The 60,223-nt window shown below is 31.0% G+C and overlaps 5 protein-coding genes across 5 annotated transcripts; 2 read left to right on the top strand and 3 right to left on the bottom strand.

Annotated features, from left to right (window-relative positions):
- The first annotated feature begins 4,329 nt into the window (after positions 1 to 4,329).
- LOC118046906 (exopolygalacturonase clone GBGE184) lies at positions 4,330 to 6,124 on the top strand. The gene is made up of 5 exons (XM_073407703.1): positions 4,330 to 4,518; positions 4,702 to 5,016; positions 5,116 to 5,405; positions 5,538 to 5,751; positions 5,897 to 6,124. Exons 1-5 carry the CDS (start codon positions 4,330 to 4,332, stop codon positions 6,122 to 6,124), a joined length of 1,236 nt encoding a protein of 411 aa, XP_073263804.1.
- A 7,742-nt stretch (positions 6,125 to 13,866) lies between these two features.
- On the bottom strand, positions 13,867 to 15,753 carry LOC118046819 (uncharacterized). Its single transcript, XM_035055862.2, has 3 exons — positions 15,351 to 15,753; positions 15,167 to 15,251; positions 13,867 to 15,020 (listed from the first exon to the last, which is right to left on the bottom strand). Exons 1-3 carry the CDS (start codon positions 15,593 to 15,595, stop codon positions 13,944 to 13,946), a joined length of 1,407 nt encoding a protein of 468 aa, XP_034911753.1. The 5' UTR covers positions 15,596 to 15,753; the 3' UTR covers positions 13,867 to 13,943.
- A 1,129-nt stretch (positions 15,754 to 16,882) lies between these two features.
- Positions 16,883 to 17,687, bottom strand: LOC118046820 (protein SEED AND ROOT HAIR PROTECTIVE PROTEIN). Its single transcript, XM_035055863.2, has 2 exons — positions 17,419 to 17,687; positions 16,883 to 17,277 (listed from the first exon to the last, which is right to left on the bottom strand). The coding sequence occupies exons 1-2, from the start codon at positions 17,624 to 17,626 to the stop codon at positions 16,946 to 16,948; spliced, it is 540 nt and encodes a 179-aa protein (XP_034911754.1). The 5' UTR covers positions 17,627 to 17,687; the 3' UTR covers positions 16,883 to 16,945.
- An 8,115-nt stretch (positions 17,688 to 25,802) lies between these two features.
- LOC118046821 (protein SEED AND ROOT HAIR PROTECTIVE PROTEIN) lies at positions 25,803 to 26,741 on the bottom strand. Its single transcript, XM_035055864.2, has 2 exons — positions 26,435 to 26,741; positions 25,803 to 26,199 (listed from the first exon to the last, which is right to left on the bottom strand). The coding sequence occupies exons 1-2, from the start codon at positions 26,739 to 26,741 to the stop codon at positions 25,865 to 25,867; spliced, it is 642 nt and encodes a 213-aa protein (XP_034911755.1). The 3' UTR covers positions 25,803 to 25,864.
- Positions 26,742 to 54,218: 27,477 nt separating this feature from the next.
- LOC118046822 (ethylene-responsive transcription factor ERF071) lies at positions 54,219 to 55,578 on the top strand. Its single transcript, XM_035055865.2, has 2 exons — positions 54,219 to 54,533; positions 54,632 to 55,578. The coding sequence occupies exons 1-2, from the start codon at positions 54,350 to 54,352 to the stop codon at positions 55,378 to 55,380; spliced, it is 933 nt and encodes a 310-aa protein (XP_034911756.1). The 5' UTR covers positions 54,219 to 54,349; the 3' UTR covers positions 55,381 to 55,578.
- Positions 55,579 to 60,223: the final 4,645 nt, after the last annotated feature.

Below are 60,223 nucleotides of genomic sequence, written 5' to 3'. Positions count from 1 at the left end.
ACTATATATATATATAGACCGAGTTTAATAACAATGTCAAGTATTTCTTTATAATTTGTATAATTTTGAGTACATTTTTTTTTTGGATTTACTATATAGTGCAGTTCTTAAAACCATTATTGATCTAAATAAGTTGGAATTTTGATCTTAAACAAATCCATGTTTTCAAAAGATGCTTTAAAGTTTTTTTTGTTTTTTTTTTTTGGCGCCATTGTTAGCCAAGAATTTTGGATAGACCCCTCCTTTGAATTTCATAAAAAAGGCACATGTACATATCCTATCCCAGACAAGGTTGTCAAAAACGCATTTTTGACACGACACGGAAAGTATAATATAAACTCGGATCGTAAAAACGGATCGTAAAATCATAAAATCATAAGAAAAGTTTTTTACATTGAGATAATAAAAAGTGGAATTATAAAACATGGTTTAACACTTGACAATATATAATAAAATGAAGCACTTGACATTATATAATAAAGTGAAGCAATTAAATATGCAAAATATACAATCCATCATGAGAGGAGCCTGCGTCCAAGTTCTTTTTATTGTCAAATCTTAAAACTAAAATTCTCAAACAAAGTGGAAGATTAAGGACAATCTCTCAGACAATATTTAAGCTTAAAAACTAAATTTTAATCACAGCTAAACCCGACTTCATCACTTGTCTAAGTTCAATTATGCTGGTCACTGCCAATTATATAAGTAAAGATTTGTTATTTGCTAGCAAAATCTCTCAATAGTTTTAAATTCCAGGATCAAGTTTCTCTTATTGAGCTTTCAAGTGAGCTTCCCTCTCTTCTAAATATGCAAGTTCTAATCAAAGTAATTCTAACTCAATGAGGGATAACTCAACCTGCAAATAAAAATACAATGTGGTGATTAGGACCATATAAACCTCAAAATAATTGATAAGCATGCTAGAAAAGGTTGTTCCATAAACCTTTTCCAGACCAATGGCACTAGAACCCATGACAGCCTCTGTAGGTTAAACAAATTCAACATGAATGCAGCACTTCTTAGTTTTCTTCCAGACCAGAAACGACCATTTAAGCTATTCTAAATCAGAAAAGAAAAAAAAATCAATACAAAATTCACCAGTCATTCTCAACAAAGGATCAAACTCAAGCAATTAAAAGTAATTATCTAATTTGTGGAAATTTTTCCTTTAATTTGCGAAATATGAACCCCTATTCATCATTCCTAATTCAAGAATCGACAGCAATATTCTAATCAATGAAGGATCAAACTCAAGTAATTAAAAGTAATTATCTATGATTGATTGAACAAACTCAACATTTCTTCAGTTGTGGTTTGGATTGATTCAGATGCACAGAACATGTGAAGAATAGGAGACATGATCTAACAACTAAAATAAAGCGGGATTGAAAACCAAAATTGAAGAAAAAAACATACTTTGGACTGAAAATCAAACCAAATGCAGTGTGTGGACTGTGGACCATGATCATGAGGTTTGCTGGAGGAAGAGAGCAGCAGATCTGGCATGATTTAATTTGCAAACCCAAAAACCCTTTCTTTCTTTCACCTGCATCCAAATTAAACCGAACCAAAGAGAATTGAAATCGAACCAGAATATCAAGGACAACAACAACAACAACAAAAAATCACAAATTAAAACAACACTTAATCTTTCCAGTAGCCGAGCACAGATTGCTGTACTGGGATTCCTATGAGCTAAGATGGTAGAGAGAAGGGCAAGATGTTGGGTCATGCTCTTGCTGTAAGTAACTATTGCTAAGGGGATGATTTTTTGAGAGAAAGAAGAGAGTGGAGGCGTTGCTGGTGTTAGCCTGCTTCTGCTATGGTTGAGTCGAGATTTGAGAATCAGAGAATGTGAGATTTGGGGAAAGGAGAATTTTTTTTAGACAGGATGAAGAGGAGAGGAAAGTATTGAGAAGAGTCAGTCAATGGGTTATTGGGTTTTGTTAATTTTGTCAAACTCGGTAAACTCGGTTCGAGTTTACGGAGTTCATCGATTTTGACCGATTTTAACCGAGTTTGACCGAGTTTACTAATTTTCGAGTTTTCTACCCGATTTCACACGGTATATCTGTGTTGACTCGTAAAATCTGACTCGTAAAATTGTATGATTTTACGAGTCAACTCGCGAGTTTAACAACCATGATCCCGAATTCTTTATCTTCTCTCCACCTATCACTGGGTTTGTCGTGGCTAAATAATTGAAACATCGGTCCAGATGGATCCTTTCTCTTTTTGCACAAATTATTATTTTTTTCTGGAAAATCATCTCTTAAAATTAACTAAAATCTAAAATGAGTGAGATTTTTATTGTACATGAATGCATTGTAAACCAAAAAACAATTCATTATGAACTTATTATATATACATGCATTGTAAACTAAGATACAATTAAATGTGGATTTGCACAATTGCTTTCCTGTATATTAAAAAGTATAGAAGAAACATTGTAAATTTACTGTCGACACATATACATTACCCTGTAGACGACATTGTAGCCATATAGTATTTGAACAGTAGATAGTGTTATAATACCCTAGGGGTGTTCCTTTCCCGTGTTTTTAGTTAAGAATTGCGGCTAATAGTGTGGACTTATCGGCCACATCTAATTTGATAAATGATTTCATTTAAAAACAAATAATAATTAAAAGAATAAAAATAAAATCTTAAGGAAAAAACAATTGAAGGTTGGTCTTGAAAATTTGAAGGACATGCATGAAAATCAAGATGAAGAGAAGATAGAGAAAAAAAAAGACCATTGATGCAAAACCCAAGACTTGCTGGCCACAAGTGCTACATAATGAAGAGGTTGTCAAAACGATTAAAACATTGTGGTGAAAGGCAATGTTAGAGCACCGAAAACCCTTGCATGCTCTGCTAGAAGAGCGAGGGGGTGTCTGAGCGCATTTCACATGCTTTTTTTTATTATTATTAAATTAAAACTTGTTAAATTATCAAGTAGCCAATAAATGAAATTCAATATTAAAAAAAAAAAACTATAATGAAGAGACAAAAACACCTTTTAACACTAGGCTTAGAATTTTTGTAAGAAAATTCAAAAGACAATTAATATCATAGATAAAAGCTGTATGTTTTTTTGCTTTTAAAGGTATTAATTATTTTATGTGCTAAAAAAATACAAATTAATTTGTTAATGACCAAATAATCACCTGAAAAAAACAATTTCATCCCATCAGATAGACCATTGGTTTTTACAAGGAATGACAAAAATATAAATATACTATTTCAATCTATAGGGTTTTGTGCCGCTCTAGAAAATAAAGATAGTTACGAACACAAGTTTATAGCATCACGCAGGAAGTGTCCACCGAAAGCAAATCTGATGAATGCATCTCTTACATTTTCCAGCAATTTGGGGGGAGAAAAAGGAGGAGAATTAATGCATGTCTCATGATAATGTGAAAAAAGAGGAACTAAGCTTATGCTATAAAAGGGTTATGCTCCAAAGGTATTGCGACGACAAGCACTAGTAACAGCAGACAGGTTTTTGATGACTAGAACAATAGAGAGGAAGACTGCTTGAGAATGGTTCCTCCGAACAAGCTTGCAGAGATTGGAATTGAAGCCTTCCAATATGTTGGAGGAGAGCACTGGCCCAGTTCCTAAGGCAAAGATGCACAAGCTTCTTGTTATACAAGGGAAACTTTTGAATGCTACACCGCAGCCCAGAAGTAGAGGGATGTGATACTTGTTGAATATTTCGTTAATAAACCTGCCCTCGTAAATATATATTTTTTAAGGGTTTTTGTATGTTCATGACTCTACAATAATTCCATTTGATTAATCACTATAATTAGTGATTGTAAATCATAAGGCTTTTGAATTTTTATTTTTGGGATTCATAAGGAGACTTGAACATTCCGAGGAATAAGAACAACATCATGCTTGCCAATCGAGCTGTGGCTTAGATCCGCTCTATAGCTAACCGAAGCATCCTAAATTCATATAGTAAATTCTATTTTTCTTCTGGAAACCAGTGGCTGAGAGCTACACATCCCATGAGTTCTATTCCTATAAGTAGGTATTGATCACTTGTGCATATATATTTATGGGAAAAGAATCGGTCATGCTAAGTCAACATACAGTGTTATCTTATTTCGATGGCTGCAAGCGACCTGAAATATAGCAGGGAAGACGCAGATTCATACTTAACAAAGGTTACAGTGCTATGTTTGGGGGACATCACTAAAAATAGAGATAGAGATTTTAATCTATAAAAGATAAACCCTGGCGAGGTAAAATTCACATTCCTCTGCAACAACTTTGAAGATTTAAAAAGAAACCTTTCATTCTGGGTTAAACGTCACCATGACCATTGCAGGAAGCATTCTTGTTTTAGGCTTGGCTTTGCTCTCTTGCGTGGCCGATGGTGCACCTCGCCACCATATTGGTCTCAGTCACCGTCGTAGCCTCGTTGATGGTAGTGGTGCCGCGGTTACAGTTTTTGATGTAACAAAACACGGTGCCAAGGCTGATGACAAGACCGATAACGCAGAGGTGAGTTCGCAGACAAAGCCAGTCTTATAATTGATTGCCCTGACTTGGCTTAGTTCTGTGTAACCGAATAACAGAACACGTGAAAGAGTTTGATTTTTTTCTGACAAAATGATAGTTAAACAGGATTTGCGCTCTAAAAAGGCTGGCAACTCCAATTAACGTCTAAAAATGTGTATCATGCAGGCATTTATCCAAACATGGCGGGCAGCATGCGATTCAGGTGTTCCAGCAAAGATGGTTATCCCTGGAGGGACATTTGTGACAAGCCCCGTCGTATTTCAAGGGCCGTGCAAAAGCACAGAGCCTATAGTTTTTGAAGTACAGGGAAACGTGAAAGCTACCACTGATCTCAGTGAATATAGTTCAGAACAATGGATCTTATTTGAAATAATTGATGGTTTAACATTGAACGGCGGAGGAACTTTTGATGGGCAAGGCAGTGCCGTCTGGAAGTACAACGATTGCCATGAAAACAAGCAATGCCAGCCACTTCCCAGTGTATGTATAGAGCACTTACCACAAAAGTTACTATATATATACATGTGGTCGTAAAAGTATAAACTTGGAATGATTTTGTGACTTCTTTCCATGTTGCAGTCCATCAAGTTGAGCAAAGTAAAGAATGCTTTTGTTCACGAGATCAGCTCTGTCGATAGCAAATATTTCCACATGCACGTTACAAGCTGCCACAGCATTTCGATCCACAATATCAATTTGACTGCTCCTGCTAATAGCCCAAATACAGATGGTATTCACATAAGCCATTCTGATGGTGTCCACGTAACAAGCAGCAAGATTGGAACAGGTGATGACTGTGTTTCCATTGGACAGGGATCCACAAATATTCTCATCTCTCAAGTCTTTTGCGGCCCTGGACATGGTCTTAGGTAATTTCCTCAGTGATGCCCCCCCCCCTCGCAATCCAATTTCTGATCCAGTGAACATCATTCATGAAGATCCAGGTGTAAATGTATTCGTTTTCTTACATCTTCTCTGTTTTTGGATTGGACTTGCACCAGTGTTGGAAGCCTTGGCAAGTACAAGAACGAGGAGGATGTGAGCGGAATTGTTGTGACTAACTGCACATTGTTTAACACCACCAATGGTGTGAGAATCAAATCATATGCTGCATCTGACCCTAGCCAAGCTTTCAATATCACTTTTAAAGATATCACTATGGATAGTGTGAAAAACCCCATTATCATTGATCAGAAGTATGGTTCCCGCAACGCCGCGGTAATTCATAGACAAAAACCTTATCATATTATGTATACCCTTGCAACATCAGAATATTTGATAAATCCTATATTGTATGTAATTTAATTTTTTTTTAGCTTAATTAAGGTTTGATTGCTAAGCTTGTTCATGTTCTGTGCAGCCATCACGAGTGAAAATTAGCAATGTTCATTACCAGAACATCAAAGGCACCTCAACTTCCAATGTTGCTGTCAGTTTTTTGTGCAGCTCATCGGTTCCTTGTCAAGGAGTAGAACTTGTGGACATCGATTTGGCCTATATCGGCCAGAAAGCAAACATGCCTCTCTCATCTTCATGTTTGAATGCAAATGTTAAATCGGGTGGCAAACAGAACCCAGGATGTAATTGACTAGTTTCTCTTCCATATCGAAAAGAATTTATTTGTCTGATTTATTATAAGCTCACTGCCTGCACGAGATGTGATTTGAGTGAGAGCTTCGATTTTTCCCTTTCTTTAGGTATTTTGGATTTGTTCCTTTTAGTTTGGCAAATCAAATGATTCTCGTGTCAATGAGTTCAGAGCTGGATTCACAACTTATGTTGTATGCTAGTTATGTAGCCTGTGCTGAATAAATTTTCTTTTTCAATATAATAAAATTAATATGCAAATGTTTCTATAGAGTTTTTAGACGCTAAGAAAAACATTTAGTCGAAAATAAAAAATTCCATGCATGCGCTTAATTGAATAAATAAAAAAGCAACCATGATGATAAATGCAAAAAAAAAGTAAAATTATTGATGATAACTAAAGACTAAATTAAAAAAAATTAAGAGATAAAAGTGTGTTATAAGATATACGACCTCACAATATAAACAATGAACTAAATCGTGTTCAATAATTGTATTTCTTGAAATACTTTTTTTTTTATTGAATTGGATAATAATAGTAATAATGTAAAAGAAAACGAGTTAGATTCACCTTTTTTTCTACCGCAAAAAAATAGTTCAGGCATCGTCAATGTATTCTCTAAGAAAGAAAAATTTATTCATGAATTCAAAATCTAATATACACTGGACAACATATTTTTATAAAAGCAATGAAACATCAATATATTAGATTGACTCGAGTAAACTTGAGTTAATTAACTAAATTTACGACCTTAGTCATGAGATTGTAATATTCTCATAAAAAGCAAACTGAAACAAATCATGTGGTTACCATAAAATTGAGCCTTAGGTTTGCTTTTTTTTTTTTTTTTTTTTTCTCTCTCAAAAATTCGACATTCAATGTGTTTTTTTACGTAAAATACCTATACTCTAAATACTGAGAAGCTCATATATGACCTCATAACCCAATCTTAAGAAGATGAAAATACATCAAGTTTTAAAAGTAAACAAAAAAAAAAAAAGGCCATACACTCAATCAAATAATATTATAATATAAAAAACCAAAAAAAGAATGCAAAACACTTGCCACAAGTTTATTTAAAAATGCTAAAAAAATCAATAAAAAACTAAATTCAAAGGATTAAATTAAAAATAAAAAAATAGGAAAAAAAATTCAATGGACATAAAAAGGGTGGCGCAAGCATACTAGCGAAACAAATCCAAAGGTTGTGAGGTTGGGCTATTTTCATAGAAAGCAATTTTTAAAAAATAAAAGAGCTCAATTGTAAATAAACTCAATGTTAAAGAATGTAATTGAAAATAAAAACTGGTGCAAAAAAAGAAGATTGATGTCTATTTACCCTAACCTAAACAATCAGGAGGTAGAAGAAAAAATCAGACAAAAGCCATTATTTTTTCAGCTGCCTAACCAACCACCTTTCTCCTTTTTCAGCAGTATTGTGACAGCCAATCCAGCCATCACCAAAGAAAATAGCCTTCATCATTCACAATAACTTCAGCATCACCTATCGCAGCTTAGTTTCCCTTTTAGAGAAGACTATGAGGGAACCTTATCTCCTCACCATGACCAGCCTTTTACCATCCCCTCTCTTTTGCCATAGATGACAACACCACCTAACAGCAACACCAACTTCAACTCCTCCTTCCAGCAACCAACTTTTCCAGCAATGTCAACCTCCTCTCAAGAGCAGCCCCAAAAGTAATAATATAAAACCTTCAACCCAAGTAGCACCATAAGCCTCCCTCTCGTTCCCTCGGTCATGCCAGTAGCAAAAGTCATGGCTCGTTCCGTCACTGCCACTAGTGGGGGTAGCACATTCGTCCATGTAACTTTCTCCTCTTTTTTTCTTTAGCAAGCTTTTGTTGTTTGCAAAAAGTGAATTAATTCACGTCCTGTAACTGTAATTTTTTTTTTTTTTTACTAGAAAAAGGGTAAGATGGGATTTACCCTCAACATAGCCTACCTATATATATATAAAAGAGGAAGAAATTATTGGGCCTTAAGTTGGCCCAGCCAGGCTAGCCTTGAGCCCAACTAGCATACCCTCTAGTCTAAGGATGAGTTTGTCAAACACATCCTAATGCCTTTCCCTTAGTTTTTAATTTTTCTTTACTTTAGTGCTTATCCAAACAAAGCCATAGAAAAAAAATCTAAAAAAATTTAAAACATTTCCAAGATATTTTTAAATTATTTTTGGGTCTCTCGCGTGTTTTCCTAACATTGTTTTCCTAATATTTGGTATAGACTATAAGATACAAACCTGGTATTAAAAATACATTTTTTTTCTTTGAGATTTTGAAAAAAAATCCAAAACTGTTTAAGAACAAATTGCTTATTTCAGAAAACACAAAAATATGTTTTTCCTAAAGAATTTTATTTAATATTGGGTTATAGACTTACTCTGTAAGATGCGGACTCGATATTAAACATACTTTATTTTTCTCTAAAATTTCAAAAAATCCAAAAATTTCTTATTTCAAAAAAATACAAAAATATGTTTTTTTCAAGGATTTCATTTAATATTAGGATATAGACTTATATTCTAAGATATGAACCTAAAATTAAAAATATTTAGTTTTCTCTGAAAATTAAAAAAAAAATCCAAAACATTTTTCATGCATATTTGTAGAAAAACAAAGTTGTACTTTTATCATGTTTTTTAAAATACAAAATGGATATCTTAACTAGTTTATGATTATTCATTGGGTTTGGCCAAAATACCAAAAATCCTAATTTTGTTATTTGGAGTGTTTGAACTTAGTTGTAGACTTTAATATTTATAGATATAAAATTATATTGTAAAATATATCCTCAGGGGTTAAATATACAAAATAGAAGATAAATATGATATTAAAATTAGAGCCTTAAAAAAGTTAGGATTTAACCATATGAGACAGAGATTTCTTCATGAAGGGAGATATGTCTTAAGCCTTAAATAAGACCAATGAATAGAAACACGACTTAGAATAATAATCAATCAACAATGTAATTTATCTTCGGTAGGGTGCACTAGGAGTGATATGTCTTCTCTTTGCACAACTAATCATCTTACCTAGACTCTCGCAGATCATATATTTTCTAGTGACTATGATACGAGATGGTGACTCCCTATAATCGTATATTTATGATTAAACCCAAAACCCCCTTCAATTCTAGGAGGTAGCTCTATCATTCAATGTCGTGCACATCACGACACCCTTATTGGTCATATTACATACATGTTGTATGAAACACAAGCTACGGTATCATCTCCTTTCCTTTAAAGTATATGTCTTTATCTATAATATCGTACATATGATAGTTCAGACATATTCAATGTCTAAATTTAAGTTCATTTATCTATTCATTCACTTTTGATTCAACAAAACCCATATATGGCAATAAGACAAATAAAGTGATATTTTAAATAATCATATAGGGTCAAAGTTGTAACACATATTCCAATAACCTCCTTCTCTATTGAGGATAATTTTCATATATTAAGCTTGAGTGCTCTCTTATTACTCATATAAAAAGTTTAAAATTAGTTCATCTTCATTCATCATAATATAATATAGACGATTGCATATATGAGAAGACTAATCTTTTATCTATCTCACATACTTCTCATAACTTATTTTTAACATGTGTGTTGAACATAAACATGTATGCATGTCCTACAATTTATGTAATTAGGAATAAATAACATCAATATTAATAATATAAACATTCATAAACCTTGTTGAAAAAATATTATACATTAGCACAACAATATCTATGTAATCCAAGTGACCTAACATGCCTATAAAAATTTCTCTTGAAATAGGCTTTGTGAATGGATGTATAACCATTTTTTGTGTAGATATTTACTTCATATTCCCTTTCTTATGTGCAACCATGCCTTTACAAAATTATACTTGATATCTATGTGTTTGGTTTTTCCTTGGTACTCAGAGTCTTTTGTATATACTATTGCAACTTGATTATCACAGTTCACTTCTACTAGATTAATATCATTACCAAACACTCTTAAATGAAGTAGAAAATGTTTCATCCATATAGCCTCTTATAATGTAGCTAAAAGATCAATGAATTCAGCTTTTATCATGGATAAGGCTATACAATATTGTTTATTACTACTTAATGATATGATGCTATTATTTAATAAGAAAATAAGAACAAAGGTAGATTTTCTTTCATCCAAATCTCATCACCAATTAGTATTAGTATAACCTTTTAATTGAAGATCATTCCCTTGATAACAAAATGAGTAATCTATTATGGCTTTTAAATATCTTAGTATCCTCTTAACTGCTTTCCAATATGCTTTATATGGGTTGGTAAGAGCTTTATTTTTCTAAAATGAATTCATATCTTAACAAAATGAGTAATCAAATGTCTCCTCATACTCAATTCCTTCATGTTGTGTATATCCTTTCCAAACGCAGCTAAGATTGATTCATTGATGAATCAATAAAAACATTACTCCCATTTGGACAAACAATCATAAATGGGTTCATTATAGGTAGCAATTGAGGTTCAATTACAACTAATTCATCTTCCTCTAAATTTGTCCCATTTGGATGTGTTTCTGTTTCTATTTGTGTAGTGAAAGCATTCTAGCTTTGAATTTCGTAAAGAGATAGGTCTTGACATATTTCCCTTTGTCTAAGAAATTATTCTTTATGAATATGACATGTTGTGATTCAAATTCATTTATATTTCCACCTTGCTCACTTGTGAACACATATTCTTTTAAGTGTTCAAAATATCTTAAAAAGATACATTTCTTTCTTTTTGGACCTAGTTTTTTTATTTTTATAAGAAGAATCATGAGTATAAGTAACATAACCCTAAGGTTTTAAAAAACTAAAGCCGGGTTGCCATTTTGTCCATAATTCATACGACATAGTTGTAACTGACTTAGAGGGTACACAATTAAGTACATATATGTCAATTAATAGTGTATCACCCCAATAGGTGATAGGTAAATTTGTTTGTGCCATCATTAACTAACTATTTCAAATAGGGTTATATTTTTTCTTTTCACAACACCATTTTATTATAGCATACTAGGAATAATCAATTGTCATTCTATCCCTTTGTCATCATATAATTTTCTAAACTGATCATATAAATAATCATGACCTTGATTGATTCTCAAAATTTTTATTTTCATGTTCAATTGATTTTCCACTAGGTTCATGAATTTTATGAAGCAACTTAAAGCTTCTGATTTATTAGAAATAAAAAAACACATAACCATCATCATGTCTTGCCTTCACATTCATTGGACCACAAATGTTAGAATTAATTACTTGAAATGGAAATTTGGCTTTGGTATCTTTTCCAAAAAGTTTTTTTATTGTTTTTCCAGCTAGGCAATATTCATTGAGGCTAACTTTAATGTTTATTCTTGTTTCCTCTTGCATCTTGTGAATTAGAGCCAACTATATATATATATATATATCAGTTTAAGGTTTATTTGCTTCAAGACAATTGTCTTCTAATTTAAAGTGGCGTATTGCATTTTCCATCATTTTGATATTTTCATTATAGGTCAAATGCATCTTCATACGCTCATGGTTATGAGGTAAAGAGCATATGACATCTTAGACTTGTTGCTCATCCGTTAAGGTATGACCTGTGTCTTTTAGCTCATTAATCATGTTTGATATTTGCCTTAAATATGTTTTCATTGTATGTTCTGGTCGCTTCTTGTAAGTGTCAAACTTGATAGTGAGGGACTTAAGTTTTGTCTAGGATGTAACTCCTAACTTTTCTTTAAATGCGGACCACATGTTCTTAGTTTTGTCATACCTTCTGAACTTTTGCATTATATCATCATCCATACTGCTCAATAGTGAAATGTGAGCATTAGAGTTCTTTTTCCAAGCCTCGTAAGCCTTTTAGTCTCTTTTATGTTGGGTTGTATCATCATTTTCTAGCTCTTCAATGAAAACTTTCAGTGTTTCTAGAGCCTCTTGCTTCTCAAACACATATTGGATCTTCATACTCTATTTTTTGTAATTGTCGCCATTCAACTTCCCACCTTTATTGAGGTCGGCCACAATATTCTTGGTAGTAGTTTTCATTTCTTATTTACACATGAAAAGTTATTTTATTAGTCATAGGTTCACATTTAATTAATTATGCCTGAAACATACATGCATGCATATACATCCTTAATAGCAATTAGTTATGCCAACAATGATTTCACGTCATGATTAGAATCGAAAGCTCACTATGTTCACAATCACAATATAAGATTCTAATGTGTAATTATCATCATCATAATTAATTATGTAAGCACAACTAGAAACGCGAGCCCTTAAACAAGGTCACATGCATGATCAAATATTAATTAAATTTTCAGTTTGAAAATGCAATTACATACCTTGGCTTCCTAGAAGTAAATATCAGTACGGCAGAGAGAAGTGAAGAGGATGTTCAAACAAACCTCCATGGCTTGAGGTGGTGCCACCTCCATTTTCTATATCACTAGTGGCTTTCTAGCTTCCCATGCCATAATAGTTACAATACATCCAACCAATCAACTATTAAAAAAAAAAAAAAAAGTTGAAATACACAGACATGAAAGGTATAGTTTCAAAAAAATTATATAATATTTATAACGGCCAAATTACAGTTAAATTAATCAAATTCATAATCCAATTTTCTTTCTTATTTTTTTTTCCAAAGAATATACTAAAGCTTTACAAAAAGTAAATGGATAACTTAAGAGAGGAATTCCAGCATATGCCTTCAATTGCTTACAAGCATTCAAAGAAAAAGTGAAACACTGGATCTCTTTCAACATGGTTGACAAAGCAATGGAGTGGTTGAAATTAGAGGGTGCGAGAGGGGGCATTGGAAAGGAGTTGAGATGGAATATGAATAGAGAATAGGGGAAGAAGTGAATACGAATACCGGAAGAAGGAGCAGTTTTGTTTACATTTTTATATATATATATATATAAAATCTCACCCCAGATTATACCAGCTTATTAGGATTCCAGGTTAATTTTGGTGGGTCTCCTGAACTAGTTACAACTTAGGTTTTTTTCTGTATAAAATACAGTGAAGGCCTAGGTCACCTGAGTTCTAAATCAACTTGTTAAATCGGGCTGGATTTTATAGTTCATATTAATGTTTTTCAATTTTTTAATTTTTTTTATTTTCAATTACATTATTCTATGGTCTAATAAAAATATCAAATTAAAATATAAATGATTAAAAAGTAAAAAGTGAAGAAAATATATGGCTAACTCCAAATTTGTAATAACTTTCATTTTGATATAAAATTTTCTTTTATTTGATTTTTTAGTCCTTAAATTAGAAAGAAAAAAGAAATACTCGTTGAAAAAAATAATAATAATAATTATTGGTTATTACCATTCTGACAATCAAAATAATAAAGTTTGATGGAAAAATATTTCATTTGACAAGAAAAAATTTAGTGTTTGTTTTTTGCAATTATTTTATCTGAAAAAATAAACCAAGCTCAAAAAATAATTTTTATATTAATTTAATTTTATGTTTTTAGAATAATTTGTGGGATTTTACAAGCACCTTTTGATAGCCGAAATCTAAGACTGAAAAACGATGCATCTCTGCACTTATTTGCGATCGACATATATGGTTGACGTCATGTCCTGTTCTAGAAGTCCGGGTTTGTTTAGTAAATATAATTGTGTAAATAATCACCAGTGAACAAGTAATGCTTGGAGGGACAATTTGTGCAAAGATTGAGGGGCAAACGAGAATAGATATGTGAAATTCTTATTGCTCTTCTTAAATTCACAGAGAATATCTCTTATCTCTCTCAGTTTTCCACTCAATTAAACCTCATTAGCATGTAAAGAACTACCATTAAGAACAAGACAAGAGCGATGAGTAAATATAATTAACAACAAAAATGCTAGTAGTAATATTGAACAAACCCAAATTTTCCTCCTTGTTGGCTCTGTAGTTTGATTATCCACCTCAACGAGTTCTGGCATTTCTTTCTTCTTCAAGGACTTTGGATTTTTGCTGGTCTCATGATTATTTGTGTCATCGTTGAGGATATTGCTTTTGGCTTCGTTGAAATCACCAAACTCTTGGGTTTTGTTGCCTCTATCTTCTTCCACAATCTTCTCTTTTGATTCCGAACTTTGGAAGGTTACAGAGGTGTTCTTTACTGCCAGTGGCAGTGCCTCTATTGAGTCCCCGAACTCTTCAGTTTTGGTGGTACTTCCATCTTCCTCCATAACCATCTTTCCTGAATTTTCCATGTTTATCGTGGCGTTCTTGAGTGTCTGTGACAATACCTCAATTGACTCCGCCGCCCAAACTGCCTCTGCATTGGTTTCAGTGCAAGTGCTTCCTGCTCCTTCTGAATTCTCATAGCGTTCCTCCATGACATATTCCTCACCGCTTTCGCTATCGCTATCGCTATCGCTATCCTCCTCCTCCTCACCTTCAACCAAACGCATCGCTACAGTTGTCACAGCAGTTAAATTTTCAGCGCAAACTGACTCTTCCTCCGTATCATATTCTTCATTGCTGTGTCCCTCCTCATCTTCTTCCTCTTCTCCTTCTACTCTTTTTTGTTCTACCTTTTCTTCTTCAATCAAACTCACTGATTTAGTCTCTTCTTCCATAACCCTTTCAGTATCTACTTCCTCTTCCTGTCTTTTAATTTCAATTATTTCCATCCATGACGAGTTCTCTTCAGAATCACTCTTGATCTTGTCCTCTCCTTCACTCGTCGACTTGCTGTCAAGTACTGGCAAGGCAAGTTCTTCGACGGCACAACAATTATCACATGATGCAATAATCATTTCTTGTTTTGGATCATCAGTGATGAGGATCTTTTGATCATCGCCTTCAAAATTCTCAATTTCCCCACTGATCACAGGTGCGGAGTTCTCCTCCTGAACCAAATTTCACAAGGTATTATTAGTAACACGTATTGATTCCTAGTTTTGATATCCCTTTCAGCATCAGTATGACATCATAATATAGAAGTAGACCCTGACGGATCCGTCATCTATGTGAAAGGGAAATTATTAATAATTACCAGAATCACACTCCCAATGGAGACCATTCCAATAGAATCAATCTGGGTTTCTTCTGCAAGCATCCCTGTAGATCCATCTGTCAAGCTGCAGATCAAGAAACCATTCTGGTAATTCCAAGTATTAAGCATTAAAATACATATAGAAATAAACAAACAATCGAAGTAAACAATGTGTTAATGAGACCATGTATTCTGATGGAAAGTGGTGGACGGATTTTGAAGGATAAAACTCAGGTCTTTGACTTCTCTTTTGCACAACAAGTCCTTATCTCTTCTCCTTCGCTTGACAGCAAAGGCGGCAGCGGCAGCAGCAGCAATCAAACTAGTGACAGCCAGGGCTCCACCCAACACAACCAATCCTCCAGCATTTATGCTTATGTTTGCCTTGCTTTTCCAAAGTTTAGAAGAAGGCCTTCCACACTTGTCCATTATTGTTGGGTTATGTTGTGTTGGTTACGATCCTGTCTTGAAGTTAAAGTAATGAGTCCAAATGATTCCAAACTTGAAAATATGAGGAGAGGGAAGAAAGAGATAAAAAGAGATCGACTTTTTCGCATGAGTGAAGAAGAAGAGGTACAATATCGGAAGCGGACATCTTTTTTGGACCTTTATGCTGTCTATCTGCCTGGCATATTTATTTACCTCACCCTCTTTTCCACTACGAAGATTCTCCCTTCACTTTAATCGTGTGATATATAGTTGATAAATCGATTTATATTTAAAATAATACAAGATTCAATCAATTCAAATCTAATAATTTTAGAAATATTATGCTGGAAAAGGTTGCTAGATAGATTTTAGCATATAGTTTTCTTTTCTTCAAATCAAAACCAACTTAGCTTTAGAATCCGTCAATGAGCACTCTATTGTTTTAATTAAATTAGATAATATATTCAACCGGTGAAATTCAAAAATTCAAACAATTTATTATAAATTTAATTGGTTTAATCATTACTTCGATCAAAATTTAAAAATCAAATTTATATTTAAATTCAATAAACAATAATAACTTGGAAATAGCATGGTGGGTTCTATATATACACACACACGCACGTTGTTGGTTTTTCTAGTACGAAAATTTTTTTTGAAAAAAAAAAAAAACTCTTTCTTTCTGTTGGTATAAAAAGCCTAAATTTAAATAAATAAATCCGGATTGGAGTCCATATACAAATGTGTAACATTACACATCGTTTGATTTCTATTTTGTGTTTTAAGCTTTTTTTTTTTAAGGGAGGAAAAAAAAAGCAGGGCAGAGCTGAGAAGAGAGGGTAGAATGGCAGGTGTGTTGAACCAGCAAGAAAATTTTTGGCCTATCAAAAACACTTTTGTTCATCAACCATGCCACTGGCCTCTTATGCCGACTCGTCGTATAGTTACAAAGCTAAGTTTATACTTTCTCCATCGGAAGTGATCTTATACTTCACACTTGTCTCCCCACCGGCATGTAGTTGTAGATGGAATATCATATAATACTCCATTTATGCAAGTGAATAGCGACCAAGAATGCTTTCGGGGATGCAAGTATTATATATATTAGCCAGATTAAAATTTGAAAGGTTTTTCTCTCTTTTAATACTATTGATTTTCGCATTTGAAGTTTTCCTTACATATTATCTCTTCAACCAAAAGAGCCAACCAAATAACAAAAATAAAAGTAACCCAATTATATATAATTATATATATATATATATATATGAATAGTTCATGATTGGAGTAAACATCGTTCAAATGAAAAGAGCTACAAGCCTACAAGAATGAAGGCCAACGGCAAAAGCTGCTTTAATAATTAGAGCCTGAGTTGGGTGCGGAGGTGTAAACGAAAGGCCCCACAGTGAACAACTTCATTTTCTTATCACTAAGGTAGTGGTAAGAAGCAAGAAGAGCCCCAGAAATACCTTGCTTCTCATCGGTAGGAATTTTGCAGGTCTTCAATGGTGATAGCTCAAGAAAAGCCTTGCACTCTTTAATCTTCAAATTACCCTGCATTTCATATGGGGATAATGTGGCGAAAAAGTAGCCCTTAGCATCGGTTGCTTCACTCAAAAATGAGAATGGCGCTGCTTCGTATCCATACCCATCGTTCGCCAGGCATGTTATCCTTATCACAGCTCCTGCACTCGCAGCAAATAAGATATATAGTGATGTTCTTGTGCATGCATTTTTTTTTTTTTAAGGAATAAAACTATGTATAGTCCGTGCACCTATTAAAGAGAAGGCAAATCCTTTTTCTCTAAAAAGAATTATTGGGTTACCTTCAAGTGGAAAGCGTCTAGGGCCTGATCTACAATAAACAAGGCCTTGAACACCAATCATTGTTGAGAGAGGCTTCTCCTTGTTTAGCTTCGGTTTTACAAGGTTCGGGTTGGGATGTGAACCATACCCCCCATAAGTAGCCGAAGCAATAGCAGCCACCATTGACAGAGACATGAAGAAGGCGAAGTAGGAAGAGGTAGGAGCCATTATCTTGTAAGGGATACCAAGAAAGAAAAGGAAGGGAATGGGATGAAGGGTGGAAGATAGCTTGATGACTTTTATAAGGTTTCAATCTTATTATTGCATGCCGATTATATATATATATATATATATATATGATGTTGGAAGTAATTTGGCTGCACGATATATGGTCTCTCCATATTATATCCATAGACATGGCCTGGTGCTGCTATATATATATTGGACTGCACGTCTTATAGGTTTTTTTTTTTTTTTCCTTAATGTTATCTGCCCCGGACCCTCACAATTCAATTATGGGGGGTTTTTCTTTTTGCCCGCTGCAAACGATGTGTTCATATTAAGGTTGTGAGACTGTACGGCATCCTATTTTATTAGTTTTATTATTTTATTTTAAAGTAAAGTATTAAGAAATTATATGTGAGAATGGACCGCATTCAATCCTAAAATCTAAACTATTAGATTATGGATTCATTCTTATTTATAAGTCACCATGTTTCTTGTTTTCAGCACACATACATATCTCAATAAATGGACATTATTGCATGCCGAATATATATATATATGATGTTGGAAGTAATTTGGCTGCACGATATATGGTCTCTCCATAGACATGGCCTGGTGCTGCTATATTTATTGGACTGCACGTCTTATAGTTTTTTTTTTTTCCCCGTCATGTTATCTGCCCCGGACCCTCACAATTCAATCATCGGGTGTTTTTCTTTTTGCCCGCTACAAACGATGTGTTCATATTAAGGTTGTGAGACTGTATGGCATCCTATTTTATTAGTTTTATTATTTTATTTTAAAGTAAAGTGCTAAGAAATATATAAGAATGGACCGCATTCAATCCTAAAATCTAAACTATTAGATTATGGATTCGTTCTTATTTATAAGTCACCATGTTTCTTGTTTTCAGCACACATACATATCTCAATAAATGGACATTATTATTTTACTTTTGGACCACATATTTATATTACTAGATGTTTTTTAATCTAAAATCTAATATAATATATAACAAAATTCACCATTTTTCGACTTGTGCCAAACGCACTAATTAAAACTTTAACAGTCCATAAGGATGGAACTACGGTATGATTTAGGAGGGCACTTGGGGGCATGACATCCCTAAAGTTGTAAAGTTTTTTAATTTGATACCTGATTTTTAAATTTGTTTTTCATAATAATTAAGTGTCCTCTCACCGAAACATCATCTTAATCGCTCTTTAATTTGACCCAAGTCTATCCTTATCGTTTGTCATGGAAAAAGCTATAGCATTCCACTCGACACACGATGTAACATTAGTTAGTATTAAGTTATATGAAGAAAAGGCTAAAATTTATATTATTGTTCCATTTTAAGATGATGTTTCTGTGTTGTTCAATTTATCATAACTCAGTTTTGACCCAATGATTTTCCAATGTTTTGTCACGAAAACAATTAGAAACAATGATAAAAAGGATTGGGTCGAGAAAATATCAAGAAATAAAAAGAGGATCAAATTATAGATAATCAAATAATATAATAAAGAAAAAAATGGTAGTTGAGCTGAATGATGATATTTGATTGTGATCAAGTAGACCAATCGAGTTTATAATGGGGTAAAAAAAGTGAAAAGTTTTGATACAATTTTTAATTATGAAAAATCATAATAAGAAAATAGTATAATAAAAATATCTTGTTTTTTTGGTGTTATTGTTTTTTCCTTTTCTAGAATTTTTTTTTTTTTTTATGTGAGTCTATACTTGCAAGTTGGAAGATGTCTTTGACAATAACCTCCTCTCTCTCTCTCTCTCTCTCTCTCTCTATTTGAGTGGGATTAATGTAATCCGTGATAATATTTTTTTTAAAAGAATACACGCGCGCGGGCAAACACACACACACACATATATATATATATAACATGTAAATATTATTTTTACTCTTTCTCTATCTTTTCATGTTTGAAAATGCTTATGTAGATATATCCAAGTGTTAGGATATATTACCTTGTGAATAGATTTGAGTGGGACAACATAATCCTATTAAGGCCCATTAAGTGCAATTGGTGGCTTTCAAACTTATTTTGAAAAGAAAAGAAAAAGTAAATGGGCCAAAGCCCAATTCAACATTTCTTGGGTCCAACAATTGTACTTCAAAATATGAGGATTACGCCTTATAAAGATGCCTTATATCCTAAATTATTATTTAAGGTTTTGTTAATATTTATTTTAAATATATCAATGTTAGTTTAGACAAAAAAAAAAAACAAAAACTTAGTATAAAAGCATTATAGATGCATTTTATAATAAAATATAACTTCTCTTAGATATGATGTTTTAGGGTGATTGTCATCAATTTTTTGAAATAATCAGCCTCTTACCCAATAATATTTGAAACATCATTAAGAATTCCTAATTACCATAAAGTTAGGTGTTGACTTTTATTTTCTATTTTTATCCTTAATTCATCAAGATATCCCATACAACAAAATCAACTATAATATCATACAACATACTAAATATACATTTAGTAAGTGAATATATATCTGGCCAAACATTCAAACATGACCAAATATAAGAGATTTTAGAGGTTTAATGTATTTAGTAAATGAATTTAATATTTCACATTTATTATTTATGATTGGAAATTTATGATTGAAATCATTATGAATGAGCTAAAAGAATAACTTTTTTTTATAAATATAGGAGTTAGAATATGGATAGTTTATTTAAGACCCAGCAACAAAAACTTAATATTAATATAGAAAAAAATACCTTAAGAATATTCATATTGTAAACACCTAAAAAAATTATTGCATAAATTCATCATATTGGTCCATACTCTTGGTTTTAATCACTATAGTTATATGTATATGTCTGTGTGAAGGTTTGGCACAATTGAGAATAAAGGATAACATAATTTATCATAAGTTAAAATTATTAAAGACAATAAATATTATAATTATAGAAAATTATAAAGAATTGTCCACTATACTTATTGGTGATTCAAGGATGAATCATCTTGAAAAGAGAAAATAATACAATCCAAGCAAGGTCAGATTCAAATTTTGATGTAAATTTTCTATTGTCCAGTTTTATGTTATTAAGCATAACTTCAAATCAAAGTGTTGGATCAATCTAAAACTTTACCAAAAGATTCCGGAGGTATTTTTCCATGTTAGGGTAACATTTCAGGTCAATTGAAATTCAGAAAGGTCTTGGGATATATGTTAGAATAGGTTAAATAATTTTTTTTATTTACTTTATTTTGACTTGTGGACTTCCTATTTAACAAGGATCATTTTCCTACAAGGATGTGATAGCTTGTTTTGAAAATTTTATAGTTCTACAAGGATTTTTGATGAACTACTACATAATCTCCAAAAGTGGTAAGGATTCATTAGTGTTTCAAAATCTTTTTCCTACAATGATTTTTTATTCATCCTAACTACACAATAAATGAAGAGCTGGTGGTATTTAATGACAGATTGGTTAGCTTTTTTTTGGGATTTTCCTAATTCTACAAGGAAGGTTAAAGAAAGGCAATAAGGGTTTTCATGTTTTGAGATTGTTCTTTAAAGCTTCAATTAATTATTTTAGACAAGCAAGGAAGGGAGGTAACTTTAAAATCAATTTCCTAGCTTATTTTGGATATCTAAAGCTGGCAACAAAGACCCTGGTGCTTCCATGATGAAAATTTCATTCATGACGTTATTTGAACTAGAAAATTTGTTTATCTTATATTATTTTGTTTAATTAGGTGCAACAACTTTAGTTTATGTGTCAGATTTGTTATTTTTATTTTATTTTTTCATGTTTAAGCTTAATTAGTACTTGGTTTTCAACTAAGATCTAAGCTTACTTAGATCATTTTTTTGGACTTATTAGTGCAGGGTTTTGGTCAATTTTGTAAGTGATCTAATTTAATCTATATAGGTAGATTCATTAGGGTTATTTTATAAAACTATTTAAACTCTTTGTAAGTCTAAAATTTGGTAGTCATTAAGTAATATCATTCTAAATTTTCAACTTATGTGTAAGAGTGATTCTTATATTCTTTGTGATAGGTTTTCTTTGTGTCATTCTCCTATCAGATCTCTTTCAATATTCTAGGATCATATTTTAGTCTTAATTATGAGTTGCGTGACCACGTGACCATAAAGTTTACATCACTTTGGTTTCAAAATAATATTTATTTGTATGAGCAAAACTTATACTTTTTTATTCTTTATTGAACTGTATTAACTTATCAAATAATAAGTCTCTTTATGATATTTTTTTTATACTTCTTGTTCATGATTTTTTATAATTGTTAGGAGGGGTTTTATTCCAATAGTTTTGGTACCTCAATTCAAGTAATCATTGTGTTGAGCTTTTATCATCCAAATATGATTCTAGCTTTCTTGAGTTTGTTCTTTCTTAAATGTGGGTTATAAGGTTCTTACCCTCTAGTTTTGCATCACTTTTACAACTATCACATGAGTTTTTTCATATACACATATAATTTTTTCATATAAAATTCTCATATAGGTTAGTTCGGTGTATATGTCATAAGAAAAATTGTTTCATTTCATAAAAAAAAATTTAAAATAAAACATAATATGTATTGGACTTAACATCCCTAATTAATGTTCAATCTTAATACATCAATTATTATAAACGTTTAGGAACAATACTTTAAAACAATAGGAATCTCATAATTATAATCACTTTATAATTTTATTTACAAAATAGTTTTGTTTCATGAATTTTATTTTTACTCTAAACTCATTGATCAAATATAAATAAATATTAAAGATAAAGAAAGTCTTTATTAATCATAAATATAAGTTTATATGAACAAAGTTAGAGCCATGTGTAACCAACTAATTAGCTGCAAGCATATACACAAACAAAATACATTTAACATAACATTTTTTGAGCAAAATCTCCTCAATTAGAAAACTAATGATCTTTTTATGCATGAGCAACCCTATCATGGGTTCCTAACACCTTTGTGTGGGTCACTTTATCATTTATCCCACCACTAGGATTTCTAATAACAAAACACAATAGCTAGCTAACTGCTAAGAATCATTGGACTTTGATATCAACTAACAAAATAGGAAAAAAAAGAATAACAAAATTTATTATAAGTCGAAACTATCAACAACCAAGAACACCATAATCATGGGAAGAGACTTAAAATATGTAATTTTTATTTATCAAGGTCTTACTTATCAAAAGGCTATTTCAACCCTTATATATATATATATATATATATATATAAACTAGACAATACCAAAAGGATATTAATATTGAATAGGAAAATAAAAATTAAAAAAAGATATTATCTTTAAATAAAAAAAATAGAAAAAAAAATGATAGTTAATAGGAAAATAAAAATAAATAAATAAATAAATAATTACTAAACCAAACAAAATTGTTAAAAAATATTTATTTTCCCAATAATCATCAATGTTTCATATCAAATATACAAATATTTTATTTAAAAACTTATTTTATATACCAAAAGAGAAAGACATGGATTATTTTGGCCTCCTCTGAAATAGGACATTTTGGATGTACGAGAGCTAAGATAGTAGAGGCAATTATAATATGGAGTTATTTTGGATGGTACTAGATAGGTAGCTAGTGTTTTGTTGTCGGCTAAGTTGATTTTTTTTGTAACTTAATAAAATATATTCAAATGTTACCAATGTGTTTTAAAGCATAAAAAAATATATGGCTCGAGTCATAGACCATATTGGGTCTACTAAGATGATTTAATTTAATTATATAGTAAATATATCAATGTCAATTCAGGTTAATATTTTATAATATTGATTTGAGGCATGAGATTAGAATTACCATTTAGATAAAAATTATGAAGTTTATTTATTAATAATCAAATATTATAGGATAAAAAAAATATTATCCAAACCAAACAAAAATAGCAATTAAAAAGGATGAGGACCAAATTTGATATAAAACTAAAGTAAAATAAAATAATGTAAAAGCCCCAAGTCAAACTAAGTTAATATGACAAAATCATAACGCCAGTTTTGAGGCTAAATTATCATCACAGAAAGCAAAAACATTAATAATAAAGAAGTTGAATATTCAAAAAACTTAGTGTTAAAGGATGAAATAAAAAAAAAGATTGATATAAAAAAAAATACAAATCACAATCCATGTTAACATTTCATACTCATGATCTGGGTCATGAGACTAGGATCATTGCATCGAAAAAAATTATAAAATTCAATTCTCAATCAATCCAATATTGAATTATGAAATTGAAAAAAAAAAATAAAAAATAAATCCAAATCCAAAAAAAAAATCAATTAAAAGAATGAGAATAAAAATAACTTAAAAACAAAATTATGTAAAAGTTCCGAGCCGATCCAAGTTAGCAGGGCAAATTCATAATCCAGCTCGTGAGGTTAAGTTATCCCCATAGAAAGCAAATTAAAAAAATCTCAATCTTCAATAAACTCAATACTGAATAATATAATTAACAAAGAAAATCAATGTGGAGAGAGAGAGAGAGAGAGAGAGAGAGAGAGAGAGAGAGAGAGAGAGAGAGACTAATATCAATATGGGTTAACATTTCAAACCTGTGACCTGAGTCATGAAACTAGTATCACCGTACTAAAACGTTACGAAGCCCAATTCTCAACCATTCCAATATTGAAGGATAAAATTAAAAAAGTAAATTCAATTTCAAAAAAGGATCCAAAAAAAAATAAATAATAATTAAAAATAATATTGAGGGATAAATTGAAAAATAAATTCAACTAAGTAAAGAAAATTAAAAAAATAACAATCGAAAGAATGAGGATTATATTTGATATAAAAATCAAATAAAACCAAATGGTAAGTGATGAAATTGGAAAAAAAAAAATCAAAACAAGGATTCAAAACAATTAAATAGAAATGAAAAAAATAAGGATCACAATTAAAATAAAAATAAGAGGAAAACTTTTTTTTATTTTGGCCAGACCAATGTGAATCCCAATAAAAGAACATAGAAAAAAAGGGAGAAGAAAACGATTTCATCATCGTTGAACTATTGTTTATAACGTTATATATGCGACCTTATTGGATGTGTTATCACTCAACCCTTCAGATGACATGATGGTTGAACATTTTTAGCCACTTGAAAAGCTCACATGCTCCGCCTGAAAGGTGTTGGTGACTTTTATTTGTTGGCTAGTGCCTTGTCTTGCTAGTGCGTGCCTTGCACGTTTAAAAAATATTATTTTATATAATTAAAATACTAAATTGCTCCTTATTCAATATGATTATAACAAACAAAAAATTAATGAAAAGATGAAAAAGCCCATTGATGTTATTTTAATAATTTTATGATTATAAGGATAATTAAGTCATTTTATTATGCTTAGAATAATAAAAAAGCTAAAAAAACCCTAAAGACAATTTTATACTTTTTGCTTTTAAGGATAAATAAGTTGTTTTATTGTGGAAAAAAAAATGTGAAGACCAATTTTTCCCGATTAATTTGATAATAACCAATAAACCATGAGTAAATTAAATATCATATTACCCCAAAGTAAATTAATAAATTTTATTTAAAAATAGTAAAATGATCATTTCATTATATAAATTCAAAGTAAAATATGAGTGTATACATGTGAGTTTTTTTTTTTTAATAGGATTAGGCTTTCAATACAATTTTTTTTTCTTGAAATCCTTCTATCTCTCTCTCTCTCTCTCTATATATATATATATATATATATATATATTATATATATATATATATATTTGAAATATCTTATGCATAGGATAAAAAGACAAGAAATAGAGAAAGAAAGGACACCTAATGATTCAATCGTTTTGTAACGCGGCACAAAAGATTGAAATGAACATGCACTTTTAACTTCTTTAATAAAATTCATAGACCTTTTTATTCTTAGAGAAGAAAAGGTCCACTTACAAAGCTATAATAACGAGGCGTTCAGTATAAGTTTAGGCTTTCCGCAAACCTTTTTTTCACAAAAGTCCATTGACTGGTGCAACTGAACTCAAATTAAAATTATTGCAAGGCTGCTTATCTACAAAGAAATAAAAAAGAACAAGTTCTTTAACTTCTTGATGTATAAAGAACCAAGTTTATTACAATCTTAAAATCCAAATATATATAATGAGCAATAAATCAAGACAATCAAAATAAATTAAACTAAATAAACAATAAGAATGCAATCAAATTCCCATCCCAAAAGTATGAAAAATAAAAAATAAGGTAAACCAAGAAGAAATTTAATAACCGCCGGCAGGAGTTGGTGTTGTTTCGGAGGTGTAGAAGAAAGTTCTCATAGAATACAATTTAATGTTTTTGCTACTGAGGATGTGGTAAGAAGAAAGAAGGGCACCGCTCATGCCATTGTTGACATCTGTTGGGATTTTGCAGGTCTCCAATGGAGAGCTTTCAAGGTAGGCCTTGCATTCTGTGACCTTCAAATCACCAAGTCCAAAAGCAGGCAATGGTTTGTAATAGTAACCGTTTGCATCAGTTGCCCCAGTCAAGCATGAGAAAGGTGTTGTCTCGTATCCGTTCGTGTCCACAGCCATACATGCTATCCTTACCAGAGCTCCTGCACATGATAAAAGATAATTTAAGGTGGATAACCTTTGCCTCACTTTTTGTAAGAAAAACAAGATGATTTATTGTCACCAGAGTGATGCTAATGTCCAGTTCATGAAATTCAGATACAATACTATTTTAAATAAATGAGAACTCTCCATGCACACAGTCGGAATCAAGTAACTTTAAATATAAAAGCTGTAATGTAACAGAGCATAAAAATATATTGGGTGCAGAGAGATTACCTTTAATGGGAATATAAGTAGAGCCTGATTTGCAAAGAACAAGACCTTCAATCCCAATGGGGAGTGGAGCTTCTGGGATTGAATCATACCCATAATTTGATTTTTCGTTGTCTGATTTTGGCATGGTTAATGTAGACTTGGGGAGGTCTGGTTTCGGGGTGTTATCATAATTTGCGTCTGATTTTGGGTGATAACCAGGTTTAACAGTGTCTGTCTTCGAGTCATAACTATAATCATTAGCAGAAGTAATGACCGAGGATGACAGAAGAAGGATAGAGGCTGCGAAGAAAACACGGGTTAGAGCCATTGCAATGCAAAGCACGAAGAAAGATGTTCGAAATTTCTGATTATTGATGAGGGAGGCTGGTCGCTAGGAAGGCATTTTATAGAAAGGATGCTTCACATTTGTTTTTCTAGTTCGAGATTAAAAAAAAATAAAAGAAAAGATACGTGTGAGAAACTTTGGTGCACGTTAGGGAAGGAATATTGTATTGGCAATTCAAAGGAACTTCAAATTGCCTTCACGAAATACGTGGTGAGCAGTATTATAGAGATTTTCTAATCTGTGCATACCATAATTCCTTCTCATCATGGTATTGGTAGCTCATTCCCGAAGTGGAAGTTAATTCTAAGGGTTCAGGTTCCCTCCGAAAATTAGTCTTTCTTTGGCTAATGGTATGGCAATGGCTCCCTACTAATTCTTTAAGGTAATCTCGTCGTATGGTGGACTATGGTATATTATAACCCATTTTGTTCCCATTTCCAACATATATATTTTTAAAATCATAAAAATTTAAAAATAAAACAAAAAATAAATAAAGAGCAAATTGATAGGCAAAAAAAGAACAAGAAAGATGAAATATCATACAAATGAGGAAAAGAAAACAAATAGATATTCAAATAAGATTGGAAAAAAATGTATTAATTATTATTATTTTTTATCTAAGAATCAACTTTGGGTGTAATCCTTAAACAATTCTTATCCCTTGGAAGTTAAAAGATATTGATACACTACTTTGTTTTCAAAATATATATGATTTTTTTAGAAAAAAATTGGATCTTTGAGCTAAAAGTGGTGCTCTAGAAAGTATCCTTTTGAACCACAACTCTCATTATCCAGTAAACTGTCATCCTATTATTGGAGTCGCCTTTGAAGTGACAATATATATATATATATATATATATATATATAAAAAAAAAACATTATGTATATTAGACATTTGGACCCTGGTTTGTAAATAATTTATATGTCCACATTTATTGTTTATTAAATTTTAATTTTAAATATGTGTAATGTTTGTTTAGTTGTTTTCTAGACTAGGCCATGTATCCCTTTTACGGTAAGTGAATCTGACGTGGGTTAATGTAACCCACATAGACCCATCAAAGCAAATAATGGCCTTTAGGCTAATTTTGAAAAATATATATATAAAAAAAGTCTTAAAGTAATTATTGTTAATTTTCTCAAGTTCAAAGTTCGTATTTCAAAAGTGAGGATTTAACTCTTTTATCAGGCCTAAATTTCAAATTAGTACCTTACATTATAATACTCAAATGTATAAGTATAATAAGTATATTTTATTATTAAAAACAAACATGAAACAATTTACCTTAAATAAAATATTTTAGGGTTATTTTTTTCTTTCCTTCAGTATAACCAATTTTTTACCCAAAAATTTCTAAAAAACTAGTTAGGACTTTTAGTTATTATAAAACTAGGTGTGCAATCTCTTTTTTTAACCTTATCTATCCTAATCAACTCATTGAGATATAACCTAGACTCTTCTTTTTTCTTTTTTCTAGTTAGGCCATTGGGTCTAAATAGTACCATTGAGCTTCTTTATTTTTTTCTTTCTCTCTCCTTCTCTTTTCTTTCTACTCTCTTTTCTTTCCTTCATTTTTTTTTATTGTGCTAGAGGACCCAACTATTGCCTGATTAGGTTATTCCTTCTTCTTTTTTCCCTTTTTTTTCTCTTCTTCCCTTCTCTTTCTCCCCTCTCTCCTAGGCTCGGTTGGGCTTCTTGGTGTTGTTCGCTTTGCTTGATTTGGATCATGTTGGGCTATGGTTTTCAGTTTACATTTTCTTTTTTTTGGCTGGGCTTTATTTTAGGCTAGATTGGGCTTCTTGGTTTTGCCATGCCAACCGGGTTTGCTTGATCTGCTGCTAGGGAACTGCATGAGTGTGGCCTTTGCGACTTAGAGCGTGTTTGGCAGTAAATACATGCAAATGATGTTTTTCATTTTTTAAATTATTTTTGATATCTCAAAACGATCCAAAAAGTACAACCGTAACTCAATTCAAAAAAAAAAATTTTTGAATTTTGTCAAAACGCCTGTTTGGCAGCAATGCCAAACGGGCTCTTAGCCTCTTTGTTCTGTCTTCCTCGGCACCCAAAAAAAGAGACGAAAGACAAAAATAAAACTGTTGTCCGAAGACAGGTAAAAGCGTGGAATATCTCCAAATCTCAAATAATATATACATCAGATCTCAAAGATTTAATGTCTTTGAGACAATATCAGCTTTTCTTTTTTGTAGTTACAGAATGAGTGCATGATTAAAGGAAAGATCGACGGACAATTTCGTCCTTTCACTTGAATTGCTGAGCGATCGGCGCCTCTCTTGAGTTATCGTAGCCTTTCTTTCCCGAAATAAATGCTTAACATTTCTAGAGTAAGACAGAATAATTTCTATCTTAGCAACTCTATCTTTTCTTTTCTTTTTTTGTGTGTGCAAATCGGAAAATGATTTACCAAGAGTTTTTATAACAAATTTCTACTCAAATAACATGCAAAAATTTTCTAAATTAAAAGAAATCAAGGTATACAATGTTTTGTCTTTAAAGAAAAAAAATTCTGTATTTTAATCAAAATTGTGCATATATTTAGTTAAAATCACAATTCTCATATTCATTTTTGAATCATGGATCCCATACATTTATTTAATCCATGTATAAGCTTCGTTAAAGAAAACAATAATCCTTTCAGCAATACTAATATTACATTATTTTAATTAAATTATATTTTTTTGGTATAATTAAACAAATTATTTTTCTTGTTGATAAAACTTTTTTTTGTGCTAACCTAAATATCCTCACATTTTTTTTAAGGGTGAATCTAATCTCGTTTAATGTTTGTAATTGCCTTTCCCAACAATATGTTTCATAAAAATTGAACTTGTATTTTTATCTTTGTATAAATATAATGATGTCTTAACTGCTAAACCAATGTTTTATTAATTCTTGTTAATAAAATAGGCATGGAAAAAGTATTACGTGATTAAATTATACGAGTTCTCTCATTTGGAAGCATAAAAATTAAGAAAACCAGAGTGAACAGGACCTGATAAAAGACCTAACATTTGACCCTCTGCAATCTTTTTTTTTGGTGTGTGTTCCTTGAAAATATACAAGGATTAAAGCTCCCTGCAATTAGATACTAAGAAACTGTTTGGCAACGTGGTGGCGTCCACGTTTCCTGCGACTTGAAGCTACAAGTTGTTTGGTAACACATGAACACGCGTTACTATTCACTGGGTCCCACGTGTTACTGCGTTTGAAACGCCAGAAAATGAGAAGCAGCTCCTGCCTGCTTTTTGCCTGGTGAAATGTTGCTACTGTAGTGAACAGTGGAGCATGGCTCCACTGTTCACTACACAATTTTTTTTTTTTTTTAAACAATGGAGGCATGCATCCACTGTTCAGTGAACAGTGGAGCATGCCTCCACTGTTCGGTGAATAGGTTTTTTTTTTTTTTTTTAAAACCAGTACACTTAATTAATTTCACTTGCACTGTTCACATGAACGTGAACAACAATTTTTTTTTTTATTAAAATTATTTTAAGGTGAATTAAATTTACTCGTACTGTAATCTTAATTTTATTTTTGATAATATTTTATCTAATTTTGTAGTTCTTGTCGGATGAATTTTGTATGTAATGAAATTGTAGATAGTTTTTTGTTAAAGTAATTTTTTTTATATAAAGTGTGATTTATTTCATGATGTAATAGCAATAGTTAAATCCATAATATTTAAATTAAAAACCATCAATATTAATATATATTTTTTAAAATTATTTTATAACCTCAATTTCAAAAGCATTCTTAACCAAACACATTAAAACTATTTTTTCTTCAACCTCAATTTCAACCACAGTTTTAACCAAACACCTATTTTTTCAAACCAACCTCAACTAAAAGTACTTTTTATAAAACAATTTTTTTTAAACCACAACCATAACCGCTACCGCAATACCAAACACACTCTTAGAAAAATAGAGAAATCTTTTCAATCCGTATTAACCTGTAATTTTTATTTTTTTTTCGGTTTGGATGGATTGGATCTTATCCCATGTTCTTCTTACTTCAAAATCTTCAATGCTCTAAATTTGTATGGATGATACTGTTTACCCCGGTTAGCTCCTTGTTAGTTTGAGCTTTGCGGTTTTTTAAATTAAATGTATACTTTTCTTATTTATTTCGCTTGGAGAAAAGGGATTAAAAGACAGAAAACACGTGGCAAGAACGTGGAATAAACACCCTTTCTGTAAATAGAAATTGATTACTGTGATATTATAAATGCATACATTGGAATTGAAACATGATACGACTGGAGGACAGAGAAACAAAACTCTCAAAACTATTTAAACATGGTAAATTTGGGAGAATTTTAGTAACCCTTTGCATTGGCTGCTTCAGTTAAACAGGGGAAAGGGGTTTTCCTGTACCCGTACTGGTCCATAATAGTACAGGCTATTCTTATCACAGCTCCTACACACGTATAAAAATAACTCTTGTAAGGAAATTATAACAGAAACACTTTGATCCAAGCTGTATGATTGAAGCCGTAGCAGCATCCATAGCAATAATAACACAAGCAAACAAATCATCGTATCGAATTCATTAGCTCTCAGAGAAGAACAAATGGGTATAGAAATTACCTTTAATAGGGGTATAATTAAAACCCTGTTTGCAGAGGACAAGACCTTCAATGCCTCTCAGGCTTTGGTTTTGAGTCATACCCGTAGCTGGGTTTTGGTGTGGGAACATCTGCTTTTGGATCATAACCATAATTTGGCTTAACAAGTTTGTGGTTTGGGAACGATCGGTTTGTCAAGGTGTGGTTTTGAATCATACCCTTTGCCTGGTTCTGGCTTTGGTCTAGAATCATAATTTGGTTTGGTGACATCTGGCTCGGGAATGTTAAGCTTAATCTTGTCTGGTTGTTTCGAGGCAAACCCATAGTGGGATTTGACAATGATTGGTTGTGGTTTTGGGTCATAGTTATAATTGGTTTGAAAGTGTTTGACTTAGAGGTGGAGGTTGAGATTTGAACGTAGAACTTACTAAAAAACAAAAAAAATTAACTTTTTTTGATTAAATTTTATTCATAAATAAATTATATTTAATTACAATCACAATCATAAAAACTAAAATAAATACGCTTGCTGCACTATAAGAAAGCAACGTGATGGGCAGTACTAGACAAAGGACACATTTGAATCCAGCATGACGGCTTGGACATTACATAATAATTAACACTGTCTGGATAGATTATATTTTTCGATTTTAGAATAAACATGACAGCTTAGGATATGGTCATTGCTTTGGATGGGAAAATTGCGGACAAGATCATGCCTTCGAAAGGCTAATACTATAAACGATTGAGAGGTTGTTTTACAATAACTTGCGAAAAATAATTTCTGATTTTGAGAAATAATTTAAACTTTGTTTTTCATAAACGATTTACGACAAAAATAAGTTTAGATGATTTTAAATTAAGAATTATGTCTTATAAAAAATACTTTAAATAGTTTTTTTTAAAAATAAAAAAATAGATATAGTATAAGTTAGAATTCACAAGTAGAGTTAAAAAATCTAACTTTTGATTAAATAAAAATCTTAACTCAATTTTATAGAAAAATTATTTAAGTTACAGTTATTTCAAACCAATTATATTTATGTTTTTTTACGAGTGAAGAATAATAAAGTAAAATTTCTATATCAATTTACGATAATTATTACCTAAACACTCTAAATGAATCCAGAGGTATTGTGATTTACTTTTTAATACAAAAAGTTAACTATCTTAATATATATTTTTTAATTATTTTATAATAATTATATGTCGCAGTTCAATTAGTTGAGGTGTATGTGATGTGGGTATTTTTTTATTATTATGTATTTAATATAAAATAAAATTACCAATAATAAATTGTTTATAAAATTTCAATTCAAATTATTTTTATTCTTAAATTTCTAAATAGATTGTTTACATGATTTTTTATATTCATGATATTTTTAGCTTTCAATTACATATAAAATATGAATATATTATTTTGATATTTTTATTAGAATTGGTTTTGCAATCATAAAATATTTTTTTTAACATAAAAAATGATTTTAGTTAAAAACTTTGTTTTCATTAAGATAAAGAAAAGATACATTAATAAAATAAAACTTATCTTAATTGAAAAGGAAGTTAAAACGAATATATTTTTTCAAGTTTAATGCCAAAGGATTCCATAAGTACGGAATATTCTTATTGTATTTAAAGGTAATTTTATCCCTCGTAATGTAGTATAAACAAACAAACAAACTAGTTAAAAAATATATACAAAAAAGAGATGGGGGTTGTACTGTGCACCTCTTCATAAAATCCTATTTACTTGAATAGTATTTTGTTTTATTTTATTATTATTATTATTTTTATGTTTTTTTTAGATTTAATTTCACTATTCAGCATTAAGTTTATTAAAGATTGAGTTTCATAATTTTTTTAATTTATTTTTTTTATAAAATTATCTTAGCCTCATGACTTAGATTGTAGTTTGACGAGATAATTCAGTTAATTTGAGTTTTTTTTTTTTAATTTTTTTTCTAGTTGGTTTTTTTTATTCTTCAATATTCGATTGATTATGAATTATATTTGGGTTGCTATCTATGAGATTGTCCCTATCTTATGACTCGAGTCATGAATTTGACGTGTTAACCCAAGTTTGTTTTTAATCGAATGTTTTTTTAATTTTATTTTTTTAATATTTAGTTGATTAAGAATTGAGTTTTATAATTAATTTTAATTTGATTTTTATTGGGTTATTCTAGTCACATGATCCGAGTCACAAGTTTGGTAGGTTAACTCAAGTTATTTTTTGTCTCTTTTTAATTGAATTTTTTCTGATTTTATTTTTTTTAAATTGAATTTATTAAAAATTGAGTTTCATAATTTATTTTGATGTATTTTTTGTAGAATTATCATAGTCTTATAAACAGGCATGTAAATTGACAAATTAATTCAAATCAATCCAATACATTATCATCTCAATATTTATATAAAAACATTTAATCATAAATATTTATTTTAAATCAAATTATATTTTTAATTTTCATATAGCTTATTTTTGGATTTGTCATGTCCACCAAGGCACATTAAGTTAATTTCTACACAATTAAAAAAATTATAGTAGAAAAATTATTAATAACATATATATATATATATATATATATATATATATATATATATATGTTAGAGATACTCAAATAAACCAAGGTTCAAAATAGTTTCAGCTTCATGAAAAAACATACATCTTATATTTGGTATTTTCTTTTCCTACCTTCAATTATTTATTCTTTCAATTCATCCTCTTATATTTTGTTTTTAAGATATACTGTTTTCTTTCCTTTCCAACTTGTTTTCGTCGTTTTTGTTTATAGTTTAGAATTGCATTAATCTTTGTTTCAATGCTCTTTTCACATATTCATTTAAATCTAGTTTACTAATATATAATTGCCCCGCACTATATCATATCATGAGTTGCATAAGAAAAATTAAAGCCAATATATATATATATATATAACATTTATTTAATCTCTTATGAATCTATATTAATTTAAACATACATCGTCATGATCCTTGTTCACATTTTACATGACAGTGTGCCTACATTTACTTTCTTTGGTCCAACAATGCTTCGTTTATATATGAGGAGTTTTCTTGAATATTCAACATATTGTACAGTTACATTTTAGAAGGAATAAGGAGAATAAAGTAAATTAAGTAGTAATTTACTACACCCATAGGCATCAATTCTCTGAAGCAATGAAAGATATGTTGTGCTGTCATGTTTTTGGGATGTTGGTTGTGAAGTTTTAATTTAAAAAACTAGAGATTGTACGTCTCCTTCACCATGAAGTCAAAAATTTTAAAATTAAAAAAATCTAATTATCTTTGTAAAAACATTTAAACCATTTGTACGGTTTACTAGAACAGTGTGAAGGCTTTAAAAAAAAATGACCAAGATGTTTACGTTTTTGCTATAAATCATATTAGTTATTATTATATAGATAGAAGAAAAATATTTTTTATATATTTTAAAAATCATATTAAAAGTTATAACAACCAAAAATTTCCCCCAAATGATTTTTTTATAATTATGAAATAAGTTGAGAGATAATTTGATATTTTACTAAATATTAAAAAAATAAAACAAATATTGAAACAACTAAAATGCCTTTGAAAGTGTTAAAAAAAAATTAACATTGAAAAAGGGGTTTTTTTTTATATTTTCACAATGTTTTTTTATTATTATTATTATATCATCTAAGGGGCAATTTGCTCTTCCATCAAATATAGAAAATACAAAAGTGGTTGTAGTGTACATAGCATAAGTCACCATGTGAAAGGTGTCATGCATTCACTAATCCGTGGGAGGTATTTGTGCCCTTCAAGTGGCACATGAGGCACCTCCTGACGACCAAATTATCTCTTTTACATTATTATTGGAAGCATCTTAGTGTCCTCTTCATTTTTTAGTGGTGTGTGTGGTTGGTGATAGCATGGTTTGTCCAATACTCTTTTTTTTTTTTTTTTTCTATTTTCTCTCTCATTCGTGCTAGCCATGCAAGATTTCTATTGGGATTTTTATTTCGGTTCTCATTCTTTTAATATTTAGTTTTTATTCTTAACTCTTTAGTAAAATTTTATTTTTTCTTTTCAATTTCATCCTTTAATCCGAACTTGTGATGTGTTTTTTTTTTCTATTTTGAGCTTTATGTTAAATTGAATTTCTTTTCAATTTCATAATTCAATTATGAAATTATTTATATTTCTTATTTCAATTTTGATTCTTATTCTTTTGATTATTTTTTGGATCATTTGTTAAATTGTTTTTTCTTTTCAATTTCACCTATTCAATCAAAGATAAAATTTGTTTTGTATTTTAATTTTAAACCTTATTCTTTTAATTGCTATTTTTTTAGTTCTTTTGTATAATTGAAGTTCTTTTTTCCAATTTTATTATTTGATATTTGATTAATTGAAAATGAAGTTTCATGGTTTTTTCAAATATGATGCTTCTAGTATAATAAAATGAGTCACGAGTTTGAAAAGTTAACATGGGTTGGCATTGAATTTTTTTTAAAATGGATTTTTTGACTTTCTTTGTTATTTTTTTTATTGAGTTATTTCAATTAATGACTTCAATCTCAGGTTTGACGGGATAATTTTGATTAACTCAACTTTGATGACTCGGATTATATATTTATCATGCTAATTTCTGTTGACTTGAACTTTTAGATTTCCTTTTTATAATAAACTTTGTCAATTTGTATTTAATGGTTTAGGAATTAATCTACTTCATTTATCCTCTCTTTTGAAAAAAAAAAAAAATCATTCCTCGAGTTATCAATACCATTTTTTTAAATTTGATTCATTTGAAATGTCTCGTGTAATTAAAATAAAAATAATTTATATAACAGAAGTCGCGGAGAAAACAAATTGGACCAAGACCACAACTAGTTTCAATTGAATTTTCGACGAGATAAGATTCCGTTAAAGGAGCCTCGTTGAAGCAAGCTTTTAACGAGTCACATTGCGTTGTTAAAGGCAATTACGGGCTCCTTCGAAGGTTCTTTCCCCTCGAGGAATTTATCCGAACTCATCCATCTAATGCTTTTTTTTTCCTTCTATTTTTTCATCCAGGTAAAAACATAGGCCAACATCCATGGTTAAGACTCATGCAAGAGGTAATTTTGCTTAAATCACCGACCCTCACTCCAAACAATACAATTATTTTAGGTCGGTAGGAGCATGGATAGACAAACCATATAGATTCTTTAGCTTACGAATAACGACACATTGTTGACTTTGTTGAATAGTCTTGTCTCCCGTCTTTTTCCATGTATGACGCATACTGAATTTGAAACCAGATTATTTCTCTCCCAAACAGAGAAAAAAAACACAGAAGGTTGTTAACTTGGTCATCTTTTCTTACCATGAAAATAAAAAAAATTAATATCTTCTAAAGATAGGTTACATATCCTCCAATTAAAACTCTTCCAAGTAGATTGATTTTGAGTTTTATTTTTCGTGGAGCCGCTCAAATTCAACTCTTTCGCTGGCATTATTATACTTGGAGATAATATATATATTCCCGTGTGGAAAACATATTAGCTTAATATCAACGTATTCCCGTGTGGAAAACGTCTCAATTCGGTTTTTTAAATATTTTTTAAACTGTTTTTTTTTTATATAAAAAAACATATTAAATTAATACATTTTTTATAACTTTGATATACTAATATTAAAAATTAAAAAATATGTTATTTTTATATATTTTCAATTAAAAAAATATATTACATTAATAATAAAATTTCCAGCTAATTGTTAGCTTATTATCAACATATTCTCGTGGAAAATGTTCAACTAACTTTTTAAATTATTCTTTATCTGAAAAATATATTAAATTAATATTTTTTATAATTGTAAAAATTAAAATTAATATTTTAATTTTTACACATTTTCAATTAAAAAAACATATTACAAAACCCGCATTAATAATAAAACTTCCAACTAATTGAATAGCATTTGTTTTAACAATCTTTTCCCTCTCCTTTTTTTACTTAAAAACCACAACCAAATAATATTCTATATCCTCTCTTCCTTCACTGCCAAAGTTTCATCTTTCTTAATTTCTTTTTTCCAAAAATATTTTGTAGCCTTCAATTTATTAATACGTACACTCACCATTCCTAGACATTGACTCGTGTGTGTGTGTGTGTGTGTGTGTGTGTGTGTACTGTGTGTGTGTGTATACTCATTATAATCCCTCTTGTAACAATTAATTTAACCTTTCATCTTCGTATCTCACATAATTTAAATGGAATTTATTATCACTCTCAAAATTTTATAAAGATGATAGTTAAGGAACCTCAAGATTTCCTTGCATGGCTATATCCTTGCAATGATTTGAATAATTCAATATATATTATGAACCAAATTAATGAATCCTAATTTATGGGAGTGGTATTAATGATTTATACGTGTAAGGGATATATATGAATATAATATCAAATCATACGTCAATTTAATACACAATATTTTATATATAAGTTTATAGAATCCATGAAAAATTAATATGTTATAATAATGTGTTTGGAAAATTCAAAGTTATTGCCAGCGAGATCTGATATTTTCTACATCGATTTACATAAATCTAAAATTTCAAGTTGCAAATAGGAGGTACACTAGCTATCAGAACGCGCTTCACCGTGGTTCTCCCTAATCCCTTTTTTTTTTAGTAATTCGAACTCGAGATGGCAAATAAAAAAATATAAAAATAGATACGTTTAAAAAATCTCAAAGATGAGGGTGGAAGGCAAGGAGAGCATCGAAAAACACAGATGAAAAATCTCTTCCAAGTGCACGACCGTGGTGCCAAAAAGCAACAGTAGCAATATAAAACATCAATAATGCTCCGGCAAGTCCAAATATTAAATGGAATGGAAAAAAAGATGATGCCGAAATGGTTGTTGATGAAGCAAGTCTAGATTTTCTAAAAACATTAGTGACTTATCTTGTTGTTGTGTGGAGGAATTTATGGGGGCACAGCACAAGAATTTAGGAATTTAATTGAAATACTTGTAACTAATTCCAACACTTCAATTATCAAAAAGAATAATCTAGATTTGCAAGCATAGTTTAAAAAAAGAAAAAAAGAAAAGAGTTGAGGTGACAAACACCCACGTGTTTCTCTTACTGGTTTTGCTCCATTTGCCTAGGGTCCGACAGTCAATGCCTCTTCTAAATCACACCATATCTTACATCACATTCTCTCCTTAAAAATATTAAGAATGCATTATTCAATATTCTTTTAACAATTCAAATACTAGTTATTCATAAATACATGTACCCTTAAATCATTACACATAATATTTTGACTCTTAATAGTCCAATATATAAAATGTTATCATACTGATTAGTACTTAAAAGTGCATATTTATCAAGGTTTTATATCATCATTTTGCACTTAAAGTATCAATAACTCCTTAACTAAAGCATGTTTTATAATAACAAGTCTAATACTATAAAATGCCTTAATATATGGTAAATGTTCATCTTAAATGCAGGCCTATCACATAAATTAAATGATTGATTGATGAGTTCAAGTATGGAAATTGAAAGGATAAAGAGAGGGCCAAACTTAGAAAAAAAGATGTTGGTGTAGTCCAAACTAGAACATTGTTCAGTAATTGGGTCATATCTCGAGTTTTAGATGTCTAAATGACCTCAAATGTTTACAAAGATTCAGTAAGACATAGGCCTACAACTTTCATGTTTTCATCAAGATCTAAGAATGTCGTTTTCAAGTCCAAATTATAGCAACAACAGAGAAGTCTTAATATGTCCTGCAGCCTGAACACTGTTCAGTGTTTGGCCCATATCTGGAGTTCTAGAAGTCTAAATGATCTTAAATTTTTACACAAATTTGTTAAGACAATTTCCTGCAACTTTCATGTTTTCAAGTGGACCCAGTTCTGATGCTAGCATTTTTGTTTTATTCAAACAAGAAGATAAGGATTTTCAAAAAGTCAAGAGTTGGCCATCCACTCAACAATTAGTCATCAAATCAATAATTCCGAATTTTGGCCTATAAAAGGAGGCATTTGCCATGTATTTGGGAGCTTCGTTGTTCAGATCAAGTTCATGCTCTTTATTTCTCTCTTTATATTTTTTTTGTAATTTTTAAGTTTTGCTTTCATTAATATCTTGTTTATGCTTTTCATTTCCTTTTCCTTACTTAGTTAACTTGTATTTTCTTTATGTTCTTGTTTTGTTTATTTATGTTTCTCTTCTTCATTATGTTTAGCTAAGCTTATTATGTCAAGGTGAAAAGGTTACACTAATGGTGTAAGAATAAGTATAGTGTAAACTCAACATGGATCTTAATGTTTAATATTAACATGTCTTATCTTTTTACCTTACTAATTCTTAATACCTTGCTTGTTAAATGGTTAATCTAGATTTGTGTTGTATAACACTTGGTACAACAAATGCTTGGCACTCTCATAGCCTAACCGTATGGTATTACCTACACCTGGGCTATGAAAGGAACTTGATTTGTTGTTAACATTAGTTAACATCATGAATTCCTGACAATATTTAAAAATTTGGTGTTATGTAAATAAGATAATTAATATGATCATGTTAACAATTTATAATGAGTTATTAATGATAAATCATCTGATTGGAACCTCCTTTGTGTGTGGTTTCCAGTTGAATAATAAGAGTTTATACTATACTTGTTTGAAATACCATTGGTGGATCCTCTAACCTTGGCATTTGTTTTTATCATTGTTTAATCCTTACATTAATCTTCCATCTCAAAGTTCTCATTAATTTCTTCCTCCTCTTCGTTTTATTATTATTATTATTATTTACATTCTGTTTTATATTATATAATATATCTCTTTGATCTTTTCATAAACTTAGTATATAGGCTGGAAACTTGTGACCCGATCTTTTAGATCATTCTCAGGTATAACAACGCCACATACTGAGTATTATTATTATTATTATTATTATTATTATTATTATTATTATTGTTATTATTATTATTGCTGCTACTACTATTACTATTATTGTTATTATTGTTCTTATTATTATTATTGTTGTTGTTGTTGTTGTCGTCGTCGTCTTATTATTTATAATTTATACAATTAACCTCTCTATGGTTCGACCCCGGTCTTGCCGAGTTATTTATTACTTCGACACTCCTACACTTGGGAGAAGACATCAATCTTTTGGTCGTGTCAATTTTTTGGCGCTGTTGTCGGGGAGGTAAATTCTTGTACAAATTATAGTATTTATTTTGTTTTCTCTTTTCACTTTTCTTGTATCTAACTTTGTTTATTTTGTTTTGTTTCTTTTTCTTTTGTTTTCTTCTTCCTTTTATTCTCTTTCTACACGTGCATGAGTGTTTGGTCACGTACATTAAGTGATAGACTTTGTAGGGTATCCTCATCATTTTCAAAAAATATGGCCAAAGAAGATAACTAGTCACTTTATAATGAGAATAATGAGAATAACCGTGTTAGGACACTTAGAGACTACATGAATCCCACAAGAACAAGTGCACCCTCATGCATAGTTTTCCCTCCTGATGCATCCCATTTTAATTTTAAACCAGGCATTATTCAACTTTTACCTTCTTTTCATGGCTTAGATCTAGAAAATCCATACTTGCATTTGAGAGAATTTGAAGAAGTTTGTAACACCTATAATGACTTAAATTGTAGTATGAATACCATTAGATTAAAGCATTTTCCTTTTTTATTAAAAGATAAAGCTAAAACATAGCTACAAAATATTAGGTCAGGATCCATTCGTGCTTGGGATGAAATGCAACAACAATTTTTAAAGAAGTTTTTTCCATCTCATAAAACCAACTCTTTCAAAAGACAAATCACCACTTTCACTCAAAAACCACGTGAAACATTTTACTAATGTTGGGATAGGTATCGAGACTTGCTTAATACTTGCCCTCATCATGGTTTTGAAACATGAAGATTGGTTTCATAATTTTATGAAGGGTTAACACCTAAAGATAGGCAAATTGTTGAATTGATGTGCAATGGAACTTTTGAAGATAAAGACCCTAATGAAGCAATGGAGTACCTAGACTTGCTAGCTGAAAATGCGTAAAATTGGGACACTACAGGCACTTATGAGGCACCAAGTAAAACCCAACCTCATACATCTAGTGGAGGTATGTATAACCTTAGAGAAGATCATGACCTCCAAGCCAAGTTTACATCTTTAGCTAGAAAAGTCGAGGCACTAGAATTAAAAAAGAGTGGTCAATTAAAATCTGTTCAAGAAATTGTGTGTCAAATATGTGAAACAAATGAACATGCAACCAATGATTGTCCAACTTTGCCTTCTTTCAAGGAATGCCTCCATGAACAACCCACTCTTGAACCTTGTGAGAAAGATGATGAGTCAATCTTTGAGGGTAAGGAAGGGGTTGAATCTGAACATTGTGAAGAAAAGACTGATTCTTCGCCAGCACTTCTATTCTCTCATGCCATGACCAAATAAAGGAAAGTCAATCATAATTCTGAAATCCTTGAAACTTTCAAATAAGTAAGGATCAATATACCTTTGTTGGATGCTATTAAACATGTACCTTCCTATGCTAAATTTTTGAAAGATCTATGCACTGTGAAGAGAAAACTGAATGTGAAAAAGAAAGCATTTTTAGCCGAACAAGTAAGTGCTATTCTTCAGAACAATAATGCTTTGAAATATAAAGACCTTAGTTGTCTTACAATTTCTTGCTTTATTGGAGAACATAAAATTAAAAGAGCTTTACTTGATCTTGGAGCTAGTGTGAATTTACTTCCATATTCAGTTTTTCAAAGTCTCAATCTAGGTGATTTAAAACCAACTTCTGTAACTCTTTTACTTGCTGATAGATCTGTAAAAGTGCATAGAGGAATAATTGAAGATGTGTTAGTACAAGTCGATAAATTCATTTATCATATGGATTTTATTGTCTTGGACACGCAACCTGTTGAAGCATGTAATTCATTTCCTGTTATTTTAGGACGTTCGTTTCTTACAACTTCTAATGCATTGATTAATTGTAGGAATGGCTCATGAAGTTATCTTTTGGAAACATGACATTGGAGATGAATATTTTCAACATTTGCAAGTAGCCCAGAGATGATAATGATTTACAAGAAGTAGATCATATTGAAGAATTAGTTCATGATCAACTTGAATCTACTTTAAGTAAAATTGAGTCGGATGAATCTGAAGATTTACAAATGATTTATTCTCAGGAAGAAATCACGGATGAAAAAGGCACCAAAAATATTGATGCCGATCTTTTGTCAAGAGTGATAACAGATTTGACATCTGACATCCCACCAATCGATGATTACTCTCTTGACGAATCCTTACTTTCTCTTAGTTCAATGCCTTGGTTTGTTAAAAATATCAATTTTCTTGCTTCAAGAGATTTGCCAGCTCACTAGAGTACTAAAGACAAAGGAAAGTTTTTGGACAAAGGAAAGAACTTTTATTGGGATGACCTTAACTTATTCAAATATTGTCCTGATAAAAAATTTCAAAGATGCATTCCTGATAATGGGGTAAGTAGTGTCATTAAACTTTGTCATTTTGAAGCACGTGGGAGTCAATTCTCATCAAGAAAGACGACTGCAAAAATCTTACAAAAAAGATTTTATTGGCCCACCATGTTCAAGGACACGCATGCATTCTGCAAAACTTGTGAAAATTGTTAAAAAGTTGATATTGGTCAAAAAGTTTTGTTTCATAATTCTCGAATCCATTTATTTCCTGAAAAAATAAGATCACGATGGAGCGGTCCATTTATTTTGAAACATGTGTATCCTTATGGGGCCCTTGATATTGAGAATTCAAAGAATGACAATGTTTTGAAGGTAAATGGACATCGTTTGAAAGCTTACTTTGATGAGTTTTCGAGTGAAAATGAATCTATTGGTTTGAATGATATTGCAGATAAAGGTTGATTATTTTGTTTTTCTCATATTTTTTTATGTTCCTTTTTGGTGTGACTTTTGTTTTGCTAGTCTCTCTCACCCCGGTCAAATGGCGGATAACGGTACTCCGTGACTTTTAAGTCGGTTCTTTCAATTTTCCATGATAACTGATAACTGTGTATATAATTGTGCAATTTTCTGCTCTTTCTTCTTTCTTTGAATCTCTCATCCAATTCTCATTTGAAAATGGACACCACTCTTGAAAAATTGAAAAAGTATTTTCCCGCTTTGCCTCAGAATGCGATTACAAAAATTTACCGTGCTAGGTGTGAAAGATTGAGGCTGTTAATGAACCATGGAATTCCTGAAGATATTCATTGGCTAATTGAAGCAAAGGTCCGATTATCAGGTGAGTCCTCCAATTCTTTCATTTCATATGTTGTAACCCATTTCTGGGTCCCCATAAAAAATAATAAATACAAAAAAAAAAAAAAAAGCTCAAAACAGTGTCGTTTTGAACGGCACTGTTCCCCTTTCTTCTCCGCCGAACACACAGCAGCAAAGAAGGAAAAAGAATGCATATTTAATGACGCCGGTCCCTCAAGCCCACCGACCGTCGGTCCCTCTAGCCCACCGACCGAAGACATTGGCCGACCACCTACCGCACCGCCGAAACTGAGGTAGGCACGCCTGGACAGCCGCGCCCGACCAGCCGCCGCATGACCCGTTCCTTGGCTCCATAATGAAAAAAACATGCTCACAGGCTCTATAAATAGAGGAGGAACAGCAGAAGAAGGGGGGGAAGAGAAGAGGCAGGAGGACGGAGAGAGAGGTAACAGAAGGGAGAATAGAGTGAGAAGAGAGGAGAGAAGGCAGAGAAGAAGAAGGGAAGAAGCAGAGAAGAAAACGGGAAAAAACAGAGGAGAGAGAGAGAAGGAAAACCGCCGGCCACCGCGAACCGCCAGCGCCGCCGCCGCCACCCCTGCTGCATCAGCTGCTGCCAGCATCAACACAGCTCCAGGTAACGTCCTACCTTTCCCGTCGTTTTTTTTACTTCAGTTCATGCAGAACGTTTACGTTCTGCAGAATTAATTAGCTAGTTACTGTGCTGCACAGTAACTGGCTAATTAATTCACATTACTGTGCATTTGCTAATTAATTCTTTGGTCACTGTGTGTACATTACCCCCAGTTACTATGTGCACAGTGACCAGCCCATGCATTTGGGTCAGGTTCGGCCCAGCCCATGTATTTGGGCCTGACCCGGCCCATTTCAAAGAAAAAAAATCAAAAATATTTGTTTCAGCATTTTATAATTTTTCCGCGTAGTTTTTATGTCATTTTGATTAATATTGGGTGGTATTTTATGTTGTTAAAAATACAAAAATCTGATATTAAAATACCTGGTTTTCGTCAAAAAACTTCCAAAAATACAAAAAAATTGAAAAAAAAGAAAAAAAATGTTTTTGTGCATACGGCCAAGTGTCTCAAAGCTAAAAATTCATATTGTATTTTTTTCATACACAAAAAAAATGTTTTAGCATGCATTTTGGCTTTAATAACCAGTTTATTAAAGTCAAGAGAATATTGGCCAATATTTCAAAAACAACAAAAATTTTTGTTTGGCTCTTAGTATCCGGGGTATGACTTTACACGTAATGCATATTCCGGATATTTAATTCTTTTTGTTTTTTTGGACAATAGAACCTGGGGTATGACATTACATGTAATGCGTATTCCAAACAATAAAAAACCACAACACGACCTTAGATTTTATCAGACATTAAAACAATGCAGCTTACCTTAGGTAGGGCGTAGTTGGGGTGCTAATACCTTCCCTTTACGCAACCAGTCTCCGTACCCGATCTCTAAAGACCAGTTAAGGTTCCTAGTAACCAGAATACTTGGTGGCGACTCCCTGTCCATATTTTCACTTGTAGAGACAAGAATTTCCTTGTCTCTCCCTATTTGCCAAGAATAAATATTTTCCGTTTTTTCCTTGAGGGTGGACGATCGCCGCGCCGCCGCACACGTGCGACATCATACATGCCTGGAACAGGTAAGAACACTTTTGCAAAGAAACGTCGTGCAAAATGGCTAAAAGTCTGTCACTGATGTGCTAGATGGACTTGTAATGCGACATGTCATTCTTTAGGAATGGTATCAGTAAACTGTGAAGATAAAATACAATTCATTAAGGATGGCTTGAGTAAGGGGTCTTTAGATAATCTTCTATTGACTCTTGAGATGCACCTTAGTGGAGATGTGCATCGTGCAATTCATGATTTATGGTCACAATTTCATAAAGAACATGCTCGACTTAGTCTTGGGAATCTGACCAAAAAAGACCCTGTTTGCCAGTTTTTAAGAAAACTGGATGGGAAGCCTATCTCCGACCCATAGAGGGCGTTTAAGCCGTTCTTGGATGTAAAACCAAGAAAAGATATGAGCCACAATCACAACTACTTGTACATACACATGTCTTTTCAAAATAAATAAATAAATAGAGAGAGAGAGAGAGTGAGACAACGACTGGCCTACATATAGGTGGTATGATTGCATTTTCAATTTCTCATCTATAAATTCTTCTCTTCCTTCCCTTCATTTCTACTCAACCCATACATTCATCAAATACAGAAGTGTGTAGAAATGGCAGGTTCCTTAAGTAATCACATAAAAAATATGTGTTATTGGTGGATCCAGTCCTGGGAAAGAAAAAGAGTTTTTAGAATCAACAAATCATCTTGGTTAGGTACTAGCTGAGCAAAAGATTCATTTAGTGTATGAAGGAGGCAGCCTTGGGTTAATGGGGGGAGTGTCAAAAGCTGTATTTTTAGGAGGTAGTCAAGTTTTGAGGGTTGTCCCCAAAGCTTTAGCACAAGGGGACATTATTGGAAAAACAATTGGAGAGGAATTACAGGTCCCCACAAATGTCTGATCGACTGAATGCAATGTTTAACCATGTTGATGCCTTCATTGCCTTACCAGGTGGTCTGGGTACATTGGAAGAGATCTTTCATATTTCCTCTTGGGCCCAACTGCACATTCACCATAAACCCATAAGTTTGTTAAATGTTAATGGTTTTTATGATAAGTTATTGTCTTTTCTTGATCATGCTGTGGAACAGGAATTTCTAACATCTTCAGCACGACAAATCATAATCTCTGCTGCTACTACTGAACAATTGATTGACCAATTACAATCTTTCATCCTTGTAATTAATCCCTCCATGAGTCGCATAAATTGGTCAACTAAGGAAAGCCGTAAAAAGCTTAGATTGGATTTGAGCCTTCGTTTGTAAAAACTTTATGTCTTTTGATTTTATTATTATGTTTTGTTGTTTCTTATATTTGTTTAAGTGTGTTTCAGGTTTGTTAGTGTTCGTTATTTCAGGTGATGTCTTCTATACTCTATCTTTCTACCTTAAGACATTGAGGACAATGCCTCATTTTGGTTGGGGGGAAAAGGTAGTAGTTGATATTTTAAAAAAAAAAAACTGTGTTTTCTATTTCATAAACTATTTGCAAAATTGTTGTTACTAGGATGACAGAGTAAAAGGAGTTTTTCGTTAAAGTGACTCTTGAGACGCATCTTAGTAAACATTCTTAACAAGGTCTATCAGAATGCTTCTTAAAATATTCAGGTTTACAAACTCTCGTATTGGTCGCACTTGATTCTGCTCATATGCTCATTTAACAAGTATTTTTAAATCTTCATTTTCACACACACACACACTTTAACATATGATTGTGGGTTACACATCGGATCATTACATTATTTATGTTCTATTGTTAAAGGTAACAACTAAGGGAAAGGGATAGTATATAATTTGAAAAAAAAAAAACAATGATAATAAAAAGGTATATAAGTTTGGTTTCGTAGCCTCCCTAACCTAAGCAATTAAGCCCGAAGGGGTGTTTTAACACTTAATACCCTAAAGTCAACTGACTTGGAAGCTATTGGCCCAACGCTTGTTACATGGGTTAAGGAGAAAAGCTTAAGGGAATCAAACATTGCACTATCTACGTATCAGTATCTGCAACCCGAGTTGCTAAGCTCGTAGGGGTGTCTCAACACCTAATGCCCTAAGACCAACTGGTCTAGGAGTCATTAGCCTAAAACTTGTTACATGGGTAAAAGATGCATTGTGTTTCAAGTTGTATGTGTATATAAATAAATAAATAAATAAATAAAAAGAAAAAAAATAATCCCAACCTAAGGAAGTTAGCCTTAAACAATAGAACAAAAATTTGTTTTTCTTCCAAGTAAAGCCCCATAACTATATGTTGATATTTTGAGCACAAAAGAAAGGTTTAGTAATATCTTGTTTAAGAGGTATTGAGCAGATATATGAATTTAATGAGAGTTTGTTTATCTGGATAAATTAAAGTAAGTTGAATGATGAATGCCTTGCTTTATAGAATTTGCAAATTGTTTTTCTATTTTAACGCTTTGATTACTAGGGACTAGTAATAAACTGGTTGGGGGGTGTGATTAGTACTTAAAAGTGCATATTTATCAAGGTTTTATATCATCATTTTGCACTTAAAGTATCAATAACTCCTTAACTAAAGCATGTTTTATAATAACAAGTCTACTACTATAAAATGCCTTAATACATGGTAAATGTTCATCTTAAATGCAGGCATATCACATAAATCAAAGGATTGATTGATGAGTTCAAGTATGGAAATTGAAAGGACAAAGAGAGGGTTAAACTTAGAAAAGAGATGTTGGTGCAATCCAAACTGGAACACTGTTCGGTAATTGGGTCATATCTCGAGTTCTAGATGTCCAAATGACCTCATATTTTTACAAAGATTCAGTAATACATAAGCCTACAACTTTCATGTTTTCATTAAGATCTAAGAAGGTCGTTTTCAAGTCCAAATTATAACAATAACAGAGAAGTTCAAATATGTCCTGCAACTCGAATACTGTTCAGTGTTTGGCCCATATCTGGAGTTCTAGAAGTCCAAATGACCTCAAATTGTTACACAGATTTGTTAAGACAATTTCCTGCAACTTTCATGTTTTCAAGTGGACCAGTTCTGATGCTAGCATTTTTGTTTTATTCAGACAAGAAGATAAGGATTTTCACAAAGTCAAGAGTTGGCCACCCACTCAATAATTAGTCATCAAATCAATAATTCCGAATTTTGGCCTATAAAAGGAGGCATTTGCCATGTATTTGGGAGCTTGGTTGTTCAAATCAAGTTCATGTTCTTTATTTCTCTTTTTATATATTTTTTTTGTAATTTTTAAGTTTTGCTTTCATTAATATCTTGTTTATGCTTTTCATTTCCTTTTCTTTACTTAGTTAACTTGTATTTTCTTTATGTTCTTGTTTTGTTTATTTATGTTTCTCTTCTTCATTATGTTTAGCTAAGCTTATTATGTCAAGGTGAAAAGGTTACACTAATGGTGTAAGAATAAGTATAGTGTAAACTCAACATGGACCTTAATGTTTAATATTAAAATGTCTTATCTTTTTACCTTACTAATTCTTAATACCTTGCTTATTAAATGGTTAATCTAGATTTGTGTTGTATAACACTTGGTACAACAAATGTTTGGCACTCTCATAGCCTAACCGTATGGTATTACCTACACCTAGGCTATGAAAGGAACTTGATTTGTTGTTAACATTAGTTAACATCATGAATTCCTGACAATATTTAAAAGTTTGGTGTTATGTAAATAAGATAATTAATATGATCATGTTAACAATTTATAATGAGTTATTAATGATAAATCATCCGATTGGAACCTCCTTTTTGTGTGGTTTCCAGTTGAATAATAAGAGTTTATACTATACTTGTTTGAAATACCATTAGTGGATCTTCTAACCTTGACATTTGTTTTTATCATTGTTTAATCCTTACATTAATCTTCCATCTCAAAGTTCTCATTAATTTCTTCGTCCTCTTCTTTTTATTATTATTATTATTATTATTATTATTATTATTATTATTGTTATTTATAATTTATACAATAAACCTCTCTGTGGTTCGACCGATCTTGCCGGGTTATTTATTACTTCGACACTCCTGCACTTGCGAGAAGACATCAATATTTTGGTCGTGTCACATACAAACAAATTTTATGCATATCTCTTATTATGTTTTATTTTTCACATAATAATAACTCATATTTCTTAAACAACTTAAAAGAATTTAATAAAAATTAAGTAAAGACCAAAACATAAAATTAGATTACCACAAAATAATAGCCAAAACAGTCTCACTATTTTGAGAAATGGTTTGACCATTTCTTGAATTGGTCTAGCAGTTTCTCAAAAAGACTATCCTGTTTCTGCTATTGAAAAATTTCTCTCTTTTTTTTTTTATAGCTTTGCCTGAAGTCTTCACCCTTGTAATAAATTTAGGTTTTACCTTCAAGATCAATTCTTATATCATATAGATTACATACATAACATGACAAAAAGATGAATTTTTCTAAGAATAACACTTAATTTTCTCATTACCTTCCAATTTCCCTAAATTCCCAATATGAACCCTAAAATAAAAAATTATAATTTTTCCTATATGTTTACAAGTAATGGAAATCCTTTGATCCAACACCTCTAGAAGGTTGTACGTATCAACATCATTAATTCATCAATATTTCCAACAAAACACTTTTCCCTTAAGTTTTTCTTCTTGGTCAAACCTTTCTAAGGTTCCTACCTTAAACATTTCTTCAAAGTTCTTGTTCAATTCTATTAATAAGCCTTATCTTGAGGGTATACCATATAATTTTGCAAAGAACACATTTTTCCGGTTAAAGTTTTACATGATCTGATAAAAAAGGGGGAACTTATGTATAAACTTTATCTCGAGAATAAGAAAGATTAAAAAAATTAATGTAGAAACTTATAATGGATTAAAAGAAATAAAAAATGAAAAAGAAAATAAATAATAAGAGGATGTTAAGAATTTATAAGAGGGGTAAACTAGGAATATAAAAAGAAAAGAAATTTTCATTCTTCCTCTCCAATGGTGGCCGACTGGAACTAAAAAGAGAGAATTTCAAAATTTTCTTCATTTTTTTAATCTAAAATTGATTGGGTTTCATCAGAAATAAAAAAGGAAAGCCTGGCAAGTTTAAGAATCAATTTGCCAACATCAATAAAATAAGAATTAGAAGGAGAAATTTTAGGTTCTAGAGAGAGAATAGGTTGGTTAACATTCAAAGTTCACTTTACACTTGGTAAGAAGTTTTAAACCCAATGATGTGAATTTTATAAAATAAACTCTAGTTGCATGCATGAAATTGAGATTTTCTAATTAGGGTACTTAAAGAGTAATTTGGGGAAAATGTTATATTGCTTTAAATTATTGCAATTGGGGTAAATTGGGTTACAAATAATGTCTTATATTGGATAATTGAAGAAAATATAATGGGTATTAGAGGGGATTAGTATCGGTCATTAAAAAATAGAGATTTTGAGGAAATTGATTTATTACTTAAGAGGTGTTATGAGTGTGTTTGATATGATTAATTGATATGTTGATTTATTTTATCGATAAGGATCATAGAAATGAATTATTGAATTAAATTAATTAATATGTTGACTTATTATGTTGATAAGAATTATCGGGATGAATTATCACCTGAATAATTGATATGGTGATATATCATGTCGTTAAGAATTATTAGGATGAATTAGTGGGTTGAATTAATTGATATGTTGATTTATTTTATTGATAAAGGTTATCAAAATGAATTACTAGATTGAATTAATTGATATGTTGATTTATTATGTCAATAAGAATTATCGGGATGAATTATTGGGTTGAATTAATTGATATGTTGGTTTATTTTATTGATAAGGGTTATCGAAATAAATTAATTTATACATTGATTTATTATGTTAATAAGAATTATCAGGTTGAATTAATTGATATATTAATTTATTTTAGTGATAAGAATTATCAAAATGAATTATTGAATTGAATTAATATATTGATTTATTATTTTGATAAGTAATATTAGAGTAATAAATTGTATGTGTATGATTTAGTAATAATAGTAGTAGTAAGAATAACAATATATACTTGTTGGCACATGTGAGACCACAAACACACTTTAACAGTAGAGATTACTAGTTGAGTATAAAGTCCAAGTAGGTGGTAGACACCTTACATTAGTTGAATTGTTTTATTATTAGAATTCAAAACCATCTATTATTATTTCTTTTGAATTGTGAATTCTGCAATCTAAAATCAAGTGTGAGTTAGTTGTCTTGATTTAGGAACTAATGCCTAATTTTGGGTAATATAAGCTAGTTGTCTTGGTGTAAGGACTACATTCGGTTTTGGACAACGTGAGCTAGTTGTCCTAGTGTAGGCACTAATGCTCTATTTTTTTTTTTGGTAACTCGGGGTGTCTGGGCCAGCTTACGCGCACGACGACTAATCTCAGACCTACTAAACATCCTGCAAGCCCAGTAGGTAGGTAAGGCACCGCGAGGGTGACAAATGTACACGCTGAGGCTTGAATCTAGGATGCAGAGACAAGGAAACCTTGCCACCGCTGGGCTACAAGCCTCGGTGTCACTAATGCTCTATTTTTGGATCATGTGAATTGGTAGTCCTAGTTATGAATTAATGTCTATTTAAGGCTATGTAATTTATTATTCTAGTTGAGGGGTTAGTCCCACTTATGAGAAAAATGTTTGGTTACAGGTGATGGAGTGAATGTGAGAATTTGAATTGGAAATTTTTTGGTGTAAGGTGTACCGTTGAATTCAATGAAATTGTGTTTTGAAAAAAAGGGGGGGGGGAGGCTCATCTAAGGAGGAGGAAGGAGATAGTTAACTTTAAGACATTCTTTGTTATCTTTTATTGTAATTAAAAACTTAAAATCTAAGGTATTGTAATTTAGCTTATAAAAACTTATATGTTGTATTATGTGGTCTAACATGTTTTATTCCTTTTCATAATCTCTCTCTCTCTCTCTCTCTTTCTCTTTGTATATACATTTAATTAAATTTTTTGTATAAATATGAAGTATATTGATAAGACCTGTAAAATGTGAAAATAAATTTGAAATGATTGTGTTTAGAATGATTGGACAATAATTGTGTGTTTTGATGTCGATAACTTGGTACTGAAATAAAAGGAGAAACTCTATTGAAATTTTGATTAAAAAAAATTTCACCCTAATTTTAAATTGAATTATGATATTCTTATTTATAAGTTTAAATATAAAGAGTGGAGGTTGATACAATAATTATGTCATTTCACTGTTTTTAAAAAAATAAAATGATAAAAAAACCATTTTATGCAAGTCTTTTTATTTTATTGCTTTTAAAGGTATAAATGTAATTTTATTATGTAAATAATATTGAAAAAATAAAAAACAAATCTCTGGATCAAAGTTGTATGTTTTTAGTGTCATTAGAATCATTTCACTGTAAAAAAAAAAATATGATTTTATCGTGAATTGCAAACTTTAATATATTTCTTTAAGGGTAATCCAATAAACAATGGTTTGTATCTTGTGTCATAATATTTTCTTTATCTTTTTTAGGTTTTTTTTTATTATAATATAATGATTTTATTTTTTGCCTTCATATCAATATTAGTTGAAAGATAACCTTGGAATGTGTTTTTGAGGTAGTTTTTATAGTTAGGGTTTTAAAAAAGTAAGTTTTTTAAAAAATGTGGTTAGGTGTGTTTAGCTGGTTTTAGATACATGTTTGGTAAAAATTATGGTTCAGGTTAATGTGCAACAAAAAACATGTATAAAATGTTTGGTTGTAGTTGTTTTTTAAAAGTGTTTTTACTTGGAAATATATCAAAATATATATTTTTTATTTTTTAAAAATTATTTTTGATATCAATGTATCAAAAATGATATGAAAATACAAAAAATAATTAATTTAAAGTAAAGAAAAAAAAATAAAAAAATATTTTTTTTTAAAAAAAGTGTTTTTAAAACCCAAAATCAAACAAAGTTTTACGAAACTCAGTTCAAAAAAACATGTAAAAACTACTTCACAAAAATTGCTTTATAAAAACTGTATTTCAAACTTAATTTTTTAATAAACCCATGATATAAAATACAATTTGATATATTATCAAATATTTAACTGTGTTTTCATCACATATAAGTGTGTTTGGTATTGCAGTAGCTGTTATGGTTGTGGTTTGAAAAAAGTTGTTTTATAAAAAGTACTTTTAGTTGAGGTTGGTTTGAAAAAATAGGTGTTTGGTTAAAACTGTGGTTGAAATTGAGGTTGAATAAAAAGTAGTTTAATATGTTTGGTTAAGAGTGTTTTTGAAATTGAGGTTACTTTATATAAAATTAGATAAAATATTATCAGGAATAAAATTGATTTGATATTACAATGCAAGTGAATTTAATTCACTTCGCACTAGTTTTTCGAGAGAAAAAATATTGTTTACATGACAATGCGATTAAATTTAATTCACTCTAAATTAGTTTTTTTAAAAAAATATATATACAAAAAATAAACACACTTAAAAAAAAAACTGTTCACATGAATAGTGCAAGTGAATTGCACTGTTCACGTGAACAGTGCAAAACAGTGCAATTCATTTGCACTAACACCAACAGTCCAAGTGAATTTTATTGTGCACGTAAATTAAATTTCAAAAAGCAGGTAGGAGCTACTTCTCAAAATTCACGTGCAGAACGGGAATTTATATGGATCCACCAAAATTAATTTATGTTTTTGACATAACCAAACATACTATTTACTGTTCAACCACGCAAACAAACGGCCAAAAACAACTACGAATAAGCAACCGCACCCTGAGCAGCTTTGACATCTGCGATAACCCAAGCAAATGAAGTGTTTTTTACAACAAGAAGTCAACAAAGGTTATTCATATCTTAAAAACACAGTTGATGCATATCTAAAGAAAGTTCCTAAACCGGACCGGGTGTCCCTACCGCTGTCACCCACCCACCTCGTTTCCTCGCACTACATAAACCCCCTCCTCTTTATTACTCACTCATCCTTCAACTTAAAAATCCTTCTTAAATTCTTTTCAACTGTTCTTTGTCATAAACCCTCGTCTACTTTACTTCCCTATCAACAGATCTCTCGTAGTTTTATTGTTTAGCTAATTTAAGAAATATGTGTGGCGGTGCTTTTTTATCCGATATCATCCCTCGTAACCGCGGCCGCCGCGAAGCAGCTTCACAGTTCTGGCCAAACTCATGCTTCGATAAACTCGGTCCCTTTGAGTCCTGTCTGAGCCAAGCTAGCAATCAGGAGGAGTCGTTTACTCTCAAACGACCCCAACCCCAACCCGCTTCAGGTATCAGATTCTCTCATTTCATTTCTTGTTATAGTTTTTTTCTTCATGTTCATGTTTCAAAGTAATTGATTTTGAATGTGGAATTTATGCTGAAACAGGGGATCATGAGCAAGTGGAGAAGCCCAATGCCAAGAGGCAGAGGAAGAATCTATACAGAGGTATAAGGCAACGACCATGGGGTAAATGGGCTGCTGAGATTCGTGACCCAAGAAAAGGAGTCCGTGTTTGGCTCGGTACCTTCAATACTGCTGAGGAAGCAGCTCGAGCCTACGACAGAGAGGCTCGCATAATCCGCGGCAAGAAAGCCAAGGTCAATTTTCCTAACGAAGATGAACATTACTCATCCTCTCAAAATTCAAATACCAAGCCTCCTATGTACCAAACCCCCACTTGTCATTTCTCAAAAGGCTATGATTTTGGGTACGGTTCTGGTATGAATCAGGTTGAAGCCTACTCTTCAAATGGTTTTAATGGCCAGCCAATTGTCGCTTCCGGGGAGGATGATTCTGGGTCCGCTTCAGAGGAGGGAACAAGACTGATGGGCTGTAATCAGAACGTGAAGAGTAATATTTATATGGGTCAAGTGAAGCTGGAAGTGGAGGAGAAGCTAGAGAAGGTGAAGAATAAGGAGGTGGTGGATTTGGGAACTGGAGAGGAAGAAAACGAGGTACAGAAACTGACCGAGGAGTTAATTGCGTATGAGAATTACATGAAGTTTTATCAGATTCCCTATCTGGACGGGCAATCCATGGCACCAAATGGTTCCACACAGGAAAACCTTGTGGCTAATCTTTGGAACTTTGATGATGTTTGTGTCGCCCCTCCTGTCACATCGGCACCTCTGTAACGGCGACGGCAGTGTCTTGTCTTTTCTTTTTTCAGATGGTTTTGTAAACTGGCAATTGATGATTAATTATGTTTCTTTTTTTGTTGTGTGAAATATGTCCTGTTTCAATGAATACGGATTTAACTTCTTGAATTTTCTGTCGAAATGTAAATTCCATGAGTTGATTGTCGATCAATAAAATTATTATCCTTCCCTTCATTTTCGTGTTTTTGTTTCCCGATTTGCAAGATGAGATTTTGAAAATGTTGCGAGCTCTAACCACGGCAAGGGTTCTTCCTCGTGTACTTGGATTTCACTGTTAAATGGGTCTCCAAGGATCCTCCTATTTTCACGATCCGTGCCCCGCCTGAACCGAATGAGTAGTAGTATTTTTTTTAGCTATCATAAATAAGGAATGGATATTTTTAAATCTCTAAATTCAACACAAACACACGCGGGAAGCCTCGATCGGTAATAAATAATACATTAATTTGTGAATACCGATTAATTACTATACCTATTTATACATACATTCCCTTGACATAAGCAAAACTGTGTAGGATGAATGATTCATGTAAATTCCATTTTGGATTTTCCGCGCAAATAGCAAATCAAGATGTTCTAATTGAGACCCAAGAAAGTGGCAGTGATGAATGAACTGGTTGATAAGAAGGCATTAAAAAAACTGGGGTCAAAAGTGTCGAGCGGAGGGAGAGGTTGAAATTTGGAAGCAAAGACAAAGTTGGCATGCTGCAAGAAGCAAGTGGAAGCTAAGGTGGTAAAAATCTGAAACTAGGAACTGCTTCGCTGGTTTTGGATAAACTACCGCCTAGGGAGCACGGTGGGCGCCCCTCGCATATCTTTTTATAAACTTGTACTACCACTCGTCTCCTCGAACACTTGAACTATTACGACACACAACGTCGTACACACGAATGAGGATTAATGTTCCAAAATAAAAAATTACAGGCAAAGTGATCTCCGGTACTTTTACTATGCATAGGTGCTTGGCACCTCCAGAAGCTTCCGCCCCTGCCTAGACCTAACAATATATAGGTATTAAACCATCCGGGATTGACATGATCCAAAGCCGCGGTCATGGATTGAGTAAAATAATCTAATTAATAAATAAATAAATTATAAAAATATCAAAATAAAATTGAGTTGTTTCTTATAAAGATCATAAAAGATCAACAAGTTTTTATCATATTTTAGATTTACTTGTTAAGTTTAACTAAATCAACTCTGAGTTTCCTTTTTAAAAATTTAACCCGAGTTAAGAGAGATGTTCGCCAAGGTTAACAATATGGAGAAGTACTAACCAGGTAATACAAGTCGGAAACACTCACATTAATTTTTTTAAATATCTTATTATTTTTTAATTTATAAAATTAACAAAACCTAAAAACACTTAATAAAACAATCTTAATAAAACATCATTGACTTTAATATTGTAATGATAGTTTCTGCCTTTCCATAAAAAACAAAATATTGAACCGGTTATTAAGAACGGTTCATTAGTTATTATTTAAATTAATCAAGAATAAATAAATTTTTTTATATTTTAAAAGTATAGTGAAAAAACCAAAATACACTTAAAAGTAAAATTTTATAAATTAGCATCTAAGAGTGTTTTTTATGTTTTCACACTGGTTTTTTCTGTTATTATTAGCTTAACTAAAAGGAAATTTAGTATTCTAATAAATATAAAATGAAATTAAAAAAATATGGTTGGAGCCCGCGCTTTTCATGTGGTGCCTCTTGGCAGCTAAACACCACCTTTCGTCATGTCATTAAAAGCGTCAAAACTTTCTTTTTCTTGGAATGGCATGAGGTGGTAGTGCGATATTAGTAGTCTTTTTTTTCTTCTACTCTCACTTCTCTCTCATCTCCTTGAAAATCATGTTGACAATGTAAATTTCAAAATCGTCCTCTTATTTATTGAGATGTCAAACTCGACCCTTATTCTTTTGATTTGTAATTCTTGTCTTCATCTTTTTATAGGATTTTGATTTGTTTTTTTTTTTTAATTTCACCCTTTAATCCTAATTAATGAAATATTATTTTCTCTAATTTGATTCTTATTTTTTTTTTATTATGTTATTTTTGTTTCAGTCCTTTTGTTAACTTGATTTTTTAAAAAAATTTCATCCTTCAATCAAGATCTTGTTTTTATTTTTTTATTTTAATTTTGATCCTCACTCATTTGATTTTTTAGTCATTTTGTTAAATTAATTTTTCTTTTTAATTTCACTCTTCACTCAAAACATAAAATTTATTTTTTTTATTTCAATTTTGATCATCATTCTTTAAATTTTTTTTTATTCTTTTGTATAATTGAAATTATTTTCCCCCTAATTTCACTCTTTAACATTTGATTGGTTGATAATTGAGGGTTTTTTGTTTTGTTTTGTTTTTTTTTTTTTAAATAGGATGCTTTCGGTCTAATAACCCAAATCATGAGCTTAAAAAGTTAACGTGAGTTGAAATTATGTTTTTTAATGTATTTTCTTTCCAGCTTTCATCTTTTGACAATTGTTTTTTTAAAAAATGGGCTTTATTATTTTCTTTATTTGTATTATATCAGGTTTTTCCAATCTCATGTCCTAGGCCATGGGTTTAGTGGATTAACTCAGGTTGACTCATTTTTTATTATTCAGATTACAAGTTTATCATGCTAACTCAGGTTGACTTGGATATTTTTTTTTTTGTCTTATTTTACCTAATGTTTTCCTTCTATATTTAATAGGATGAGAATTAAGTTATATTGTTTGTCCTTTTTTGGGAAAATATTTTTGTTGTTAAGTTATTGTGATAACTTTTTTTTTTTTTTTTTAATTTGGTCCATCTATTGTCATTGCCTATTTTATCATCATATAATTAAAATAAAAACAACTTATTTGACCCATTTAGATTTATGACCTAAGTCATGAATTTTTCTTCCTACTTTAAAATGTGTTTGTAGCACCTGAACATTAATTTTTTTACACAAAGTAAAAAAAAATCTAACCCCATAATGTAGTGCAAATCCATAACTAGTTCTAAAACTAATAGTTTTATAATTTCTCTGTCTTGCTCTTAGTTAACTGGAAACTTACTCCAAACATAATATATATATAACATTAACCTAGAAAACATATTCTAGAACCCATAATCCAGCAAAAAATAAATTAAGAGCTAAAATAAATCCAACTAAAATCCAACAAAATTGATCTCATATGAAAAAAAAAATCATACAACAAAATTTATACAATTATTAAGAATAGAAAAATTTAAAAATAAAAAAAATAAATATAATGAAAAAAAACAACGAAAAAGAGAGGAAAAAACTTGACCTTAATTTAAATGTGAATGAAGCTAGGAAGAGAAAAGGAAAAATAAATTCCTAAAGCATGTTAATTAAAAATTAAGAAGAGAAAAGAAAAAGGAGAGAAGACATACCTGCACGTGGAAGATAACATAAGAGAAGAGAAGGAGTTGAGAAGAGAAAGAAAGGGATGTTGGTGTTTTTTTGTAGAAAGGAAAGAGAGGATAAGAAGAAGAAGAAGACGAGATGCATCTTTTATGAAATGAGGGATTCTAGTATTTTAAATGGAGCATTTTACTATGAGTTTACTAATAGATAATTAAATATTAATATTTTTAATCATTCCGTTAGTGATTTCATCTGTAATATTTAATTTAAATTTTCAGTAACCCCTCAAATATCACCAACGACTTTTCAATCCATCGGTAATTTTATCTATAATATTTAATTTAAATTTTCAATTTAATCAAGAATTTTCAGAAACCCCCAAATATCACTAACGACTTTTCAATTTGTTGGTGATTTCATTTGTAAAGAACAATAATTAACAATGCAATTAAGAAGTGAACAATTCCAAAATTCTCTAGAAAATACCATTAGAATTCATCCGTTAGTGATCGCATTTGTAGTAGACAACATGAACAATGTAATTGAGAAATGAACAGTTTTAGAACTTTTAGAAATATAACAACAAAATTAATCAGTTGATGATACCCCTTGTAATTAACATAATGAATAGTTCTAAGGAGAAGAAAATAATTTACTAACAGGTTTACAAATAAATTTTACTAACAGTATTAATCTATCGATAATGTTGTCTGTATAAATGACATGTCATCGTACTTTTTGTTTTTTTTTTTTTAATTCCTTCATTTTCCACTGTAACTCCCTCGATATATACCAAAAGAATATTTACGTTAGTGTTTACCGAATGATATAGGTGAGGGATATTGTATTAGTAAAATTTAATGCAATCTACTGACGAAAATATTCTGTTGTTGTTTCTATTTATATTTATCAAATTTTTGGTTGTGAAAACTAAACAAACAACAATAAAAAAAATAAAAACAAAAATTAATATAAATATAAAATCATAGGACCTTTTGCTATTTTGAAGAGAATGGACGTGAGAACCAATGAGAAAAGAGAGAAAAGTCTGAGGAGAAGAAAATAAATGAAATTACTTGCCACGTGCCTTTACCAGCTAGAATCATTGCATCACTAGAGAAATCAGGGATTACAACATTTTGACACTAAATGAAGTTGTACGCATTGTAAAAGCAGGATTACTTCCTTCACATGTTGAAGCATCCTATGCACATGCCAACATCTTTTGCTCATCGACCCTAGTCCCTATAATTTTTATGAATTTCAAAATTGGTCCATTAAGCTTACTTTTTTTAGATTAATAAAATAAAATTTTATTTTATTAATTTGAGCATCAACTGTATATCATAGTTTTTCCTTGATATCATGAGACTCCTATTTCTAAGCAACCAAAAATTATTTTTAAGTCCAATCTCCAATAAATTTAATATTAAAGGATTAAATTGAAAA

The sequence above is a fragment of the Populus alba genome, chromosome 2, assembly GCF_005239225.2.
Source record: "Populus alba chromosome 2, ASM523922v2, whole genome shotgun sequence".
Lineage (NCBI taxonomy): Eukaryota > Viridiplantae > Streptophyta > Magnoliopsida > Malpighiales > Salicaceae > Populus > Populus alba.
Note: the sequence above shows the minus strand (reverse complement) of the source record. Positions and strands in the feature narration are given on the sequence as shown.

Coding starts and splice junctions, on each gene's coding strand:
- LOC118046906 (XM_073407703.1), top strand. CDS start 4,330: ATGACCATTGCAGGAAGCATTCTTGTTTTAGGCTTGGCTTTGCTCTCT. Junction 4,519..4,701: donor ACAAGACCGATAACGCAGAG/GTGAGTTCGCAG, acceptor TGTATCATGCAG/GCATTTATCCAAACATGGCG. Junction 5,017..5,115: donor AATGCCAGCCACTTCCCAGT/GTATGTATAGAG, acceptor TCCATGTTGCAG/TCCATCAAGTTGAGCAAAGT.
- LOC118046819 (XM_035055862.2), bottom strand. CDS start 15,595: ATGGACAAGTGTGGAAGGCCTTCTTCTAAACTTTGGAAAAGCAAGGCA. Junction 15,252..15,350: donor ACTTTCCATCAGAATACATG/GTCTCATTAACA, acceptor CTTGATCTGCAG/CTTGACAGATGGATCTACAG. Junction 15,021..15,166: donor CCATTGGGAGTGTGATTCTG/GTAATTATTAAT, acceptor AATTTGGTTCAG/GAGGAGAACTCCGCACCTGT.
- LOC118046820 (XM_035055863.2), bottom strand. CDS start 17,626: ATGGCTCCTACCTCTTCCTACTTCGCCTTCTTCATGTCTCTGTCAATG. Junction 17,278..17,418: donor TAGACGCTTTCCACTTGAAG/GTAACCCAATAA, acceptor CTGCGAGTGCAG/GAGCTGTGATAAGGATAACA.
- LOC118046821 (XM_035055864.2), bottom strand. CDS start 26,741: ATGGCTCTAACCCGTGTTTTCTTCGCAGCCTCTATCCTTCTTCTGTCA. Junction 26,200..26,434: donor TACTTATATTCCCATTAAAG/GTAATCTCTCTG, acceptor TATCATGTGCAG/GAGCTCTGGTAAGGATAGCA.
- LOC118046822 (XM_035055865.2), top strand. CDS start 54,350: ATGTGTGGCGGTGCTTTTTTATCCGATATCATCCCTCGTAACCGCGGC. Junction 54,534..54,631: donor CCAACCCCAACCCGCTTCAG/GTATCAGATTCT, acceptor ATGCTGAAACAG/GGGATCATGAGCAAGTGGAG.